This window comes from Tasmannia lanceolata, unplaced genomic scaffold (assembly GCF_043159265.1).
Source record: "Tasmannia lanceolata isolate RefF3 unplaced genomic scaffold, GAP_Taslan_0.1 ptg000012l, whole genome shotgun sequence".
NCBI lineage: Eukaryota > Viridiplantae > Streptophyta > Magnoliopsida > Canellales > Winteraceae > Tasmannia > Tasmannia lanceolata.
In genome coordinates this window covers 58,040,189-58,101,136 of record NW_027518689.1, presented here as the reverse complement: position 1 = coordinate 58,101,136, position 60,948 = coordinate 58,040,189, and the positions used below count along the sequence as shown (strand labels likewise).

At 39.4% G+C, this 60,948-nt stretch overlaps 3 protein-coding genes across 3 annotated transcripts; 1 reads left to right on the top strand and 2 right to left on the bottom strand.

The window, feature by feature from the left end:
- Positions 1-2,168: 2,168 nt before the first annotated feature.
- Positions 2,169-41,579, bottom strand: LOC143888474 (E3 ubiquitin-protein ligase At4g11680-like). The gene is made up of 4 exons (XM_077392944.1): positions 40,948-41,579; positions 10,685-10,804; positions 10,174-10,471; positions 2,169-2,504 (listed from the first exon to the last, which is right to left on the bottom strand). The coding sequence occupies exons 1-4, from the start codon at positions 41,388-41,390 to the stop codon at positions 2,343-2,345; spliced, it is 1,023 nt and encodes a 340-aa protein (XP_077249059.1). The 5' UTR covers positions 41,391-41,579; the 3' UTR covers positions 2,169-2,342.
- Positions 27,778-28,796, top strand: LOC143887914 (uncharacterized protein At2g29880-like). Its single transcript, XM_077392161.1, has 2 exons — positions 27,778-28,142; positions 28,227-28,796. The coding sequence occupies exons 1-2, from the start codon at positions 27,822-27,824 to the stop codon at positions 28,794-28,796; spliced, it is 891 nt and encodes a 296-aa protein (XP_077248276.1). The 5' UTR covers positions 27,778-27,821.
- A 3,843-nt stretch (positions 41,580-45,422) lies between the features above and the next one.
- On the bottom strand, positions 45,423-57,864 carry LOC143888981 (uncharacterized). Its single transcript, XM_077393359.1, has 2 exons — positions 57,242-57,864; positions 45,423-45,450 (listed from the first exon to the last, which is right to left on the bottom strand). The coding sequence occupies exons 1-2, from the start codon at positions 57,862-57,864 to the stop codon at positions 45,423-45,425; spliced, it is 651 nt and encodes a 216-aa protein (XP_077249474.1).
- Between the last annotated feature and the right edge of the window lie 3,084 nt (positions 57,865-60,948).

The following is a 60,948-nucleotide window of genomic DNA, read 5'->3' as shown; positions in this document are numbered from 1 at the left end:
ACAGGGCATTTGTTTCACACCTCTCTTTTATCTTTAAAAAAAATGAACAGGTCGTTAGGTTACATTCTTTACCCTTTCTCTCCCAACATTTCTGTGCTTTTTCCTATTATGGATAACGAAAAGAGTTGAAAAGACATGGAGAATGGCATTCTTTAATCCGGCCTTGGTTCATTTCTGCAAATTTCTAATGAAAAGCTGCTGGGAGAAATAGTTTTTCTGAATGAACAGGAGTCGCTCCATGTGATTCCATGCTACCCATTTTCCCAGTGTTTGAGTGCTTAGGACAGATACTCTATCGACCCTCGCATCCTTTTTTTTCTGATTGAAATGAAAATTTTATTAGTGAATACGAACACATTCACTAAATCAGTGGATTAGGAATCCAAACCATGCGATTTGATTGAGTACTTGGTTGATATGGAATTAGAGCAGGTAATTCCATAAAGTTTTTTTGTTGGCAGGGTGCCAATCACTTTTTCTTTTAAATCCTCTGGATATGGTTTGGGTTAGTGAGTTATTTAGATCATGGATGTTATGGTATATAAATTCAGGAAAAGGTTTATGAGGTATCGCGCAGCTTGAGCAGCCCTTTATATACACCATCTCCCATGTTGTTTGACTCATCCAACATATTCATTCTATAGGACCTTACATAGGTAGGGTGTCCCTAAGAAATCATCTGCATAGGATCATGATATCTGTTGATTTGTAGAGTTTTAGAATGTACGGCCAGACAGTGGGCTTCTACAGATCGAGTGGTTAGGATGATTGTATGGAGATGGTTTGTTACGAACACCCTATCTATGTGAGGTTGTATGGAATGAATTGGTTGGACGAGTCAAACAACATGGAGATGGTGTGTTTATAGTGGGTTGCTCAGGGTGAGCTATAGCTCAGAAACCTCGCCCTAAATTACCAATATATGTATATTCTAATGCAGTTATGTTATGAATTTCTAATGATAGAAGCCTATTTACCTTCCAGTGAATCTTTGCCCATTACAGAAATGTACAAGAACCCTCCATGCAAAGGAGGTCGTTATTAGAATTTCGAGTTCACTAAACCCTACCATGAAAGCTTCCACTCATCCCTCATCATTCAGTCATTCTCCATGTTCGCAAAACCCTAACAACTCTCCTTGTGAGGGCAGTCAGGATTGAAATTTCGACATCGTAATCAACACAAGGGTGAGGGGAAGACCACAGTGCCAATCTCATGTTAAGACAATTTTATCGTTTCATGATAGCGTGGATTCCGCAATTGTTAACATGTTGAGGAAAAAGAATTTGATTGCAGTGAAGGGCTTAGTTGACAGGGATTTTGAAGGGCATTTCATCATTTCATGATCGCGTGGATTCTGCGTTTCTGTTTGGATTCTACAATTCTGTTCTCGGAAGCAGTGAAGGGAAAATTTTTGGGAGGATTGCAAAGAATATGATTGTGCAGATATGGACAAAGTGCTAATCTCCATTGGATATCAGGAGATGGCTGAGGATCAAGCTCTTCCTTTACGAGGAGCTTAGTTGAGAGGGATTTTGAATCCCCGGGGGACTTCGCAGATGTGGGTCACTCTAGGGAACTCTAGCAAACTGTGCCGACTCTGGGTTTGGTAGTCTTCATGGTAGGAAAAAGGGATTTGTAGTCTATCATACTCGTAACAGAAAAGCCTTCAAATATTTTCATTACACCATTATTATTGAGTGGATTGGATAATGATCATCAAATCCTGTGTGTAATGTGTAACTTAGGAGGATAATCATCCACCTGCGGCATCTCCAAAAAATATCATATAATGGTGAGTGTTGACGTTGATTGAGCAATTTTATCTTTCTGAAAAATGCAAGCAAGATCAAACATGACGTATTGTGAGCTTATGGATCCATGGTTCAGTAAGATCAAACATGGTGGATTATGAGCTTATGGAGCGATGGTTCAGTAAGATCAAACATGGTGGAGTCTGAGCTTATGGCGCCATGACACATTAACTGTTGCCACTCGATGTGTGCTCAGAAAACAAAGCAAGTTTAAGAACCTTACCTCAGCTCAAAACATCGGAATGATCAGATGCACAGGTTTCTTCTAGAGGCATTTCTCCATGCATGGCGTCCAAACCAGAAAGTATCTTCTACTTACCAATGTCGAACGTCAGAGACTCGATCTCAGATCTGTATCGTGAATGAAGCATTCCAATTGCTTCATGGGGGAAAATTTTAAGATGATTTTACACTAGAATTCCTTACCAAACATTTGTATAAGTTATCTTAAAAGAACACCCAAGAGATTTCAAACCAAAGAAAAGAATATACCCAACAATTTCCCTCAACACCCTCCATCATCTGCAGTCAAACCTGCTCATCAGCCTTGAGAATGTTGAATTTGCAGAGTGGGCAGGTAGCATTTATCCGGAGCCATTTGACGATGCATCCGGAATGGAAATAGTGATTGCAGGGAAGTGAGTGCAGTTCCACCCCATCTTCATACTGAGAAAGGCAAATGCAGCATTCCTACAACAACATTTCAATACACGTTGAGTGAAGGTTCTTACGACACTACCTTGTGTGAAATTCAGAATTGAAAACATTTTTTTTCCCGAATGATAGATATATAATCAAATGGAAGAGATGAAATACATCTACAACTGCACAACTTGTTTGCATTTCAAGCACGTGAAATGAAATTTATTGCATTAATTAAATAAAAAAATAGGATTATTTCCATGCTTATTCTTTCGTTTTTTTAAAGTGACAATTTCATTTATGGCTGAAAGATACATAAAAACCAGAACTGACAGTTGGGGGGACAAGAATTCCCCCATTACCACCTATTGTCTGAAACACAAATACAGAGATCCCTCATATTTTAAGGTCCTCCCCCTCACCCCACTTTGCCTTTATATTTACATTCTCTACTTCCTCCTTGTCCACTCCTTTTGCCAACATGTCCGTTCTTTTATTTGTTGACTGCAGCCTGTGCTGAATTGGGAACCAAATTTTTGGGTAAGGTCCCCAATTTCTGCTATAATATCTGATATCTTCTAAGGCGCTCCTGCTTTGTCAGTGGCCCAGGCCAAGGCATTAGGTTTGCATGAGCACAAGCAAGAGAGAGCAGCTGCTGAGAGAGATCGTCTTCTCTACTGCTTGGAACTCGCACAATGGATACTCAAGTGAAGCTTGTTGTGATGATGATGGTGATGGATAGAACGGAGTCGAGAGGAAAAGTGGGAGGTCAGATGATCAAAATCGACTAAACATGATGAATGTGAGGGAAGGAGAAATCATCACTAAAGCTAAAAGAGAAGCAACGAGGTTCCATTGAGGGTGGGCTGTCCCTTCCTATAGGATTTTGTAAGGTTTGTTCAGATGCAAGTTATATCTTCCTATTGAAGTGCTTCATATTTATGTTTGCACGAGACAGGTTTCATAAAATTGGGCTATTTTTATTTTGCTATTCAAACATTGTACGAGCAATTTCATGAAAAAATGCAAGAAACACAATCTGAGAGGAAAAGAACGATGATGTTGACAGTTGCAGCAAGAGAAATACGGGAAACAGCAAAGGTTGAAGTAACACCTCAAAATTCTTCAGACTAAGGAAAATGTGGCAGAGGTGTATTCCTTTCATTTTAGGGCACTTACCATATCCACATCGGTCCGATGTTTTAAAAATGCTTAAAAGTAATATGTATGAGCTAAGTTTTATTGGTTATTGATGAGGTATCATCCAAGATGTCATGAAGAATCATGGAATTAAGATGTGGTCCATCGTTGATGTTGAAAGTGTTTTATTTAGCATTTACAGTATCATTTAAGTTTTTTTTTTAAATAATGGGGGGCATTAGAGTCTTTTCCCATCAAAACCACTTAAGTTCTTTGAGTTGTGTTTTAAATAGGCCCTACAGATGTATTACGGGAATTTTAAGTAGGGAGCAAGTCTTCAAGAGTTCAAGTCATTAGAGGGTATTTTATTTTAGAACTTTAGTTCTCTTCTTTTTCGTATATATTGTATGTCGGAGGGCACTTTTCATTTATTCTATATTATGCCATGGATCAATAAATGAAAATCAATTTTTTATTGCTCTCATTCAAATCACGGATGTGAAGTCTACTTTTTGAAGGGGTGACACGTAGCACTAGGAAGAAGAAGCTGTACTGTACAGGAAACCGTCCCTGTAGTGTGCAATTGGGTAGACCTCAAAATACTAGATGAATTGTATTAGCACCGTTGGGAAACACCACGAGGTCTCTAACCTAGGAAGCACGGGTACTCTCCCAGGGCTCCCGTACCCGTACCCGACACGTATTGGGTGCGGGTATGCCCTGGGTACGTCTTGGGTACGTACCCATATTTAGGAATAAAAAAAGGCCCAATTTTGGTTGTTGGGTGCGTGTCGGGTGCGTTTAGGGTGCGCACCCACGCGTACCCGACACATCCTGCTTCTCTCAGCTAGTGTAAATCCTTCCTGCTGCTTCTCTCTCCTCTCCTCTCCTCTCCTGTAATTAGTATTTACATGTAAACCATTTAAGTAAATGTCATTTACTTAAGATTTACATATAAATAACGGAATACCCCCCATTTGGATTTATTAAAAATAGTTTCAAGACCCAAATCTAAAAGGAAAAAAAGTCAACTCTCCTATTCTAGTACAAAATTCGAAGAAAAATGGTAGGGTCAAAATTTTAACTTTTGTAACTTCCAAACGGTGGGGTATTTTTCAAATTTTAAAAAATCATAAAATCTATCATGTCCAAACATTGTTAAATCCCAAAAGTCCGGTATAAAAAATCTCATAATTTGGTCTCTAAAAATTATTCATCTTGTCAGGCACTGGTCAACACAACGACGGCAGACTTTTTTTTTCTAATGAATGATGTATTAATGCCTCATGTTATGAAATATGGAACTTAAATCACTTATGAAATGAAGAGTAATATTAGAATTTTCCATTTTGGTAATGTTATTGTTATTTGATTGCTGTCCAATTTTATTTTATTTTTTTATAAATATATTTAAAATATTAAAATATATTATTATATTCGGCGTACCCGAACATACCCGCACCCGTTTTTTTTTGGAAAATCACGTACTCGTGTCGTGTCGTACCCGCACCCCGTACCCGTGTACCCATGCTTCATAGTCTCTAACCTTAGCTGCATTAGTCTCTTGTGTACACTTACTGCTTGATGAATTCAGTCTTATGTATCGCCCTGTCCTCTAGTCAAATGCCATCTCCAAGCTCTACTTGAATGCTATGCTCAACAAAAATGCCAAACATAGGAGTGTCATCATTTTCTTTGTCCATGTGTGCTAGGTCCCAGCAAGAGCAAAGTAGGGTAGCCAAACAACCAACCAAACATTGTAACCTCTATCAAAACAACCCTGCAAACATCCTCTAGGATTATCATAATTAGGAAATTCTTCTTTTTTTCTGAAAAAATTAGGAAATTCTTTTGGCTGGCATGCTCTGATACCAATTTGATGCACGGTAAAGGTTACAAGAGTCTGATATGCAAGATAAAGCCAAGTAAAGGAATGTGTGAGTGGCTGCAATTGGTCACTCAACTCAACTAAGCCTTTGTCCCAACTAGTTGGGGTCAGCTAATGAATCCTTCAGAAGATTTTCATGAAGGTGAAAGAATCTACCCGGCTCAAATTGACTAATGTCTAATCCCGACACTAGTTAGGTTCGTCGACATGGATCATTTTCTTCCATCCTCTCCTATCCAAGGTCATATTCTCTGCTATGTTCCTAGCCATCAAGTCTTTCCTCACTATTTCTACCCAAGTTGTTTTCGGTCTACCCGTACCTCTTTTTACTCCATCAATTGGTCACTAAGTTAAAAAATTCTGAACTAGTTGGAAACTCTTTTTTTTTTTTTTTTTTGAATGGTGATTATAATATATTAATATGGACCCAAAAGAGCCGAAAATGTACAAAGAGGAGAAAAAACAATACAGAAAAGGGAAATTAAGGAGGCAAGAAGTCACACATCGAGATAATATCCCTAGAGACTCCATCCTTACCTAACTTGTCTGCTACACTATTAGCTGATCTTTTCACATGATAGGCTTGAATGTGGAAATCGCCCATTTGTCATGTATTTCATCGAACCATGCAGCAAATCTCCACGGAGCTGTATGAGATCTGTTAAACCAACTGATGACATTCTTTGTCCCCTTCAATTTCCACTCTAGCCAGTAGTTCAATGGGTAGAGATTTGATGCCATAGTCAATTTCCACTGGCACCCCTGTTGCTATTATTTCACTAAATTCACAGCTTCTGTGAACAGATCTGCTTCCCTTCTTGCCATTTTCCACCAAACACGAAGGATCCAGCAAGGGGATCCTAGGATCAGATGTAATGAAGAAAACATTGCTTCACAAGACAGCCACAACAGGAGAAAGGAAGTTCAGCTTGGAATTGAGCTAAAAGTCTCCCTTCTTGGACGAATTTCAGCAAGAGGATTTCTCCAAAGAAATCTTTCCTCCAAGCACACCAAGATCTCAGATCGCTTTTTAATTATACAAGATTCAAAAAGAGTTTAAAAAATTAGTTACAAAGAGTGGGAAAGGGCCTTTTTATAGGTTGCCCATACATTGTAAAAGACATAACTACCCCTAATTATGACAAATGACTAAAAATGACTTGTGACAAATGAACAATGACAACCAAGAACATGAATGCTAGGATTTGACTAAGGTAACTACCAATGAAACTACCCACTACTAAAAACAAACTACTAACTGAGCCAAGTGTAGGGTGATGTAATTGCTCGGGGGATGCTCCTGCGTCACCCACTCCATGGCCCACTTACCTAGTGTCCTTATTCTATATTGGACCATAGAAGGGGCCCCACCAACTAAAGCCCCACTCACTCACTTATATGACCATGTCTATTGAGAGCTTAGTGGACCCTCACTTAAATAACCCCAAAACGTTATAAATAACCTATTCTCCCCAAAACCCTAGACAGAATTGGACGATTGGAGCAACTCCTCTCCTTGGCAGCCACAAGGTACCACTCTCCCTACTTTTCTCTTGTTTCATCCTCTCTCCCTCTCTTCCTCCTTTCCCTCTTCCTTCTCCTCTTCCTCACTTCTCTCTCCTTTATCGTTTTCCCCTCCTCCACCAGCTGTTTCCTCCCATCCTTGCCGTCCTCCAGCACTTCCAGTCCTATTACTACAGCCGACATCCCACTTTCCCCCTTCTTCCCACTTCCCTACTTTCCCCTATTCATTTCCCTCCTTAGCACCTTCCCTGCTATTTGACCATCACTGTTGTCGACCAACACCTCCCACACTGCAGCCGTCAACCACTCCCCCTCTTCCTCATATGTGTTTCCCCTTTCTACCCTTTCCCTCTCTCCAGCACTCCACGACCAACAGTCCCTTTCTGGCTTGCAGTCCTCCTTTTCTCCTCTTCACTTCCTCCTTCCCTCACCTTATTCTCCTCTTATTATTGATAGCACCCGCCGTCTTGCAGCTGCTGTCTTAGTTCTCTTCCTGATGTTTTCATCTTCCATTCCTGTTTTGTTTTTTTTTGACGGTCCTGCTGCCCACTTGATTTTATTATTAAAACTGTAGGTAACAATTCAATTTTTTTTTTTGAATGGTAGAATTCAATAAAAAAGACCGAGGAGGTCAGAATGTACAAATAGAAAAACAATACAAGAAAAACAATTCAATTTTTATCATCAATTTTGTTGCTGCTGCTAGTTACTGCCCTGCTGTCTTACCTACTTCCACATCCCCTTTTATCCATCCTCTGGTGACTGTTACAGCATCTATACTGATTGGGGCTGCCGTTCTCTCTCCATCAGGTCTTGGGATCTCCTCTTACACTCCGAAGTTCAAGGCCAATGACTACATTCTCTTCCTACCTAAAAGTATCCAAGATTCATTACAGCTTCTCCTAAACATTATAATCATATTTGCAGCCCATTCTTGTTTGACTAGCCCCTTCATCTACCCATATCTTTATATCGTGATTCCCATCCCCTTAGACATAGTTTCTTTAGCCCTAGTTTTGATATTTTTACGTCATTTTAGTTTGAGGACAGATGAATATATTATTGTTTCTGACTAAAAGGCTTTAAATCTTTGAGAAAACCCTAGTTTTCGTTTGATTGTTTGGATATTAAAACTATTCATGGAATGGTGGTCCTGTTTTATTGAAGTCAAGATACTTTTATGCTCCAAAAGTTCTCTATAAAGAACCTATGAACCCTAGGTTTGCATTAGAGTCATGTTCCTTAGCAATTCCTTGACATGGTCGGTGAGGTGATTGACTACATCTGTAGGCACAACATGGAATTTTAGCATGCAAGGTGTTCCACCAACAAGACAGAATGAGCACTCTATAGATGGTGTCATGCGGGTCTCCTCAACTCGTATGTTGATGTAATTGGTAGACCATTGTAGTCCTTTTACCTTTCTTTGTTACATATTTTTTGTGGGTGCAGGACCATCTCAGTCTGCAATTTGGGTGTTTTGCTCTCGTTTAATAGAATCACCACGACTGACAAAAGAAAAAGAAAAAGAAAAATAAAGGCTTTTACCATACTATTTCCAACCACAAGCAAGTAGGTCACAGTCCCTAATTCATCTAATGACCTCCATGAACTTCCATATTGTCGTATCCCAATAAAGAGAATAATAACAAACTTGGTAGAAATACGTAAAGTAAAGTGGATATGATAAATCATGAAAATACTACTAGAGCTTCTTATCAAGGTTTTAAATTTCGGTGTCGGTTTCGGTCACCACGAAACCGAAATTTCAGCTGAAATCATGTAAAAATATGATTATGATTTCGTTTTTTTTTTTTAATTTCGACCGAAATGTCTAAAATTTCGGTGTAAATTTCAGTGATTTCAATGGAAATTTTGGCTATTTTCGGTGAATATTTCATAAATTTCGGAGGGAATTATAACATTTCGGTGGAAATTTTGTAAAAAAGGGTAAAAACGAAATTTCAACCGACCGAAATTTCGGTGACATTTCAGTGAAATCTTGTAAGGAAACGACTTCATGTAAATTTCGTTTCGGTCGCGGCCAAAACCGAAACGAAACGTTTCGGCCAAAATTTAAAACCATGCTTCTTATACATGTGATTTTAAATTTCCACCGAAACTAACACGAAATGACTGAAATGTTTCCATATCCATCCCCATCGAAAAAATACTGAAATCGAATTGCATACCGAAACCAAAACCGTATGCGTCTTAGTAGTATACTATATCAGTACAACTCAACTCAACTAAGCCTTTGTCCCAAACTAGTTTGGGGTCGACTTATACTATATCGGTAGATGTTACATACTTAAATTTAGGGATTTGCTAGCGTCCATCGCAAAGGGCATTTCACGGATGCCCTGTTGCATGTCAAAGAAGCCACCTCAAGTCATAGGCATGGTTTTAAATTTCAACCGAAATCCGAAATTTCGGATTTCGGTGAGGACCGAAACGTACCGAAACCGAAATTCTCGAAATTTACGACGAAATTTGTGTTAAAATAATAATTTTTTATTCCGTTACAGAATTTCAAACGAAATTACCAAAATTTCGCCCTAAAAAATAGCCGTTTCGAGATCGAATACCAAATTTCGCCCGAGATTTCAGGATTTCGGCTAAAATTTCGGTTTCGGATGAGTCCGAAATTTAAAACCATGGTTATAGGGCAACTAAATTAAGATCTTTTCTGTTTCATGATTTCTAGCAAAATCAGAACCCTTTGCGGTTTCACCAAACTACACTAACCATAGATAGGAAGGCTCTGTTTCTTTCGACGTAAAATGGGCGTAAAACAAATTTTACGCTAATTTTCAAGTGGGAAAATGGATGCAAAATTTGCTTTACGCCCATTTTACGTCGAGAAAACAGAGCATAAACCTGAACTTTTTTTTATTTGATGACATAGGGTATCCCCACCCCAATTTTTAGGCGGGACTATTCCCTACGGATGCGTGCAATCACCTGTAAACCACACGCATCGGGTAAGCCCGGGGGGATTTGAACTCACATCAATGGAGAGCATACCCATGACTTTAAGCCAAAGAGCCACAACCGCACGGGTTAGCATAGACCTGAACTTGGTGTGTGTGTGTGGGGGGGAGGGGGATTTATGGGCGCACGGTGCAACAACTCACAAAAAGAACAGTCTGTAAAGATACTAACCGAATCTTCTGGTGAAAGAGAGACTTCATTTGTGGAATGTCTAGCACTCGGCTCTGCTGTTGTAACGGCAACTGCTTGCCGTTCTAAATCAAAGTTCTCCGCTCGGTTAACCTGACGAAACGTAAACTTTGGAAGACCATTGATATCTGCATCAGATGCACCTTCCTGACCGGCCACAGAGTATAGAAATGCTATAATGCATGGCAAGCAGCAGCACAAGGCAATGCCAATGAAACAAGCCAATGCAACGCAAAATATTGCAAAGAACACATCAAATGCTAGAAACACTACTGTTAACCTGCGTCATTTAAAAGGAACCACAGTGAGATCTGTATGTAATAAGACTAAAGGCTAACATAAGAGATTGAGATATATTTAAAACAACATTACTCCAAATCTTTTCACATGCCATTGTGTCTATATTTAAACAGAACAATGCTTCATCGAGATTTCAAGTTGTAGGATCAGAATGGAGAGAAAAGAATGAGTAGATACTGAACAATGCTCTTACCAGTAGAGGCGAGGAGCATCTTGCAGAACCGCTTGGCCGCCAATAACGATCCAATAGAACCCAATTATCCACCAGACGAATGAAATCATCGTATTCACAGACTCCAATTTTTTCGCAATGCTGAGAAGCAAATTAAGAGTTACAACAGAAAACATGATTTCTCACGCAAATTATTGGCAGTTCCAAACCTTTGTATAGATTCATGAACTCCTTTCTTATTTGATTAATTCTCTGGGTCCAAAGATTATAAAACTATACAGGACACATTATGAAGTAAATTAGATTCTACATAATAACTGAAGAATTGATGATGGGCCTATTAGATTCTACATAATACATGCAGAATTGATGATGGGGTTCCTGTATTCTGTGTTTGCAAATTTGCAGAAGAATGAGGGCATGTCTAATTATTGGATACATATATTATGTCTACATTATTATGAGAAGAAATAAATATACAGGCATATCAAACCTGCATGCTTTTATATGATTTTACAATGCTGAGAGAACATCAGAAGGTCAATTCTAAGGTTTCTTACTGGCCCCGCAGAACCCGACTCAATGTGAAATATTTCCAACTCAAACATCTTTCAAATACTCACATGAAAAATGAGTTAAAATGATGTATGGTATCTATAGATGTATAAAAACACAGAAATACAGATATACATATGAAGGACGTTGACAAAGAGATAAGAAGAATAAAAAAAAAATTATCACTTCAAACAGTGAAAGATGTTGCCCAATTATTTTATAATAATCAAAGAGATCTTTTTCAAAAGAATGCACTGAATCTACTGTAAGAATGATCACCTTGTGCATAGAATAACCAAGATGACCCTAACTAAGCCACTGTATCTTTAAGTTTGACCCCTTTTTTTGAAGAAGGTAATGTTATTATTCCCTATAAAGTCAATTAAAAGCTAAGTCAGGGGGCAAGATGTCCCCCAAATGGTAGATACATGACGGTAAACAATGCCCTAAAGAGTCGATTAAAAGCTAAGACAGGGGGCAAGATGTCCCCCAAATGGTAGATACATGACGGTAAACAATGCCCTAAAGTCTAAAGAGAAGGACACATCGCCCGACTATCCAATCCCAAGGAATTGGATCAGCTTCACTTACAATTTCTCCACTCCTGTTTTTACCGACTCTTCTGCTTTGTCGTTGGCGGACCTATACTTGTGGGAAAAGAGGGGGCAAATAGAACTGCAGCCGAGCTGCTTGCCCAAACCAATATGTTAGAAGTATCCCCGTCGACAAACAAAGGGGCAGAGAAGTGAGACGTGTATCATCTTAGGCCGAGCAATAAAACTCTTGCTTCAGCCTCATGAGACTCGCAAAAGCTGGCCGGACCCAAGAAGGACATTAATGTACGGCCGAAAGAGTTCCTTATAAGAACCCCAATTCCTGCTATCCCAGTTTGCCTTTGCCTCTCCCGCTCCTGTCAAAATTGAGTTTTAGCCCTGCAATAGGTGTTACAGTAGGTGCCCTAAAACCCAGTATATCTCGCATGTTAATCAATAAAAGTTTATTTTCATGACAATTAATGGGTGACTATAAGTTAAATATGTGTGACATGCTACTTGTTATTGACACGTATTTGTCCTTAGGTAGCAAAGTAGGAAACCCATGCTCATGGATTCACATATCCTGGGAGCAAGGAGATATGGGATTCTGGTTCTTTGCAGACCTTAATAGTTCCTAGTTGGGGTTGAGGTTGGACACCTCTTTCTGTATACAACTAGCATCTATCTTGCCAACATACACGAGATGTGGAGTGACTTATCTCAATCACTCGAGTAGTAGACCCTAAGCAAGATAGAATGGGTATGACAATTAAATTAGGTACTGAATGGGATAACATTACAATAGCTTGTGGACAGGAGATAGTTGAGTTATTCTACCAGACAAGACCCTTTACATGTCCTTTGACCTGAGGGGTCATATTGGTCTGTTGGCGAGTCTCTCATTCTTGGTCTATCTAACCATGATTCTCTTGGAGTCACTAGAGAGTAGTACTGGAGTGTTGGACAAACCTTCGAGGTCAATAGTAATACTCGACATGGAATTATCCACCTATTTCATAGGATAACATCTACGATTTTGGTCAGAGCAGTAGGCCTAGAAAAATACATAGCCATGTGGATTTGATAAAATGTTTATCAAAATGATTTCACAAAATAAGTTATGAAATGTTTTCAGCAAATGCATTTGCGGGCCAACACTGCTTGACTGAAAGGTATACCGTGAGTGAGCCCGGGGGTAGTTGATGTCCACCCCTGTAGGACTCAACTCAGTAGATGTGGACTTGGAGAAAGGACTTGCACATTTGATGTGATTAGGGGTATGATGATTTGACGGTTATCTTCAGGGTTACGTCTCGATGCAGGCCACTGACTCAATGGGATTGTAGCATTGGCTACGGAGCAATAATCGCAGTGGAGCCCACTTGTGGGTTCTGCAGGATCTACCGTTGAATCCCTGATACGATCCCACTCACTACTCGATTGACCTATTATTATCTATTAGATAGAGGTCCCGCTTTTATTTGGTTACTTACACGAACTAGTTTCGTGGCATTGGATGCATTAAAATGATATATACAATGTTTATAGTGTATATGCACTATGGGATACAATGGGAATACCAAAATGGTTAAGTATAAACCATAAGGGTATTTTGAGAATTATAGAAAAATATGGATAAAGCTTTTTATCCCATTGGATGGAAGGAAATATGTTTATTTAATTAAAAGAATTAAATAAATAATTGTAAGTTTAGCTTATAGACTGGTTTTACTAAAACAATCATAACTTACTCATCTCTGGTTAAAAAATAATGTGTAAGTACTCGTTTCGAAGGATTTTGAAGGATCTACAACTTTGTAGTTTATGATTTTTTCTAATCCGCCCATTTACTTGTCCAAAAATGAGGTTGAAAGTTGACCTACAGGCTTATAGCGGGAATGTTGAAAATGGAAACAATGTGAGATATTTTTTGGATTATTTTTTTCCAATAAAGCAACCTCGTTTTTTACTTGGAAAAAACTCAAATTAGGGATTTCTAAAAGTCTAAGAATTTCTAAAAACATTCCCGACATTGTTTGGTTTTTATTTTGAAAAAGCCAACTAGCGTGTTTCCAAATTTGAGCTTCTAATTGTGGCTAGTTTCCATGTTTTGTGAGATTTCTCTAGAAGCTTTGGGTTGTGTATATGGAAATTGAGAACTCTATAAATACAAGGCAAATGAATAGAGTTTACAAGAGCTCTTCCATAATTACATGTGTTGGAAATTAGTAGCAACATCCTAAAGTCTTTCTCTTCTTCTTCAATTCCATCAACTAGTTTTGTCTTTTCTAAATCAAAGACAAACATCCAACAAAGCTCCATTGATCTAAATACATATTCCCACATTATAATATGATTTAGATCAGGTTATAAAGTAAACAAAGAGTTGTTTACAAGATCTTTTGTGCAAAAAAAGGAATCCATCGGTTCAACTTGCGGTTTCGCATCGATTAGATCGTTGGCGGATTTTCGAGGAGTAGATCACGTAGACATTTTTCTTCTCATCAGCAAAATAAGGTATTTATATTTATGTTTAATAAATCATATTAAAATCAATTAGTCCCTAAGAATCCTGGGTTAGAGCAAATTTTTTGTTCTACACGGTTTATTCTTCAGCAATGTGTAGCGATTTTGCTCGGGGTTTTACAACCAATCTAACAATAGGTGGTGACCGCAAACGAGAGGGTTGGTTTTTAACACTTTTCTCCCAAATCACCGAATGCCAATTTCGAATAATATCATCTGGGAATAGACTCTGTTAAAGTGTAAACGATAAATAACGCCTTTCTCCAATAGCTTAAACTTTTGGAGAAGTTGGTAAGTTAACATGGTACCAGGGCCAAAGGTCTCGAGTTCAAACTTCCCGGATAGCAAAAATCCACATGCAATGGTCAGCCTAAAGTGGGACCACATGTGCCACGTGTTTGCCAAGTGGGCCACACGTGCGGGGGAGTGTTAAAGTATAAAAGATAAATAATGCCTTTCTCCAATAGCTTAAGCTTTTGGAGAAGTTGGTAAGTTAACAGACTCAATATATCCTCTGCACTCAAGCAATGAGACCAATCTTTGCTTCCGATAGGATTCTACTAAAGCTCTTTCCTTTTCTTCAAAGATTCTCCTATTCCTCTCCTTCCATATGTGCCATCAGAGTGCATATGGGACCAAACTCCATAAAAATCGACCCGCCTTTCCCAACGGACTAGGCGATCAATGTAGTGTTGTTCTTCTGATGGACCTATGAAACTCCCAGGAGAAGCCAAAACTATTTATGATCACCCTCCACAAAGCAAAGGAGAGGGGGCAATGGAGAAGGATGTAATCTAAAGACTCTTCTTCCGACTTGCACAAGATGCAACGGCTTGCCATAGAGACTTTCTATCTCTTGAGTCAATCACAACTTCACAAGTGTTTATCCACTTGTTAGCAACCGTCCAAACAAATGTTGCCACCCTAGGAGGAGCTGACGATCTCCATATTATTGAGAACTTGATATCCGTGTCATCATCGCTAACCAATCTGTGGAAAAATGACTGAACCGAAAAGAGGCCGGAAATGTCAAGGGACCAAACCCTACAATCATGACCGAACGGGGAACAGTGGTGCTCAAGGAGTGAAAGGGTGTTGGAGAGGATGGCTATTTTCTGATCCTTGAGATTAGGTTATAAATGGACATTCGAAAATTTGATTACAGTCTACATCCGAATCCGTTTAAAGCGAATATTATCCGAATCTGTTTCAAGCGAATATTATCCGAATCCGTTTATAAGATATCCGGCTCTTAGCGGATACGAATCTGGTAAATGGCACATCCGATCCGTTTAACATCCGAATCCGAGAAGTACATCCGTTTATCCCGAATACCCAGATCTGTATCCGCATCTGTATCCGTAAACCCTGAGTATCAGTATCCGTATATTCGAATTCGTATCCGAATCTGAATCCGTATCCCGAATCATTTCATTTTTATTAATATTTATTAGTAATAATATTATCAAATAAGATTCACATATCAGCTAGCTGGTTTTCTTTGTGGCCCATCACATGGACGGTTTGGATCATCCTATAGTGTGTCCATACAATGTGTCCGTACAGTACTTTTAATAAAGCAAATATATAGTATTCTTTTCTATAGGGTCCCTTTTCACTCTGGACCACCCTCATGTGCATGAAATGGACAAACGAATTACACTACAAGGGGCTGCATTTGGAAAATCAGGGGGTGTCCATTTTACTCAAAAAAGGGGACGGATGAGATGATCTTATATACATTAAGAGAGAACAAATGGAGCGTGAAGATGGACTTTGATTTTGGGAACCCTAGCTATAAATTGGATGAAAGCTGCTGCAAAAAGGGGGTCTCATTTTCGTTGGAAAAAAACAGAGAGAGAGGGAAAGGGAAAGAAAGAGAGGTAGAGAGGAAGAGTGAAGGAGCTTGAGCTCCACACCCAATCAGCCACGACCACCACCATTTTGCTTCCCTTATTCTTCTTCCCCTCCATTTGTACCATTATCTCCATCCCATCTATAGCAGCCCATTCCATTTCAGCCCCAAACCCACATCTGTAAACCCCAAACCTTCATCATATCCGGTGAGATTTCCTGGAATCTGGCCCTCTCCGACTCAAATCCGATCTCATTCACCCATTTATCCCCTCCATTATCACCAGCACCATCGTCTTCATTATTCTCTTCTCTAAAGACCACAGCTCCAATCACCTTCATCACCTAGATCTAGATCTAACTCACTTCTATCATCTTCAACCCTAGATCCATCACCACGGACCTCCAGTTTCTCTACCCATTGAACCTCAAAACTAGAGATCTAGGAGATTAGGAGTTGCAGAGCAAAAGAGGGAAAAAGACAGAGTTGAGAGAGAGAGAGAGATAGAGAGAGAGTTGAGCGAGATCTGAGAGGGTTTAGTGGAGAGAAGAAGAGAAATTGCAGAGAGAGAGAGAGAGAGAGAGAGAGAGAGAGAGAGAGGGAGTGATATCAGAGGAGAGAAAGAGAGAGAAGTGGGCTTCGGCCATTTTTTTTGTTTGGCCAATTTGTCCGCCGTCCACCTTCTCCGGCAAGTTACGTCAAGCTCCGGCCACTTGCATTTTCCAATCGATTTGGCTCTCCCTTACTGAATCCGAATTCGGATATGAATTTACCGGATAAATGGATGCGAATTCGGATATTCGAATTTACCGGATAAACGGATTCAGATAATATCCAAATTCGAACAATATCCGTTGGAATCGAATTCGAAAAAAAAATATTACATATCCGGCGAATTCGGATAGTGTTTGCTGGAATCGGATTCGGATATAGACATATCCGCTTCGAATTCGATCCGTTTACAGCCCTACTTGAGATCTCTCCTGGGTTTGATAATCCAATCAACCTTTTCATCTCTTTTTCTATCCATGTAAAATCTCACCCTTTGTCGGTCGCCAACCGACAAAATGTCCAGGAAAGAATGTCACAAACAAAAGTCCCCTAGCCATACGTCTTCCCAAAACAGTGTATCCTCCCACAAAGAAACTTACACAAGGCTCAAAGAAGAGACGAGATAAGTTGACTGACTTCCATGCACCTGATTCTTTTCCATTAGGATGGTCCCTACATTCCCAACTCCACCAACCTCGTCCATATTTATCACCAATGATTTTTGTCATAAAGCCTCACTACTCACTATAGCACCAGATCCATTTCCCCAATAAGGATATATTCCTCATCTTAATTCAGCTGATACCAACCCCTCCATGCGGTTTGAGACTGCAGACCTTATCCCATCTCATGACATGTTTCAACTATCCCTTAGCCTCCCTACTTTCACAGAGGAAATCTCTCTGCAATTTCTCTATGCATTTGGCCACCTTAGACGGAAGTTTGTAGAGAGATAAATAGTACACTAGAATGTTTGCCAAAGCGGCCTTTATAAGCGTGATTCTCCCTCCAAGAGATAGGTATTGTCTCTTCCACATTGCCAACTTCCACTCCAATATATCGACCACAAAGAGGCTCTAGGCATCCCAGGCCCCAAGGCAATCCTAGATAAGTTATTGCCAAGTCCTTGCATTTGCAACCAAGATAGAAGTGTGGTCCACTGCCTTCTTCTCCAAGTTCAAACCTGCTAGTAGACTCTTTGAGAAGTTGACTTTTAAACCGGAGGACATTTCGAGCCATCTGAGGATTCTTTTTAGATTCCTTGTACACTCTACGCCTTCCTGTAAGTAGCGTGTTGTGAGATGAGTATAGAATTCCTGCTCAGTTTCAACCTGTGAATATAACCTTTACTCTCATCTTTTCTGAGAAGGAGGCTGAGAGCCTCCGCTATGATGATAAAAAGGTAGGGAGATAGAGGATCCCCTATCTGATACCCCTTGTATTCCCAAAATACACACTGGGGAATCATTAAAAAGAACGGAGAAAGATGCTGACGATCCACTTTCCTTAATCCAAGATCTTCATCACTTCCCAAAGCCCATTATTTCCTGAATATAGTCCAAAAACAAACAGGCCACATTGTCATATGCCTTTTCCATGTCGGTTTTGGTTAGGGTTCTCCTGTCACCACTGCTGATACTGGAGTCTATAACCTCATTTGCTATGAGGATCCCTTGTAGAATCTGCCTACCCATGACGAAGGCCCCCTGAAATTGAGAGATGATATCCTCCATAACCATTCTGGACCTCCTAGCCAGGACCTAAGCCAAAACCTTGTACATGCTGTGAACCAAACAAATTGGCCTGAAATCCTTCAATTAAGCAGCTCCATCCTTTTTTTGGAATAAGGGTGATAAAAGTAGTATTAGTAATATTAAAAAAAAGCAGCATTAATTTCTTCCCGCAGCTTTCCCCTCTTGTGGAATTTGGCGAGAAAGATTAGAATGTCTCCTTTAACAGTCTCCCAATATTTTAGGAAGAATGCAATAGGAAAACCATGAGGACCAAGGGCTTTGTCTTGGGCTTTGTCTTTGGCCAAAATCGAAAAATCAGGCATGTACGAATGTTTTTATAGGTTGTTTTATGTAAACCCTTTTATATACTAGCTATATAATGCAGGTATTTTGTTTTTCATGAAAGATATAGTATATATAAATAATATATAAGCCCTAAATGGCTGCTTTTCATTAAATTCAACACCTAAAAGGGTTAAATAATTATTTTATTTTGGTTTTCAAAAGGAAATCAGATTTATAAATAATAATAGAATGTGTTATAACAATTGCTTTACGAAAAAATCAACACTTAGTTTTAACTTGAAGCCTCTATGAGTTTTAGTAATAAATTTGGCATAAATACGAACGGTGTTTCTTTTAAGGTATGAGGTTTGTGTAGGGATAGTTTAGAATTAGAGTTAACGATGATTCTTTTAAGGTAAGAGGTTTAAGTTGAAGACTCCATGAGTTTTAGTAATTAATTTGGCACAAATACGAATGGTGTTTATTTTAAGGTAAGAGGTTTATGTGTAGAGATCGTTTAGAATAGAGTTAATGGGTGGAAACTAATACAATAAGATGAACAAAGTTTAGTAGAAAAAAATTGAAAATTTGAACGAATGGTAACACCCTTGATATGTAAATTGTACATGATTATTTTCTGACTGATACATAGAGCTTTCATCTCAATCTTCACTCAAATCCAAGGCAAGTGATAGTGACTTTCATACTAATGGCTTCCAAGTGTAGAGTTGTAATTATGACTGTATTTCATATGATTTATCTTTTGCTTTTACATTTTCTATTGGCTGTTAGAGAGTCGTTAGCATGCTCCTTTTTAATTAATGGTTGAAGAAAATAATAGAGATTGTTAAAGACTTTTTTTTTTTTTGAAATAGAGATTGTTAAAGACTAATCATGCAATGGGATAAAAATGTTCACCAAAAAAGGAGAGAAGGTACGTACAAAAAACATGATTGCATGCATGGTAATTGTGGGAGGAAGGCCCAAAAAGGGAGCCCCCCATGAAGCCAACCTTGGGCATAGCGCCAAAAGTCACCCCTACAAAAGAGCGTACGACCTCGGGATGGTGATGCATTTATAGTGGACCCATATAGGGTGACCCAAAGGAAATCCTATAAAGGAGCACACCCATATGTGGGTGGAGGGTCCTTGATGGTCGGGAACCAATGGCTGGTGTAAAGTACAAAGAAAAAGAAATTGAAAAAAATGGGGATGTGGAATGCCATATGATCCTGGGGTAGTGAGCATATGTGATTGCATACTTCCTTCTCATGCACATGCATCTTTCTTTTCCATATTACTTCATGATTGAAATAATTGTTTAGCCTGTTTCTTATTTAGTTTCACCTTTTGTATTATTGTCATTCCAATGACTAATGATAAGAGAACTGTTTTAATGCGACTTGTATTTTTGGTGGACTCTTACTATGCGAGCCACTAAATGATTTTGCTCAGCGTTTGCTGACCCCAATACCTCTACAGGTTTTGAGGAAAGCGAGGAAGGAGCCTTTGCAGATGAACAAACCTAGAATAAGCATCATGGGATGGAGAAGTCTTCGTAGAGTTTGAGTTAGTGTTGGGAAAGACTCTTACTATGCGAGCCACTAAATGATTTTGCTCAGCATTTGCTGACCCCAATATCTCTACAGGTTTCGAGGAAAGCGAGGAAAGAGACTTTGCAGATGAACAAACCTAGAACAAGCATCATGGGATGGAGAAGAGTCATCGTAGAGTTTGAGTTAGTGTTGAGAAAGACGATTCTGTCACATCAATTAGTAGTAAGTGATTCTTTTATTTTCAAGAATTGTAGTTTTGGAATTTTACAGTCTCCTGGAATTAATATGGTGAGTTTTATCTTGCTCCTCTTGTAGTATGTCAGCTTGTTTCCCTTTTTGGGGTAGCGATTCGGATTATGAGATTTGGCAAAAAAATTATGTCTAAAAAATTTGCCCAAATCCGAGTTGTTACAATCCCCAAGTTTTTGAGTCTGCTTCCATAGACATTGCAAGGTCACCTCCCTTTGCTCTTCAATGATCGCCAACGCCTTACTTTTTCTTCCAATCGAGCGGGATTGAAATTTACACCCTGAGTCCTTGTCAAGGGAGGAGGTGGATTAGGATTCAGCAAACGGGGAAGAGAACTTGCCTCCTTGATTGCAGAGTGCCAAAGGAATTCCAAAATCAAATCATAATCTGGGAACTGGAGAAATATCAGCCCTCCACACCCTTCAACAATCTCGTCTACATCATTGCATAGCAGTAGGGAAGTTCTTTCGTGACACGGAGGCGCCCAAAGCTGGACCCACTCGCAAGGATTGCATTTAGCGTTGCCATTTGTTCAACCCGCGATGACTCGATGACCAGCTGGAACCGAATATGACTGACAGCCCATCGATTGAGGTTTATAAAATTGTCCTAGAGTTCCACTTCCATCTGAAATTCAAATTTGAACCATAGTTTTAAAACTCCGTCGTGTATGTATCAACTCCCCAGAGTGGACTCCCTTTTATCTTGGCCATGTTCCCCGTTGCTCTGCATCCACGTTTTGCCCTATAGAGTCAATAAAAACTCCTTTGACTCTCCCAAATTACAACCGTGTCATTCGAGTACTCAGCCGCGTCAACCGAGTACTCAAGCGGGTCGTACCTAGTCACTAGGATTCTCCTCTACTGAGTTCCGCACCACATCCGCATTTTTAAAAATGATTCGAGCGCCTTTTTGGAGTACTTTTCGGAAGAGACGACATTGCTTTCCTTGCATGTTTATGTCACAAGAGAGTTACCCAATGAATACTTCTTTTCCCCTAGAGAAGAAAGCTTAGAGTAAGAGGACACACATGTTTCCTTACATGTTTCCTTGCACCAGCTCCTTGCCTTTTTCACTCGCAACACAAGGAGAGTGTTTTAGCCAACACGTGTCGTCATCTGGTTAATTGATACTCAGCCCAATCGACAGCTAAACAATCATCTTCCTCTCAAGTGCAGTTGGTGCACAGCGTGTTTTCTTCGTTCTTCCAATGCATTCTTTCGGTAACGAGATTGGCTTGTCGCAAGGCAACAAAAGATTTGCTAGCCAACTCTTCTCCAAAAGATTTGCCAGCCGACGATGTCAAATAGTGGGATGGGGAAGCCATAGCCACTTTATTTATTCTGTGATTTCCCCTGCCGTCGTTGTTTGGGCATTCCGACTAAAGTGGGGAGACATTCGGCTCCTTGGCCTCTTCTCTCATGCCGATGGTGAACCAATTGTCTAGAACTTTCAATCTCAAGGACAATTGGAAACCTGTTGCCCTGCTAGTCAACACATTGCCTCTTGCGTATTCCAGAATCCAAATTCTCCCTGGGTTTGAATCAAGATCCACCTCCAAAACTGCAACGATGATGCTTCCCAGACATTCTATCGTCTTCCTGTCCCAAGCATGGAGAGGAATTTTGAAAAAGTGCAACCACACCGCCTTTAACCCTGCTCGGCACCTGTGTTCTAGGTCTCCCATCTAAACAGCCATTCGCCATATGCGCCACCACCCATACGCAGGAAGTCCAGAGCCTGTTGTTCTGACTCGAAGGTGAACAGGGCTTCATTGTTTGATAGCCTACTCAGCTTTTGTAAGTGCAGAAGATCCCAGAACATTTGGCCCAATGGTAGAGGTCATCCAAGTTCCAAGATTCTGTCTCCAATACCCTAATCATACATGACTTCAAGATCTTCACTCTCTCTATAACTTCTTCTCCCAAGACGGTCACGATTGTTTGGCATCCTTCTCTACCATTATCGATGATCCATGTGCTGGCCAGTTCTTGAATGGCACACAGACTGATTTTGATGCATTTCCGGCCGTTTCATTTCCTTGGTGACTCACACCATCTGCATTTTCCTATCCTCCTGAATTTGTGGTAGCGACACACATCATAGTTACAATCTCTAGGTCGCCGGGGGCTTTGTCCTGAATCTTCTTCTCCTCAATTGCTGTTCGCAAACTCCATCGTCCTCCTCTTCAGCCCAGACACCAAGGGGTCCTTCATGGTCTCCTTTCTTGCTTCTCCAAGACTCATCTTGTCCGGATTTCTTCACACTCCCTCCCATGCTCTTTCCTGATCCTTACTCATTCCATGATCGCTGCCCCTCGTTTCTCAGATGAGGCTCGCTCAAGGTTTTGAATTTCGGTTTCAGTTTTGGTTCAAGTTGGCACGTAAACGGAAACATTTCGGTTTCAATGGAAATATTATAAAATCACGAAAACGTATGGAAACATATGCAAATGATGAAATTTTAAGATGAAACTTTGGGCAATGCTAGAATAAGCACAAATACATACTTATAAACCAACACATAAGCAAGAAAGCCATCCATAATGGATTAATCACGTCGAACAGCTAGTGACATGCATTGGTTCGATGCCGATCTGACATCCCAGGCATAAGATACGGTCACTTTGTTGTGCAGTTCAATCATGTTGCCTACCAAATATCATTATCTACACTAATGAAATGAAATGTGAATCATATCATCTTTCCATTGTTTTTTGTCGTTACGACCATTTCAATCGAATTTCGGGAATCCAAGGAATTTCGATCGAATTTCAATAATTTCGGTCGACTTTCGGTCAAATTTCGGAAATTTCAGTCGAATTTTGGGAATTTCAACAGAAATAATGACTTGGAAGGAATTCAAGTAGATTTCGTTTGGTGGGGATGGAAACTGATATATTTCAGTCGTTTCAGGGAAATTTAAAACCATGGGCTCGCTGCCTACATTGTGAGGGCAGCACATTTCGTCTCCACTTCAAAGTATTCACAGAAGATTTAGGGGAATAAACTACTTCAATCAGATCTCAAAGAACTTCCTGAAAACTCCCCTCCTTCCTACCACAGTTGCAATCTTACTCCATGAGTTTCTCCATCGCATCCCATTCACCTCTATTCATTTGCTCACAATTCTTCTAAAACCATCTTTAAGTTTAACCTTAAAGCAACAGTTACACAACAAAGCGTAACGCTAGCACATAACTACAGAAAAATTTTAAAGACCAAAAATTTACGAATGTAATTCAACTGAGTGCAACTAAACCATAAAATTCAAAATTGGTTTTCATGATTTGGACCGGCACCAAGCCCCAAATAAGTGAAGGATGATATGGCTGATGATTCCACTCCTTTACATGAGTAACAACGACAAGCTATAGAAAGGGTGAAATGATTCAAGAAATTGTAGGGATGTACTGGGAATTACAGATCTTCCAGGAATTTATTTAGAAATGAGCAGCTATTCGTTTCTTTTCTTTTAAATTTTAATGGGAGAAACGAGCAGATATTAGCCTGAAGAATTTCCAAATCTCAGCATAAATGGATAATCTAATTATTTAGAAATCTGGACAAAGGATGAATAGAAATTTATGTTTCAAGAAGCTGAAAGAATTCATTCATCTCAGATCTTTAATCCAACGATCAATCAAGAAACAAATTTATATCTTCTTTTTTTTTAAAGATGACATTTTATGACGTTTTATTGAATAGTGGTTGGGACAAGTTGTCCCCGCCATTATACAAAAGTGGAACAAAGTCCAATTACATTCCTTAAAGGAATTACAGAGATGAAAAGACCGTGATTTCCTCCTTTAGCACTACTGCTTTGGCTAAAACATCTGCCTCTTCATTTGCCAACCTTCTTTGGTGCTCAATTCTAGGTTGCAGCACCCTTATAAGGTCAAGGACTTCTGCTATGACACTCTGGAGGCGCCAGGGCACTGTTGAAGTACCCGAAGCCAAGCCCACTGCATTCGTGGAGTCCCCTTCCACTATTATGCTCTGTTCTCTTACGCTGGTTTCCGCAGAAACCAGCCTTATTTTCCAGGGAAACTAAAAATTTACGTGTTCTATTGACTTTCCTCGGAAACTTTTTCTCAAACGTGGAAAATAAAAAAATTTACGTGGAAAATGGGTTCCCTTGACTTTTCTTCTCCTGAGTTTCCGATATAAACTATCGGAAACCCTAGCTTTCCCTACCCTTTCCGCGAGAAGAAGAAGAAACGGCCGGATCGTCGCCTCCATCGCTCTCCACATCTTCCATTTTCAGCCATTCCCACTAGGTACTCTCTCTCTCTCTCTCTCTCTCTCTCTCTCTCTCTCTCTCTCTGCAACCACCACAAACCCACGACCATCATGCACCTCAGCCCCTTCTCCACCAAATCGAAAGGCACACAGGAGGGGGTTTGATCTGCAAAGCCTATTACTCTGAATCTGTGATTCTCGTTTTGGCCATCCAATTGTCATTCTCCTCATCTTTTTCTTGTTCTTCTTCTTCACAACCCAAAACCCAAATCCGACCAAACCCTACTTTTTCCAAACCCTTAGCCCATCTGGCCATCTCCTTCAATCCAACCCTTCGATTGCTTCAAATGTAAATCTCTTCTTCTTTTCTTTCATTTCTTATCAACAGAGCATAAAACTTGCTTAGATTATGATTTTTTATCGATTTATTTTTATTATGATCCATTTTTCTTTGTATTTTGCAGTGTGTTGCTTATCCGTAGAAGCTAAATACCTTGTTTTGATTTGCTCTCAGGTTTTTCTCCCCCCTCCTGTATTTGTATGCTATACATTTTTTCTGGTGGATTTAGAGAATGGTTTTTTTTTATTGTTGTGATTTAGGGTTTTTTTTTATTATTATTGTTTTAGGGCTTTGACCTCTCTTCTTTTATTAGTTCTGGCTTTTTTTTCTTTTTTTTTTTTGGTTCTGGATCTGATGTGTGTGATCACTACATTGATGAGTTTTTTGGTTTTGATACTGTCATTCTACACTTACTGATGTCCCATTTGCTTTTTATGAATAAACATCAATTCAAAGGATTAAACTGGTTTTGACTTTTGAGAGAGGGTTTGAGCTTCTAGCTCAATGGTCAAGGCTTTGTTCTTCAACCTCCCAGAGTGCCTACCAAAAAGCTGGTTTTGAGATGTTTTGGTAAAAACAAGTGTTTCCTCTTTATCACTTTGATAATCTTTGATTCAAGGTAATAAATCTAGGGTTGCTCTGAATTGCCATGTTATGAAATCAGTTTTAATGGGCTTCACGAGTTGGAGATAGGTGAATGATACAGAAAAAAGACTTAAGTAAATAGGGTATTATAGAGTGTTATGGCATTTATTTTCTTTATGTTATAGCACTCTTCTGTCGTGTACTCTGTGTTTTTGCTGTGTTAAACCACATAATTGTTAACTCATGATTCATGTTTTAATTGGGTTTTGACAGTTCACGTTTTAATTGTTATTGTTAACTCATGATTTGTTTTTGAGTACTATCCACTTGTTGTTAGATGGACAATAGGAGACTTAGAACCGAGAATGGTCGCCCCACAAAGAGGGCAAAGTTGATTGTGAGTGCTGTTGCGACAATAGTGAGCGCAGCAACCACTGCACTCGTATTCTTCCAATAGTATTACGACAAATACCTACGAAGAGCTCCATACGAAAACAACTACTTCACAGATCGGGAATTTATTATGCGTGCCGTGACGTCAAACGAACATTGCAAGCACTTACTTAGGATGAACATCAGGTGCTTTGGACGATTTGTTCGACTGCTTAGAAGCCCCGGCGAACTTAAAGATACAATACATTGTAACATTGACGAGCAGGTTGCAATGTTCTTACATATTGTATCTCACAATCAACGAAACCGGTCAATTAGAGCCTTCACACAACGATCAGGTTCCACGGTTTCTCGTTATTTCAACAAGGTCTTGAAAACTATTCTAAGCTTGAAATCTGAGTTTATAAAACCTCCGACGAGTGAGATACCAGAAGTCATTCGCACTAATCCAAGATTCTGGCCTTATTTCAAGGTAACCTCAAATACTAAGATTCTAGCCTTATTTCAAGAGACTGACTGATATATTTTAACCTTTTTATGCTAGGATTGCATTGGTGCAATAGACGGAACTCATATTCCTGCTAAAGTGAGTGCCGAATATAAGCCTCGGTTTATTAATCGAAAAGGTTATCCTTCTGAAAATGTGTTGGCAGTTTGTGACTTCGATTTAAAGTTCAATTACATTTTGGCTGGGTGGGAAGGATCGGCATCCGACTCAAGGATATTAGGAAATGCAACATCACGACCTAATGGGCTTCCTTGCCTTCCAGGTATCCTTTACCTTTCGTTCTACTTATTATGTTGGTTATGAATAGACAATGGCGATACTGAGACAATACTTTCTTCGTTGTAGGGAAGTTTTATCTCGGCGATGGTAGCTATCCTTTACTTCGTAGTTTTATAACACCGCACCGAGGCATAGCGTATCATTTAAATAAACTCAGGGGTCGAAGACCACGAACGCCAGAGGAACTCTTTAATCACAGACATTCATCGCTCCGGAATGTAGTGGAACGTGCATTCGGCGTCCTCAAGAAGCGCTTTAGAATTTTAAACGAGGAACCGATGTACCCATACGAAAAACAGATTGATATTGTTCTAGCTTGTTGTTGTGTCCACAATTTCATTCGGAGGGAGATGGCAGATGATAATCTTCTTGATGACGTAGATCTAGAGTTACGAGCAGTGGTACCGCCTAAGGAAGAAGAGCCCGTCCCATATGTTCCACTTAGTAGGGCCGATGATGCACAAGAGGGGACTAGGATTAGAAATGAATTGACCACGAATATGTGGAATGACTTTCAACGTTGATTTATGTATCACCTTTTTTTTTTTTTTTGGTTATGGCTTGTTTGTAGCTTGTTTTTAAAAAACAATAAACTCGTATTCTATGGTCTCATGAGTTTTATGTATGGTCTCATGAGTTTCTCGTTATTGTATGGTCTCATGAGTTTTATGTATGGTCTCATGAGTTTCTTGTTATTGTATGGTCTCATGAGTTTCTCGTTATTGTATGGTCTCATGAGTTTTATGTATGGTCTAATGAGTTTCTTGTTATTGTATGGAGTTTCTTGTTATTGTATGGTCTCATGAGTTTCTCGTTATTGTATGGTCTCATGAGTTTTATGTATGGTCTCATGAGTTTCTTGTTATTGTATGGTCTCATGAGTTTCTCGTTATTGTATGGTCTCATGAGTTTCTCGTTATTGTATGGTCTCATGAGTTTCTCGTTATTGTTTCAATTCATATAGGATGGCTGCAAGTCGCGTGGGTAGGAACCATTACTGGAATACTGAGATGGATAAGGTGTTGGTGGATGCGTTATTGGAACAAGTATCGGAAGGGCACAAGATACCCAATGGCTTTAAAGATGTCGCATACACGGCGGCAAGCAGAGCAATGAATAGTCGATATGGGAATGATATGACAAAAGAGCATATCAAAAATCGAGTCAAGACCCTAAAAAAGAAATTCGTGGCCGTCAACACTATAATAAACACAAGCGGATTTGGCTGGGATGACGTCAATAAGAAGATCGAAGTGACGGAAGATGTCTACAATGCTTGGGTCGCTGTGAGTACAAAGTGACATCTTTGTTTCATTTGTTAATTACTCTGGCTCGTAATATTTATAACTATTTTTCTGAATTTCTTGTAGGTTCACCCTGAACATAAGAAATATTTTACAGAGAAACATGTGTTGATAGATGATTTTCGTCACATTTTTGGCGAAGACTATGCCACGGGTGGGTGGAGTAGGGACGACGTTGCCCCTAGTCAGGAGGTACAGAGTTCAGCTCCGCATATAGATGACTTGGGGATTGGCGATACCCCTGAGACTGAAACAATTCCAGAGTCTCCTATGGTGGGTGAGAGCAGTAGGGGACCTGGGCCTAGAACTTCATCTCCGGTTAGAGATTTTGCAAGAAGCGATGAAGGTCAGAGGGGGACAAAGCGTAGTGCAGCAAAATATATGAATTTGATGGAAGGGTTTACTTCAACTTTGGAGAAGGTTGAAGATGCAATCAAGGATCTATTGAAGGAACCTTTTAACAATGACGAGCTTCATGATGCCGTGTTTGGGTTAGAAGGATTCGAGGAGGACATCTTGGAGATGGCTTATGAGTACCTCAACCGTAACCCTACGGAGGTTCGTGCTTTTAAGAAGTACACAGTAGAAAGGAGGGAGCGCTACATGTGGAGGAAGATGGAAAACCTTGAATCCTGAATGATTGTGGATGTGGATGTGGATGTGGACGTACATAAACATGTGGTTGTTGGATGGTTCTGGATGTGGACTTCATTTGGACATGATCTTTTTTTTTGTTGGCTTGTCTGTTTTTTTTGGTGAACATGTTTATGTACTATTTTTGTTAGTTGGCTTGGACTTAAAGATTTAAGGACTTGGCTTGGTCTTTTTGTTATGCGATATTACGGTCTGCTTCTTCTTGGCAACTCTATATTTGTGACAATTTTTTGTCAAGTCTATGTTGGTTGCCTGATTTATATCTTGGCAGCTCTATATTTGTGACAATTTGATTGGCATTGTTATTGTTCAACTTCTGTTTGTCATGGTTTTCTTATTTTGATTGACTTCAGAGGGTTAGACCCACTTATTTTAGACTAGATTCTATGTTGGCATCATTCTGCATATCAGTTTGTCACAGTTTCTATTTAACAGGTTTCTATTGAGTTTCCCTGCAACGAAACGCATATTTCTGTAGTTTCTGTTATTTTCTGTCAGGTTTCTGTCAGGTTTTTGTGCAACGAAACGCTCATTTGACAGGTTTCTTTTCCTTCACTTTCCTTTCTGCCACATCAGTTTACTTCCCTTCACTTCCCTTTCCTTTCCTTTCCCGACGAGAGAACTGAGCATTAGAGATCACAAATTGTTTTCATAAGCCCATCGTAATCCAAAGAGTAAGGCCTTGATTTCGGCCTCGTTAGCATCACAAATTCCTGCTGGACCAGAGAAGGACATGATGGTCGATTGTTGGTCATCCCTGATTAGGCCTCCAATCCCTGCCCTGCCAGGGTTTCCTACCGAGCTTCCATCGAAATTGAGCTTAAGCCACCCGTTTGGCGGGGCCAACCATTTGGGTTTGGGTTTGGTTCGGATCGCTCTATCCCAGATGATTGCCCACCAATTCCTTATCAGATCCCCCACTCCGTACAGTAATTTCTTTTTATCCTTAGCCCATGTAATCAATTCAACTTTAATATCAGTCCCCACACGCCCCAAAGTTCTACTCTGATCTTGAAAGATACACCTATTCCGCTCTTTCCAAATACTCCATACGATGGCGTAGGGGAAGGTGGGCTAGAGAAGTTTTCCTATCTCTCCAAAAGGACCTCCCCTCCAATAAATGAGAAGCGAGCTAATGAATTCTGGACAAACCCAGCACATTCCAAACGCTCCAACTGCTCGTATCCAAAGTTGATAGGAGAAAGGACAATGCAACATCAGGTGGTCTAGCATTTCCTCATTTTGGTAACATAGAACACAGATGCTTGCAAGGCTGAAATGTCTTTTTATCAGTCGGTCACAAGTGTTTATCTTTCTATGTACCAAAGTCCATCCAAAGGCAACCACTCTTGGTGGAGCCAAAGACCGCCAGATACGCCTCTTATCCGTCTTCTTCCCGAAATCAGTTCTGTGAAGAATGATCTGACCGTAAATAGACCATTTGATTCTCGAGCTCATAGGATTTCGTCATCTGCAGATCTGGAGCAACACACCTAGTGTAACTGTAGTAGAAGCCGCTCGAGATCCTGTATCTCCTCATCTTTAAGGTCCCTTCTTAAGCGTATGTCCTAAAAACTGTTAGTTTTGTTGTAAAACCCCAAGTAAAAGTGTGACACGTTGTGGAAGAATAAACCGTGTAGAATAAAAATTTTGCTCTAACCTAGGATTCCTAGGGACTAATTAATTTTAATGTGATTTAATAAACATAAATATAAATATCTTATTTTGCTGATGAAAAGAAAAACGTCTGCGTGATCTACTCCTCGAAAATCTGCCAATGATCTAATCGATGCGAAACCGCAAGTTGAACCGATGGATTCCTTTCGTTGCACAAAGGATCTTGTAAACAATTCTTTGTTTACTTTATAATATGATCTAAATCAAATTATAATATGGGAATATGTATTTAGATCAATTGAGATTGATTGGATACTTGTCTTCTTGTTTGTCTTCTAGTTGATAGAATTGGAGAAGAAGAAGAAGAAGAGACTTTGGAGTGTCTCTACCAATTTCCATCACATGGAATTATAGAAGAGCTCTTGCAAACTCTATTCCTTTATCTTGTATTTATAGAGTCCTCAATTTCCATATGCACAATCCAAAGTTTCTAGAGAAATCCCAAAAACAATGAAATTTAGCCATAATTGGAAGCTCCAATTTGGAAACAAGCTAGTTTGCTTTTTCAAAATAGAAACCAAACAAGGTGGGGAATGTTTTTAGAAACTCTTGGACTTTTAGAAATCCCTCAATTGAGGTTTTTTCCAAGTAAAAAACGCGGTTGCTTTATTGGATAAAAACAATCCCTAAAATATCTCCTACACTCTTTCCTTTTTCTACATTCCTGCTATAAGCCTGTAAATCAAATTTCAACCTCATTTTTTGACAAGTAAATCCCCGAATTAGAAAAAATCATAAACTACAAAGTTGTAAATCTTTCAAAATCCTTCGAAATAAGTACTTACACATTAATTTTGGCAAAGAGATGAGTAAGTTATGACTGCTTTAGAAAAACCAGTCTATAAGCAAAAACTTACAATTGTTTATTTATTTATTTTAATTAAATAAACATATTTCAATGGGATAAAAGCTCCATCCATTATTTTCTATAATTCCCAAAATAACCTTTATGGTTTATACTTAACCATTTTGGTATTCCTAATGTACCCCATAGTGCACATACACTATATACATTGTATATATCCTTTCAATGCATCAAATGCTAAGAAAATAGTTCGTGTAAGTAACCAAATAAATGCGGGACCTCTATCTAATAGATTATAATAGGTCAATCGAGTAGTGAGTGGGATCGTAGCAGGGATTTAATGGTAGATCCTGCGTAACCCACAAGTGGGCCCCACTGCGATTATTGCTCCGTAGCCAATGCTACAATCGCATTGAGTCAGTGGCATCCATCGAGACGTAACCCTGAAGCTAACCGTCAAATCATCACCCTTAATCACATCAAATGTGAAAGTCCTTTCTCCTAGTCCACATCTACCGAGTTGAGTCCTACGGGGGGTGGACATTAATTACTTCCGGGCTCACTCATGGTATACCTTTCAGACAAGCAGTGTTGACCCGCAAATGCATTTGCTAAAAATATTTCAAAACTTATTTTGTGAAATCCTTTTGATATACACTTTATCAAATCCACCTGGCTAGGTATTTTTCTAGGCCTACTGCTCTGACCAAAACTTTAGATGTTATCCTATAAAATAGGAGGAGAATTCCATGTCGGGTATTACTATTGACCTCGAAGGTTTGTCCAACACTCCAGTACTACCCTCTAGTGACTCCAAGAGAATCACGGTTAGATAGACCAAGAATGAGAGACTCGCCAACAAACCAATATGACTAGGGCTAGCAATTACATCTGAAAAAACGGAGATTTGCCCTGCCCTGCATGGGGCGTAAATTTCCCGATCTGTGCGGAGATGGGGACGGGGATTTAAAAAATTCCCTGGAGCGGGCCCGCCCCGCCCCGATTTAATAACTTACATTACCCCATTATCAGTACATAATATGTTTTTTAAAATATATTTTTTTTAAATTCCAAATATGCCCTTTAGCCTTTGCCTTTTACTATGCTGGGCAGGGATAGGGATTAAATATTCCTCGCGGGGTGGGGACGGGGATTCCCCGCCATCCCCGAAGAGGGGACAGGGTGAGGAATGCAACATCCGGCCCCGCCCTGCCCTAAATATGACCCCGCAGGTCAAAGGACATGTAAAGGGTCATGTCTGGTAGAATAGCTCAACTGTCTCCTGTCCACAGGCTATTCTAATGTGATCATGTTCAGTACACAATCTCATTGTCATACCCATTCTATCTTGCATAGGGTCCATTACCCGAGTGATTGAGATAAGTCACTCCACATCTCGTACATGTTGGCAAGATAGATGCTAGTTGTACACAGGAGGAGGTGTCCACCCTCAACCCCAACTAGGAACTATTAAGATCTGCAAAGAACCGCAATCCCATATCTCCTTGCTCCCTAGGATCTGTGAATCCATGAGCATGGGTTTCATACTTTGCTACCTAAGGACAAATATGTGTCAATAACAAGTAGCATGTCACACATATTTAACTTGTAGTTACCCGTTAATTATCATGAAAAGAAACTTTTATTGATTAACATGCGAAATATACTGGGTTTTAGGGCACCAAATCTAACAAAAACCTCTCCCAAAGTCTCCCTCTCGCTTGAGATGATCCACCACTAAAGCTTCTTGGTTAACTGCAATCCAGTATAATCTTGGATAATCAACCGAGAGTAGCGTTTTATCACACCAGAGATCCTTCCAGAACCTGACCTCTTTCCCTTGTCCCACTTTGTTTCTAATTCTCTGAATTCTAATTCTCTGAATGAAATCATCCCTGACCGAGCAAATCGACTTCCAAGAGCCCGATCCCTTTCTAGAAGCCAAATTTTTACCGATCAAGTCTTCATTTTTCATACCATATTTAGCATCAGCCACAGTACGCCAAAGAGCCTTCTTTTCTTTACGATATCGCCATAGCCATTTCCTAACAATGATTTGTTGCACAGTCGTCACTTTCCTATCCCCAGTCCACCATCTCTTTTCGATTTAGTTACTGTCCCAATTTATTAGATGACTTAATTTTTTAGACTCTCCACTGCCATCCCAAAGAAAGTCTCTTTGTAATTTTTCTATGCGCAACGCTACCTTCACCGGGATTTTAAAGAGCAACATGAAGTATACTGGCATGTTGGATAGAGTTGCTTTTATCGATGTTATTCTGCCCCCTAGTGATATGTATCTTTTCTTCCAGGTAGCGACTTTTCGTTACACCCTTTCAATTACCGGATCCCACAGCGACGCCGATGGTATACCGAAACCCAGTGGCAATCCTAAGTATGATACCGGGAAGACCCCCGCAATACATCCCATAGATGCCGCCAGATTCTGGATGTTCTGCTGCTATATATTAATGCCCAATAATATACTTTTTGCAAAGTTGATTTTGAGCCCCAAGATAGCCTCAAACCATTTAAAGATTCTGATGACAATAGGAATGGCCAGAGGGGTGAATTGCAAGAATACAAGGGTATCATCTGCAAATTGCAAATGTGTAATCTTATCAGCTCTTGGCCCAGCCGATAATCCATGAAACAAACCAATTTCCCCCGCCTTGGTCAACATAAGACTGAGGGTTTCCACGACCATGATGAAAAGATAAGGAGCTAGAGGGTAACCCTGACACAACCCCCTGGAACTTTTAAAGAATCCTTCCGCCGAGCAATTGATGAGAATTGAGAAGTTGTTGTTTGATATTAGCGATATCGTCCACATTCGCCATTTGTTCCCAAATCCCATACGATCTTGAATGAAATCGACAACCCCCCAGTCAATATTATCATATGCCTTCTCTATATCAATCTTGAAGATTAGACCAAAACCTCCACTTCACTTGACCGAATCTATGATTTCATTAGCTATAAGTACTCCGTCAAGAATTTGTCTAGAATCCACAAAGGCCCTTTGAAATTGAGAGATCATATTCCCCATACAACTCTACCCTTTGCGCAAGCAATTTGGAGACAATCTTCGGAACGCTGCGGATCAGGCTAATTGGCCTGAAATCTTTTTATCCCTATCACCCCTTCCTTTTTCGGAATTAGCGCTATAAGCCGCTTCACTAATTATGCCTCGTTCCTGAAACTCAAGAAAGAATGCCATAATATCTTCCTTCATGATGCCCTGGAAAACCATCCGGTCCTAGAGCTTTGTCGCTTGCCATGGAGAAGATAGCTCTTTCCACTTCGTCCTTTGTGAAATCTCGATCCAAAGAAATCTGTTGTCCAAGACTGATAGATTTAAATTGAATCCCTTCTACTTTCGGCCGCCATTCCACCGCTTTTGAATATAAAGATTGATAGAAATCAATAATTCTCCATTTGATTAAACCAATATCTTCAATTAATGAACTCCCCTCCTTGAGGCTCGAGATAGTGTTGGTTTGCCGCCTCGAATCTGCGATTTTGTGGAAAAATTTTGTATTCCGGTCTCCTTTAAGCCATGTAGCCCTTGATTTTTTACGCCACCTGATCTCTTCTCTACGCAGAATCTCCTCATATTTTTCCAGAAGCTCTAATCTTTCTATTTTCTCAGCGGTCGAAAGAGAGTTAGCGCCTTCTTTTTCTTCCAAAAATTCCAAAGCCGTCACTGTCTCTGCCTTATTACATCTGGTCTCCTCGTCCATTGTTTTCTGCCATTCTTTTATTTTTTGCTTTATAGCCTTGAGCTTTTTACAGAGAATATATCCCTTACAGCCTTGTATGGAAGTCTCGTCGCACCATTGCTTGATATTTTCATCTACTCCCGAAATTTCAAGAAGATCTGGATTGAATCTGAACGGGCGTGGACCACTAGAGAAGTCTGAGATTTCCAGTACGATAGAATTATGATCGGAAAGAAACTTAGGAAAAGCTTTCTGAGCGATCAAAGGAAATCGGTCTTCCTAGTTTGAGGTTAGAAGAACCCGATCCAGCCGACACATTACTAATCGCTCCTGATTGTTTGACCAAGTATAGCGCGCCCCTTGTAATGGCAGATCAATTAACTCCATTTCTTGTATAAAATTCGAAAATCTCCTCATACTTGTGGTTATTCTGGTTTGGGAATTCTTTTCTGAAGGGAATCGAATTGTATTGAAGTCTCATCCTATGATCCATTCACCCTGATATGTATTACGAATCAAGCGTAATTCCTTCCACAGATCCTTCCTCTCTCTAGCTCTTACTGGATCATATACCGCCGTAAATATCCACTTCTCATCCCATTCTGCTGAGGTGAAGAGAAGTGTGACCGAGTACCTCCCAACCCTGGTTCCTTCATTAGCAGATTTCCCTTCCTTCCATATTACAATAATTCCCCAGTTGTTCCCACTGACGACAAAGCGACCCATTCCCGATGGTTCATACCGAATTTCGGACCGAAATTTAGGATTTCGCCGAAATTTCGGATTTCGATGGGGTACGACATAGGTACTGAAACCGAAATTTAAAACGTTGGTTCATACCCCATAGTTTGTTAATAAGTTGATCTATGACTCCCATTATTTTTTATTCAGTGATGACCACTAGATCTAGTTTACGCTGGAAAACAAAGTCTTTGATTAATCGTATTTGTTTATCTTCCCCCAATCATCTTATGTTCCAAAATCCCATCCTCATTGGGAGCAAGGATTAAACTCCCAACGAGTGAGAGGTTTTGTTTAAGAGAAAACCACCACCCTTGAAGGAGGATTCTGAGAACCAACCTCTCCCAAGGACCAGGGTGAGAGTTTTTCAATAAAAAATTGAGGATGAGAAACCCTTTCCCATGATTCTTAGTACCCAGCTTTCCGCTTTTGTTATTTTGATATTCAGAAGTAAAGGACTCACCTTTTCATCTCCATTCACGCCTGATATTATTTCTTTCTTTCAGGACCCCTTTTTTGAAAGTAGGCCCCACCCGCACTGCTTTAAGAATACTCAGGGCCTGCTTGACTTTAGCTTCCAATCCAGGAGAAATCGTAGTCGCCTTATTACTATGTTCTTTACGCCATTTTTTCCTCCAACTGTCATTTGATCTGTTTTCTTAACTGGATTGGAATTTTGAATTTGAAGTTAGAAAACTCCACGCCATGATCCGTACAAAGCCCCATGTCCCTGACATTATGTCGGTTTCTACTTTCACACATTCCAACGCAAGTTCCCTCACTGACAGCTGTAGAGGCAAAATTGACCGTTGGACCTTCCTTGGGGCATACCTAAGTCTCCCCCCGCAGGAATCTATCATCGTCGCTGGGAGAGGCCCTGGTTCCCCTTGAAACCCTCCCAATGGCGATGGAAATGGATTCTGAACCTCCAATCCAACCATAAAGTCAGAGTTTTGAACTCGGAAACGTAAAAATTGTATTGATAACCTCCATTTTGGGATGAGGATTCTCGCCGATGCATAACTCATGCATTGTCCATTGTTTTGCTCCATTCTTATTTCCAGCACCGATCCGAGACATCTTCCCAGGGCTTCAATAGTGGAAGTTGCCCAAACATGAAGGGGGATGCCATAAAAATTAACCCAGAACTCCTCCGCTCCTTGTTGATAATCAGGGTCCCATTTTTTTAAGAGAGAGAAGGTGACCACCACAAGCTTCATCTCCCATTTTAAGGAGCTTCAGAGCTAGGTCCTCACAGTCAAACATAAAAAGGAATTCATTTTTGGCCAGGATACCGGGTCTAGGTAGAGACGGAATGCCCCAATGCTTCCTAGCCCAGATCCAAAGCTCCCCGACACTCCATTCCTTCTCCTTTGTTCGTCCTATCAAACAGGCATTCAAGAGATGTCGCCTGTCATCTATTTCCTTCCCCAAAATATAAAGAAGAGGTAGTCCGTTCTCCAAGGTAGTTGCAATTTCACCTGAGTCCAGCCACCCATCTCCTTCATGTTCCTGACCGTCGTTGGTTATTGGTACCATCAATGTAGGTTTCTTCTTCTGATGGAAATTCGCACACCATCGACATTTTCCCCTCCAACTGAAATTAAGATACCCACAATTGTTACAGCTCCATTCCTTCCAACCGTTCCACCCCTGATTACGATTACTGCCATCTATTACCCGGCATCCAATCCTTCCACTCTTGTTTACCCTATTCCACCGCTCCCCGTAGTAGGGAGCCCTTGGGTTGAAACCGACATCTCCCGTCTGGTTCACGTCTCCAAGGGCCTATAGATTCGCTCCAGTTGCAACCATTATTTTTTTCCCCTGGTTTATGAAACAAATTTATATCTTGATCAAAGGATTTTAGATTCACCTATTTCCTCAGCAAATAAGGAAGAATCAATCTGCTGATCAAGCAGGTAGATGAGCAGAAATTCAGCAAGAAGAGGAAACTAGAAATAAGACTTTGTAACCGACACTAAAAATGAGATACAAGAAAGCAACAGCAAAGATCTTACCACAGACGAAGGAAAAATAATAGATGGAGAACCAAGTGAACAGAAAGAAAGAATAAGACAGAATGTCAAGTTTAACAAAATGACGAAATTACCTAAATATAGCAGATATGTCTGTTACGCAGTGTTTAAAAACGCAGATGTGACGCGGAACTCGGCCAAGAAAAATCCTTGTCAACTCAGCACGGACACGGCCAAGAACACTGTTGGCGCAGTCGTAACTTGAGAGAATCAAAGGAGTTTTTATTGACTCTGTAGGGCAAAACACGGGATGCGGATGTGGTGCAACGCGGAATGCGCCCAGGTAAAAGGGAGTCAACTCGGGCAAGTTCCGAGTCGAGTCAATGAGTTTTTAAACACTGCTGTTACGTAGTCAAAAAATTGTTGATGCTCCATCACACAGAGGAAGAAAGAAGACAAACACACACACACACACACACACACACACACACAGAGATAATTAAACTGAAGGAATAAAAAATAGTTCCAAGGAATCCACCTTGGGCTCTAGGAATCTACTTAGAGAAGATTCAAACAAAATAAAAGGAATCCACGATTGAAAGTAATTGATGAAGAACAAAGATGCGAATATACAGAAAGAATAAGACAGAATTTTGAGTTTAACACAATGCTGAAATTACTTAGATAGATAAGAGATATGTCTGTTACGTACTCAGAAAACTTGTTGATGCTCCAACACAAAAGAAGAAAGAAGAGAGAGCAGATAACTAAATAGGAGTAAAAAATAGTTCCAAGGAACCCACCTAGAGAAGATTCAAACAAAATAAAAGGAATCTACCCTTCGCTTTAGGAACCCACCTAAAGAGTTTGAACCTTTTCAATAGAATCCACTAGGATGGATAAAATAATTCAAGATATTGTAGGGATGTGCTAGGATTTTGAGCCATCTTGGCTTGTGATGGATTTCTTATGGTTAGTTCTATAGGGAAAAATCCTAATCTGGGATCAACGGCTAGAAAGATACATTTACAAGATGACTCATGGAGAAAAATTCCAAAACCTTCATTGGGTATGACCTTAGCCTTGGACGTCTAATTAACAGATAATCACTGAAATTTAAGGGCCTCCAAAACCAAGCCCCTTAATGTTGAGGTGTCATTAACTCACACTCTGCCCATAATTCATCCTTAGGAAAATGCAGCTCTTAATGTGGTTCCTTGGGTAAAGATAAGAGTGCGTGGGGAAGGAAAGGGCAGGGCTACAGCTAGCAGTAGATCCAACAGTTGATTCATCCACCATAGTGGATATGGGCAATTCAGTGGATAAAGTCGCTCAAGGAGCAGAGGAATCCTCTTAACCAGTTGACTTTTAACAAGGCAAGTGTCCGTAAGAATTTTTTTAGCCATAATTGCACATTGAATTTGTCGATTGCTCCCCCTCCTGGCCGGCCGTAGCTTAACTTTGATGGCAGCAGTTGAGTTCATTGTACCGATGATCAACATTTAAGATTTCAGTTTCGGTGTGTGTTTCGGCCGTTGCACAAAAAGAAACATGACGGTTTTGGATAAATATTTTGGTGAAAAATCCTACAAAATTGCAGAAACGTATGGAAACATGTGATACAAAAAAATGTCAGTTTCGGATAAACATTTTGGTGAAAAATCCTACAAAATCGCAGAAACGTATGGAAACATATGCAAATGATGGACATTTAAGATGAAACTTCGGGAAGTATCATATAAATATTTATACATAACACATATATTACATTTCGCATGCAAATCCTATAAATATAACACATAACACATATTGGTAAAGTAGACCACTAATACACTTAAATTTTTTGGTTTCGGTATGCATTTATGTTCCAATATACGGTTTGGTGGGGGTGGAAACGGAAACAATTCAGTCGTTTCGCATCATTTTTGGTGGAAATTTAAAACCAAGCCGGTGATATTGTCAGCCGAATGGGTGGCTACAAGGGAATTATTTATGTCTGTAATGATGAGATTTTTGTCTGTGTGTGTGTGTGTGTGTGTGTGTGGGGGGGGGGGGGGGGGCGGGGTTGCAGGAAAAAAATCTATGAAAAAGCAGGAAAAAACATGTTTATGTGATTTCCATATTTTTCGATTTATAGCAGATTAGGACAGGATTTTTTTTTTTTGAGAAAGCATAGCTTTATATGCTATAAATCAGAATATCTTTCCATTTTTTGTCATTTTGACCATTTGAGATTTTGTGTGGGGGTGGAAACAGAAACATTTTGGTTGTTTAGTGCGAAATAATAAAGTGAAATAAATCCATTGTCATTTCGTTTCGGTGGGATGGAAACGGAAACATTTTGGTCGTTTAGTAAGAAATACTGAAGTGAAATAAATCTATTGTGATTTAGTTTCGGTGGGGATGGAAACGGAAACATTTTGGTTGTTTAGAGCAAAATAGTGAAATGAAATAAATCCATTTTGATTTAGTTTCGGTGGGGATGGAAACGGAAACATATTGGTCGTTTCGTGTTGGTTTCGGGGGAAATAATGAAGTGAAATGAACATATTGAGATTTGAGATTTCGTTTCGGTAGTGATGGAAATGGAAACATTTGAGTTGGTCGTGTTGGTTTCGGTGGAAATTTAAAAGCATGCTAACAGCCATATTATCACCAAAATAGAACTGAAATCCAAGAATATCGAGGAATATCATGCTAGAAACAGCACAGGAACGTGAAGAATATATTACTTAGGCCTTACAATTCCAGAAAGGAGACCCAGGAATATCTCTTAGAAGCAACAAAGGAAAATGACAACACTTCACGATTAAAATGCTAGGAGAAACGGGTTTATTGGAAGATTACAACCAAGTTTGTAGGAAAATCAAATATTAAAACAACATGAATCACAGTATGCTAACTCTAAGCATGACCCTACCATTTAAACAAAAAATGCATGACCCATAATAAATTTCTGACACATTTGGCCCAAACTAAACAACAATTCCTCCCAAGTCCCAACAAGTACAAAAAATAAAAGGGCATCCCAACACAACATGACATGTAAACAAATTCAGCTACAGAGACCTGCAATTCCTTATCTCAATAACAAATAAATGAGTAAAATCTTCAAACACAAAACAAAATCCAAACAAATGCAATCAAATCAAACATCAATTTCAATAATAAAAAAAAAAGACCCAATTCAAATTGGAATATAAATTTACCTATTCTGACCCTCCATCCCCACTTCCTCATCCTGCCCAGCCCGATTCCTCCTCCGATATTCAAAATAAACAAAACCCACATGGAAAAGACACTGAATAGCATACCCCGCGATCCAAACCCTTAATGGGGTCGATGGCCTCTCTCTGACCGTCAAAGAGAGCACAACCACAGACAACAAAACAAAGGCAAAATTCCAGATCAAATCAAGAACAACAACAGGCTTAGAGTAACCCCAATCGGTCTGATGTTCTTCCAATTGGAGAGCCGCGGTCTCCCTGACAAGCATCGAGGGCTCGCGCATGATCCGACGGCTGGTGGCGCGGCTTATGAGAAGGGAGAAATTAGGGTTCCTGTTGTTGGAATTAGGATTAGGGTTTCTTCTGGTGGGGGTTTGGAGAAGGGGAACGTGGTCGAACCCACGGCTTGTGGGTTCTTCCTCCATTGTTGAGGGAATGGAGGGGTGGGAAAGATGGGTTTTGATTCTTTTCTTTTGGTAGTTGTGTTTGAAGGGGTTGCAGAGGGAGAGAAAGAGAGAGAGAAAAGGGAGGGGGTTTGAATGTGAATGGTGGAGAGGGGGTTTCGGTGGGGAAAATGTTTTGAGGAAGGAGGGGAGCGGGGAAAATTATTGAACGGTTGATTAGCTGTCAGGGGAAGATAAACACTGAAAGACAAACTTCAGAAGGGCAAATTGATATCTGCACTCCTTTTACCATCTCATTTAGGGAAATGTTATCAGCACTACTGTATTTTCATGAGGGCACTCCTCACTTTATTAGGAGTACGGTATCGCCCATACCATAGGATGATCCAAACCGTCCATTAGACGGGCCACAGCCTAAATAGGTTGTGCCCCAAAAATCATTTCCATAGGTTGATCCTAAACCTCCGATCTAAATATTAGAGGGTTGATCCTAACCCTCTATAGATTGGAGGGTTATGATCAAGAATAACTTTTGAGACACAACCTATTTAGACTTTGGCCCATCTAATGGACGGTTTGGATCATCCTATGGTGATGGCCATACTGTACTTTTAATAAAGTGAGGAGCGCCCTCGTCAAAATACAGTAGTGCTGATAACATTCATTTATAGTCCTTATTTTTCAAAAGTACTGTATGGACCACACCATAGGATGATCCAAACCGTCCATGTGATGGTCCACAACGTAAATAGGTTGTGCCCAAATATCATTTCTATAGGATTATCCCAACCGTCCGATCTATTGGGGAACTATATATTATGGAAACCTCTATAGATCGGAGGGCTACGATCATCCTATGGAAATGATTTTTGGGGTACAACCTATTTACATTGTGTTCCATCATATGGACACGGTTTGGATCATCCTATGATGTGGTCCGTACAGTATTTTTTGAAAAATATGGAATTATAAGGGCTTATACCTTATCAAATCTCCTCATTACAGTTCTCTCTTCATTTGACACTATTCTAGTTACATGTTAAAAAGGTATTGTAATTCCCAACCCAATAGGCTATCAATAACCGTTAAAAAAAAAAAAACGTTTTAATGAAACAAGGTGTGCGGATATCATTTCATAGAAATAACCATAAAGAAATATGGATATGGAAAAAGCAATAGCAAGTTGGGAAGACAAATGGCAAGGTTTGGAAATTAATGATTTTAAGAATAGCAGAACGGTGATAGATAGCCAGGCACATTGTTTTTCTTCGGCTTGTATTGCGCTGGTGGGTTTTCTTTTTTCCTACAGAAAATACATAAGAAAGTGATTTTCGACAACGGAAAACTATTTGAAGCCGCTGTTTGTCAAGATTCTACCAAAGTAGGTGTTTTCTTCACTGGTCAAAACAACTCTCCTAAGAGGTTGGTCTTACCTAGCAAGAGTTTATTTCATGTATATTTATTTTATGGGATAGTCATGGTGCACATGTAATAATGTTTATTCATGTTATTCAATAATTATAAGAAGAATACTAAACTCAAGGGCGCCCTTGCATAAATAACATGAAAGGGCATCCTCATTGGTTGAACTTTGGTGACTTTCAACCAATGGGAGCATGCCCTTTCATCTCATTTATGCAAGGGCACCCCTGAGTTTAGCATCATTCCTCTAATAATAATTTTAGATTTTTTTGTTTGTTTTTGTTTACAGTATATCTATTTGAGAATTAGGCCAATTAACTGTTAATCTTTAACGGTAAGGAGTGCAACTCACACAACTAAGATCAACCCAGTATGAGTGTGTTCAAGATGAGGCAAATGATAAAGAGGCGATTCACTGACAAAATGTTGTTCTATCATTTGTATGATCATCTGATTCTTGCATTTAGGCTTGATAAAAGATCAGGAGCCTATTTCATTTCCAATCATTCCATCATTCTTACTAGGACTTTAAGTCATCTGATTCTTGTATTTAGGCCTATAAAATATCCGCCTAATTTACTTTTGGATTCGGCGAAATTAAAGTCCATCCACTTTCTTCAATGTCCACACCTAGAGTATTTAATTTTTAACATAAATGTCAATTTTTTGGAGTGAGAGCACAAGGCTCTGCGACCCATATGCTTCTGATCGATCGCAATTCTTCATTTAGAGTCGTACCATGAGAGGGAAAGGTTCTAGTACCCATCATCCAAAATGTTTAGTCGACCTGTGTGGCAAGAGTTTAGTCTCTGAGACCCATCATCAATCTCCAACTTTGCTTCATGGAAAGAACACAATATCCAACAACCATGATTTTAATTTCACTATAGCCAACTAGCAAAGTCAAGTATCCAGGGCAAATCCTTTGGGATTGTCTCGGAGGATTGCGCTGGTGAGAGGTATCTCCAAGACCCAATAATTATATGTTCTCTTCTTCCTAAGTATATAACCTTAGCGAGAGTTCTTCTCATGGGCCTACCATGCTGTTTATTATCATATTTTCAAAATTTTAATTGTCAATGAGAGATTTAGTAATAGGTTCTTTCGTTGAGGAACCAAATTCTAGATCCAAAGCCCTGCGACAATGAAATTTCATTGTCTCTGGGCATTGGCACTTATCTACTGCATGCATGCTCGGCCAAAGAAGGGCATACATAGACACCTATTTTGTGCCATTTCAAAAAAAAATAGACACCTATTTTGTCTCTATCCTAGTATACCATTAGCCAACTAGAGCAATGCCCCAATGATGTGTATATCTTATGAGACTTGAAACATCGGTAATAAAGGATTCAATGAAATACCTATATTTCCAAATCCTTTTGAGGGAAAATTTCTGAATTCTTTCATAATAAATTAGAAAATCATTAAAATCGGTTTCCAATATGTTACAAATTGTTTACGTCAAAATATGTTACCAATTGTTTACGTTAAAATTCACTTGACCTGAATTCTAGGCTCCATATAAAGTGGTGAATTCAGATGATCTTTGGCATTGGGCTAAAAGATTTTGAGACATTCTTTCCTTCACGAGACCCTGTGCCCTAGCAAAGGATGAAGTTCTTTTTATGTTTGAATCAGTGGACTTGGCTGCTAGGATACTGGCCAAGGGACTGGAGGCCTGTGGAAACCATATGCTCTCTCTTTCTACTTGGCATCAGGACTTTGTACAGGGCGCGGAAGAAATTTGGGTTAATTTTTATGGAATTCTGCTGCATGCATGGGCCACTTCCACTGTTGAAGCTTTTGGTCCGGTCTTGGAAGTAAATATGGAAGGAAGTCATGATCACTGTATGAGTTATGTGTCGGCTAAAATTCTCACTCCTAGATGGAAGTTATCCTGGCCTTTTGTTCATTTCTGAATTTTTGGTGATTGTTTCACCATTGGAATTGAAGTTCACAAATCCCAATCCATAGAAAGTAACGGGTCTCAGTCAAGTTTGGATTCACCCAGCATTGACTCCCATAGAATGGCGAGCCTAGACTCGATGAATCTGTTGAATCCGCTGGTACTGGTTCGAGTGGCTGATTCTCCTGTGGGTCGAAATTTCGATTGTGCAAGACCGCCGGCAATCCCTGTCATGGCCATGGTTCGTTGTCTGACTGGAGGAACCCTTGCAGGAAGACCGTTGAACTTTTGGGGCCCTTCCATTCGAATTCAAAATTCAAATCTCTTCATCAACCAAAAAAGAAGGGTGTGTTTCCCAAGGACCCCCCGGTTATGACTCCATTTGGAAATCCTCTAGTGACCGATGGAAATATATAGGGATCTGTGGTCAGTCGGTTTGGAAAAATGGTCTTTTACCTGATCGACCTAGTGTACTTTCTAAAAGAAATGACTTGTCTGCATCACAAGGGGTATTTGGGCAGGTGGGACCTACTCTCGATCGAGGATCTAAGTGAAATAGATCAGTTAAATCTAAGGATCCTGCTGGAATTGAACCGAAATCAAATAAGACCTTGGGCATTCTTAAAAATGGGATCTCTAGACCGCGCCCTACCGGAATGATCTCTAAGGTTCGGAATTCTAAACTTTGCTCTCTGTGGAAGCGGAGAGCAAGTCAAGAACTATCAGGGGACGAATTTGGGAGGAGCACCTCTGTAAAAACCAAAAGCAAACCAGACTATATCATAAAGCCGCCTTCAGGAAATCATCTGAAGGAAAGAGTGGTTGAGTGGGTTTCAAAAAAAAAAATTCCCAATCTATTTCCAGGGCATGCGTAGCCCTTGGGTGATTAGATAGAAAGGTCATGGGGGTTTCTCCAGCTTCTGCCCCTAATGAAGCTGGATGGAAAGGAGTTTTAGGGGATTGGGGGAATAAAAGGTAAACCTAAGTGACATAGCTAAGTATTAGAGCTAAAATGTAAGGAATGATGGGCATTTCGTGGGTCTCCTTATTGTTGGAGGTGGGGATCTTAGAGTTTATGCCTTGAAAAGCAAGTATAATGACATTTTCTAATCAATAAAGATTTATTTCATCATGAATGGGTATTTACATTAATGAATGTGTGTGATGTGCTTGTTTATTGACACATGTTCGTCCTTATGTAGCATTGTAGAAATGTCATGCTCAAAGGATTCACAGATCCAAGGGAGAAAGAAGATATGGCATCTCGGTTCTATGCAACCTTAATGGTTCCTAGTGAGGAAAGAGACTGGACATCTCTTTCTGTATACAACTAGCACCAGTCTTGCCTACATGCACGTGTCGTGAGGTGACTTATCTCGGTCATCTGGGTAGTGGACCCTAAGCAAGAAGAGTGGGTGCGACGATTGGATTGCGCAACCGAACCGGATCAAATAAAGAAAAACGTGTGGACAAGAAAGTATAAAGTTGTTCTTCTAGATAGGACCCTTCACATGTCCTTAGACCTGAGGGATCTTATTGGTATGTCGGCCCGTTCTAGGGTGTTAGTCTATCTTGCAGTGATTCTATTTTAGAGTCACATTCGGATACAGCTATATCCTAGAGCAAACCCTCGAGACCAATAGTGATACTCAACAAGGGAATCTTCTCACTAAAATATAGGAATTGACATCTACAATTTTGTTCAGAGCGGTAGGCCTACTAAATAGCCTGGCCAGGCGAATTTGATAAAATGTTTATTGAAAAAGTTTTATGAAATATTGAATTGTTTTCAAAGGATTTTACAAATGCATTTGGAGGCCGAACACCGCTTGATCAAAATGGTATACCAAGAGTGGGCCAAGGGGGTAAATGGTGTCCACTTCCCGTATGACTCAACTCAGTAGATGTAGTTATGAAGAAATGACTTGCACATGCATGATGTGATTAAGGGTAAGATGATCTGACGGTCATCTTCAGGGTTACGTCTCAATGGAGGCCACTGACCTAATGCGAGTGTAGTTTAACTACAGAGCGAGACTGCAGTGGGGCCCACCATAGGGTTTTGCAGGATCGACTGTCGGATCCCTGCGACGATCTCACTCATAACTCGATTGACCCAATAACATCCAAACGGATCAGGATTTTGTATTTTATGTAATTGCACGGACGGATATGATCCGTTAGATTAATGTAGATATTAATTAAGTATATATATATATATATGTTGATATATGTATATATATATATATATATATATATATATAGAGAGAGAGAGAGAGAGAGAGAGAAAAGATTGTGTGCTCGAGTGCACCAAGCCCAATCACATGGGGCCCCACTTTGTTAGGATGATCCAAAGCTTTCATTTGAAAGGCCCTTACATAGATGGGGTGTGTACAAAAAATCAGCATATGATCATCCTAACCCATCCAAAAGTGGAGGGCAAAATGGACAGACACCATTTGCCACAAATCTGCCCATTTTTGCCCTCCACTTTTGGAGGGGTTAGGATGATCCAATAGAGCTGATTTTTGTTACACACCTTATCTATGATGGGGCCTTGTAAATGAATATTTTTGAAATACAAGTAGGCAACCCAAGAGGGGGGTGAATTGGTCAAATAAAAATATTTGTCTTAATTAAATGTGATGTTAAAATCAATTTATCAATTTAACCACTTTAAATCTAACCCTTGTTAATATAGATTAAAAATAAATACAAAGAGAAAGAAGTTACCAATCACCAAAGAGAAAGGGGAGAAGAGAAAGCACACCATAAGGAACACAAGATTTAGTGTGGTTCGGTCTATCAACAAGACCTACTCCACTCTTTCAAGCTTTACCTCCTTGGTTACTCCACTAAAGATGAGATTCTCCATAATGGCCGAATCTCCAAACCGTACAAAAACACCTTCTCCAACACCAAGAGAACAAACCCTTTTCGCTCCGGATTCTCCTTTCTTAGCGGGCCGAATCGGAGACCCTCTTTACAATCAAGCTTCTCCTTAAGGCCGAAGCGAAAACCCCTCTCACAACTCCAAAATTCACTCTTCTTAACGGGCCAAATCGGAGACCCTCAATACAATGAAGAAGAACAAAAGAAAAACTCACTTCGCCTCATTAGGCTTGATACAAAAGTGATAGCTCACAAATACTCTCCAAAAGATAAGCAAATCAAAGCCCTATTGAGGTACTCTTGTTGAATGTAGATTCACAAATCAAAGCATAAAGAGGATAAACTAAAAACCTTAGATTTGAAGGTGTAAGCTCAAATAGATTTGAAATAATCTTGCAAAAAGGTTGTTTAGTCAGTCTAGGATAGGATATAAATAGCCCATGAAAAAATATGACCGTTTGGGCATAAAATTGTAAAAAACTGAGTTGAAAAAGTCAAGCCCGGCAAGCCTCAACGGCTACTTTTCCAGATCGGCGCGGTCGACCGAGGTGTCGTGGTCGCCCGCCCTATCGGACGCTCTCTCTTTTATTTTGAAATTCTTATCGCCACGGTCGACCGGGTCTATCGCAGTTGCCCGCCGAGAGCAACCTGGACATTTTATTTTTGTCCAGATTCCTATCCGCGGTCGACCGGCCCGACCATGATGGATTATTTTTGGATTTTCAGAAATACATCTGCGGTCGCCCTGGAGGTCCCGGTCGATCGGCCCGCTATGTTTCGGGAGGTGCTGGACTTCCAGTAACCTTACCGCGGTCGCCCGGGGAACCCCGGTCGACCGACACTGCTTTAAAATCTCAGTTTTAAATATAAAGTTTCAGGGACTTGGGCCATGGTCTTTGGGCTTTTGTCCGAGATTTTCAAACACCTTTTGGGGAGTGTAGATGGTTTCTAAAGATATCAAATTTATTTTAAGAAACCATTTTGAAAACCTTTGAAAGTACAAATACATTTAAAACAAGAGGACTCCAAATACAATCTAAAAAGATAAAATCTTGAGTCTTCCTGGATTGCTTGGCTCGACATCTTGAACTTGCGAGTGAACTCTTTGACTTGATTTGGCTCTTGTGACATCCTCCATTCTTCAAATCATGTTGAGTGGTACATGAGGTGTCACCAATTCTTGTTCAACTCCAAGCTTCTACTGGCACTTGCTAGGTATGCTTGTGAGATCTTTGACTTGAGCTCTTGACTTGAACATCTTCCAGGGATGATGTCTCCAATGTATGCGCAAGCTCCTTGGTTCATTGTGTATGTGGATCCGCAAGCCATGTGTTGAGTTGTGTTGTGTAATGGCGATATGGCATGTGAAATTCTTGTATAAGGCACAACACTTCAAAGCAACACATTAGTCCATAAAGACTAATGAATTTGGGTTTGCTAGCATCAAAACAAGAAGGAAAATGTGAATGATTGAACCAATGGGAACCCTTGGGCTTACAGTTTTGGATCACCACAAAAAATGTGGGACCCATGTGATTGGGCTCTCGAGCGCACCATAAGCTTGGTGTGCTCGAGCGCACAATCTTTTTCCTCATATATATACACATGTCTTTGTTAATTAGTAACAAGAGACAGTAAGAGAATTTTCCGAAGACAAATTGGAGTCAAAATAACTCCCATTGGATGTGAGTTATTAATTAATTAATTTTTAATTAATTATTTAATTATTATACATTATTATGTATTATTAATTTGATTAACTATAAGTATAATAATGTGTAATCCAAATGAGGATAGTTATTCATAAACCGATTTTGCAAAAGTGGCGGAATTGGAATGGAATTGGGAATTGGGATAAGACTACACATTTGGATAAGGTTTGTGGGACCCACAACACTCCTAAATTAGTTGGAGAGCTGGAAAAAAGAGTCTCAATTGCTCAAGAATTTTGAGTTGCACTCAAACTCCTTGTTGGATAAGAATTGCTAAATTGTAGGATCTACAAAGTAAGAAATTCTTTTCCAACACCAACTCTTATGAGATAAGGCCACAAGAGCTGGAGAGAGGCGTTCATACACGTTCTCCCATATATCTTGAGTGTCCCCACACAGCCTTGGAGGTTTGGGAGAGTCTCATTCACTCGGGGAGTCTTAATTCAAGTTGGTTTCTCAATTTGATAGGGTTTGGGAGATAGAAACAAGGATTTATGAAAACAAAACTCTATTTTCTATAAATGATAAAGGGCTGAACGAAATTTTGAGTGAGGAATACTCCAAAATTCGCTCCCCCTTGATTCCCCCTTTGAAAAAAAATGTTTTCCATCTCTCTTTCTCTCTATTTCTCTTCCAATTGAAATAGATTCAAAGAGAAAGGCTTCCAATCAATTTCTCTATTCTCTACAACAAAGGTACTGATTAGATCAGACCTTAAAGAGGTGAATAAGAATTATTCACATCCACAATAGTCCGAGTAAAGAAAAAGAATCCATCAGTTCAACTTGCGGCGTTCAGAACGATCGCAATCGTTCGAGGAGTGGATCAAGCAGCGTGGTTCCTTAATTTCTTCTTCAAAGAGGTATTTATTTATGTTTGATTAATATAATTAACTAATCTAGACTCTAGGATCTTAGGCAATTGCAAGATCGAAAAGAAAAATTTTAAGTTCTATGCAATTTTTATTCCGCTGCGCATAACTATCTTGCCAGAAGGGGATAACCTTCCTTTAGGGGATAAGGGTGAAAAGACATCCTTGTATAAACCAAAGGTTTGCTTGAGGCGATATTGGTCTTAAAAAGCGCTTGAAGTGAGGTTTTTTCACTGTATCATTAAAAGTGGCAACGTGGAGTCGGCGGTTTCCTCGAAAGTGACATTAGTCATGAACAGATATCCTCGAACATTAAAGGCGTCATTGGTAGTCGAAGTACGATTTTAGACATCTGTCACGAATAATCGAAATGAATCTGGTCCCATAAATGTTTTACTATCTAAGTGTGGAAAACTTTATTTAACACGCAACCGTGGGAGGTGTAGGGACCTGCTATTGGCCATCATAAGCAGTCTCTCTCTTAAAAAGATGTCTCTTGGGCTTACTCAGGAGGTTTAAAAGAGAGAAGTTTACGTTTACTTTTTTGCCAACAAAAACTAAAAATGGAGCAGAATGATAACTCTTTCCTCCCTTCCAGTTCCTTGAGTCGGAAAAGAAAACGGTTCATGGACCTCTCGGAGTTGGAGGAGGATCTTCGCAAGATGAAGGCGATGGCTTACAATGAAGACAGGGCCTCTAGAATGCTTCGACCTCCCCCCCCCCCCCCTGGAAATTATCAAGGACTTTCTCAAAAGACAATGGAAGCTGTTTAAAGAGGAGTCTCATCGGAATACTGAGGATCTCTTCCGTTTGACTCCTTATTAGAAGCTAATCTAATTTAGTAACTAAGGAGAAAGAAAGCAAAAGAAGAAAATTGGAAACTAGCTAAAGGTAAGAGCTCTCACATTCGAAATTACTATTCCTTTTCCAAACCTACATTTTTTCTATAAAAGCAACCACACATCAACCCTTGGGCTGCTCTTGAAAATTCTTCCATCTCTCCTCACTCACCAAGAAAATTCATCCCCTCCTTTGAGTGTGTTTGGTTCATCTCTCCCAAGTGTTCTACACAAAGTGTACTTGAATTCCTTCTTCTTCTTCTTCAACACATGACATATTGCGAATTATTGGATCATTCTTCGGGCTTTCTTTAGCGATTATAAGGGCTGGACAAAGCGTATATCTCGAAATATCAGCCCTAGAGACAAGGATTCGCAATCAACGGTAGGCGTTCTTTTACATTTTCGGTTTTTTGTTTAGAAATCGTTTTTAGGATGTTTTAGGGTTTAATTTTCAAATATGATCTAAACGATGGAGTTTTTGGATGAAATTGGAGTATGATATAATATAAATCATGATCTTTTATTTTTCAAATTTTTGCTGAAAAATTGATTTTTCTTCATTAAAATATTGATTTCCTTCGATCTTTCTTCAATATGGGTTTTGAATGAGATTTTCAAAGCAAGTCCTCCAAATTGTTGTGTTTTTCAAAACCTAATATTTTCTGAGTTTAACATAAAATTAAAAACTTCTGGAAAATATAATTTTTTACCATGGTTTGATCGTTTTATTTTCCATTTTATTTTTCGAAAGATAACCTAAAAAAGGGTTATTTCTCGAAGAATAAAATAAAAACAGGTCAAATCAAATCCAAATTCGATGGGAATTTATTTATAAACCGATTTTTAATTTCCAGATCACTCAAAAATTTTCAAATTTTTTAGAGTATTTTTAATCAGATTTTTAATTATTTTAAATTTGGGCTATTTCTAATAAATATCAATCAAATTTGAAAACTCATGAAACTTTCCATATATTAGGTTTATATATAAATAAAAAATTGCATGAAATTTCAAAAAATTTGCTTTATTCATTTTTTTAGCTTGAGCTTCGTTTTGCATACCATAATTATTTCTTATGATCAAATAGATTAATTCTGAAATTTTTCTTTACAAACCAGTAATATAGATTACTGGTATGTTTTAGAAAAAATTTCATGAATTTTATAAAGATTTAATATGATTTTTGATTTTTTTTATTAAAGCGGGTTTTGATTTTCTAGGAAACAAGTGATCTTTTCTGTTAAAATTGGGTTTCTTGGCGAAATTTTATTTTCACGTTCGGAAATTTAGAAGAGAAATATCATGATATATATTATATCTACTCTAATTTTCCTTTGATTTTAGTATAACATTAAGTATGCGTTTTGATTGATTCTTCCAAAATATCGCGATTTTGTGTGATTTTTATTTGATATCAAATTATAATAAAAATTCATGAAATTTTTACAGTAGTTTCTATCATGATTATCTTGAAACTGTATAATTTTGGATTAATTTGGAATTTGTTTCCTGTGGGTTTTCTTGTAATTCATACAATCTGGACTAAATCTAATAAAATCAGATTATGATAGTAAATTACCTTATTAATTCCTGAGAGTTTTACAGTAACCTTCTTTAGTTATGAAAAAGTTTTTGTAAAACTTTGAACTTGATTAGAATCCGATTACTATAGGTTGCTTTGTAAATCAACAACCTAGACTCAAGCTATTACAATTGAAAAATTAATAGTAAATCATAAGAAAAATCAATAACATTTTTACAGTAAGCTTATTTTATGAACCTCATCTTACTGTAAAAATCTGAACTTAATTAGAATAGATTTACTAAGTGTTGCTTTGTAAATCACCAATCTGGCCTCAAATTGATAAAATCCTTTAAAAATTATTTTAATTCAAAAAAACCATAAAAATTTGCAAAACATCTAAACTTTTCAGTAAGAATGTAATTCTTAAACCATTTAAACAGAAGCCATAGATGTTAGTAGTTTCCTTTGGAATTTAGAGTATTAGGTTATTCTAAGTGCAAATGTTAAATACATAATCGTTTATTAATTGCATCCATCTTGTGTAGTCTAGGCATCTAAACTATAGCATGTTGTTGGCTCCGAGGTCTTCTGTCCACGAAAATCCTGAGAACATGCCAGGCAACAAGGTGTTATAATTTCTATGCTAAATTGTATAAGAGTGGAAAGCATGATTCCCTTCCACGAAGGCAACCTATGCATAAGAATATGTCAGTCCTTAAAGCCTTAGGTTTTTCTTAAATTTTAGATATCAAGAACCCCTTTAAAAAGTAAAAAATCAGCAACTTAACAAATTAAGTTCATTTAATCCATGCTTTTGGAACCGTTGGATTGTGGTCTCCCATCGTAGGAACCTTTAGGGCCCCTTAGGAACATTTACGTCACGTTGTGTTCTAGGTTTTAGGGTGTTCTAGAGTTAGGAGTCTAGCCTCATCACGGCCGTTTGCTATGGTAGATCTAGTTACACTAGTTAACCCATTTTCCTATAGGACAAGCCTAGTTAACCTAGGATGTAGGTTCACCTGCATTAGAACGTCTTGCACTTAGGTTGTAATAACCGGTAAAAAAAATATATATATATACAAATAAATAAAAATGGCCTCATAGGTGGGTAATCATCGGCCATTACTCATTTTTCCTCGAGTTAATCGGGCATGAGGACATCTGGCATAATGGGGCGTACGCGATTCGAACCCAACGCTGAGCGAGGATTGAACGGCTTCCTACCACTAAACCACCGTCCCAGATGTCAACTAAAAATGAGTAGATACTTACACATATTAAAAATTACCAATAGTCACTATTCATAATTACTATTCACAATAGTCACTATGCAAGATTACTATGCAGAAATACTACGTAAGATTACTATGCAAAAATACTATGCAAGTTCACTATTGAGATAAACTATTCAAAATTACTATTCACAGTAGGAGCCATCGAGTACTATACACAAGCGGGTCCCACATCAGCAAGCCCCACACAAGCGGGTCCCACGTCAGCGGGCTCCACACAAGCGGGTCCCACATCAGCGGGCCCCACACAAGCAGGTCCCACATCAGCAGGCCCCACACAAGCGGGTCCCACATCAGCGGGCCCCACACAAGCGGGTCCAACCACCAGTGGGACCCACAACAAGCAGGACCTACAAATAGCGGGACCCAACGCCAGCGGGACCCAACACCAGTAGGAACCACTACCAGAAGGACACACCGCAACCACTTTCATTAACTCATTGGTTAAGCGGGTCACTCCACAACCACTATCATTAATGAGTAGTTGCGCTTACCGACGAAAATAATAATTAAATAATATTAATCATCAAGCAGCCTTTACTATTCATTTATTTATACCTTTACTATTCCTATATTTTTAAAAGCATTTAAGAGAAGCATTTAAGAGGGTAGTTGTGAATTTAATAATGTAGTATCTATAAATAGCGGCTCTCATTTTGTTATTTCGACAAACTCTAGTAGAGCTAAAAATTCAGAGAAGAAAGAGTAAGAGAGAGAGGGAAAAAGGGAGAGAGGAGAAGGAAAAGGAAATCCACTTCATCACTACCAAGGTAAGTCTTTCATATAGATAGTTAAAGTATTTATTATGGGTAATATGGTTGGTTCTACCACCTATGTAAATATTAGGATAAAGCATGCATAAGAGGCGATAACTCGCTATAGATTATGCAAGTTTTATCATCTTATTTGAACGGTGAAATGCTAGCATAGTAACCGTAATGTAAACTTTAATCAAAGAAAGGCGAACTGCTGAGCATAGTAGCCTATCTTATTTGAACGGTGAAATGCGAGCATAGTAACCGTAAAGTAAACTTTAATCAAAGAAAGGCGAACTGCTGAGCATAGTAGCCCATCTTATTTGAACGGTGAAATGTTAGCATAGTAACCGTAAAGTAAACTTTAATCAAAGAAAGGCGAACTGCTGAGCATAGTAGCCTATCTTATTTGAACGGTGAAATGCTAGCATAGTAACCGTAAATTAAACTTTAATCAAAGAAAGGTGAACTGCTGAGCATAGTAGCCAAGAAATAAACTAAATCAAAGAATGGTGAACTGCTGAGCATAGTAACCTGTGGGGTCCACATGAATAGTAACATGTGGGGTCCACATGAATAGTAACCTATGGGGTCCACATGAATAGTAACATATGGGGTCCACATGAGTAGTAACATGTGGGGTCCACATGAATAGTAACATGTGGGGTCCATATGAATAGTGCATGCTTGGCCCCATGATTTTAAAATTTTAATAGAAAGAACACTGAACACATGAAACATTATTTTGGACATAGATGGACATTACCTGGACAGAAAGGACACTGCCTTAAAACATGAATTTGATAAAATTAGAATATATTTACAGGTTATCCACTCCAAGGTGTAAGCTCAAACAAACCTGTGATCAAAAAGCTAAATGTAAGGGTTTTCGTCCATTGATTTTCTTTTGCTATATGTAAGGGTTTTCGTCCATTGATTTTCTTTTGCTATATGTAAGAGTTTTCTCCATTGATTCTCTTTTGATATACTGGATGTGAATATTTCATATTCTTTGATTCTCTTTATACGCAATTGCTATAAGAATTTCTATCATTCTAAGATCCACAACTGATGAGAATCCAAGGGGGATCCTTTCTTTCAGACCCCATTCCTTTCAGATAAATGATTTTACTGATAAAGCTATAATTCTATTTTGTATCCTCGAAACTTGTTTCCGTGAGATTATGTTTAGGGTTTATCTTGTGATACCCTAATTCTGAATATGGACTGAGTTATGATATGATGACGGGTGGACGCGTTATAGTCCTCCATGTGCACGTGGGTAAAGACGACTCTAGAGAGTGTAAATCTAGAGGATTATGAGCCGAGGTATGGCTATGAATGGGCCAAGATATGGCTATGAATGAAAGCATCTATGCTTAATGAAGTCTATATATATAATTCTATATATATCAAGTTCTGTAAGTTTTCTCTATACGTTTGGAAAGTATATTGTGCTTATTCTTTCTTTTCATTTTTATAATGTGAGATGTCCTATCTACAAAATATCATGTTCTTATGAGCTTGACAATTCTACATCACTTGTTGTTTATACCCTACTGGGCTATTTGAGCTCACCCCTTTTTCTTCCTTGTTTTATTGTTCCAACCCCCAGGTGAAGTATAGATGAAAGATGAGGAATCTAGAGTTGAATCCAGAGTTGTTCTAAAGGACAAATATGTTTTAAATATGTATCAACTATGTCTTGAATTAAGATGTAATAAGTTAGACCTAATTTCTGTAAACCCTCTAAACGTAGTTGTTGTATTTGAGATCTTGGGAATAATGAAAGTTTTTGAGAAAGATGATGTAATATTTTTCTACGCACCGAGTTGGTATTTCCAAAAAAATTCGGGGCGTTACATAGGTAGGACCATATGGCATCTTAGATGAAGTCCTAGGATAATAAAAGCTAGTCAACTTGAATTAAATGAATTTCCTTAAACTGTTATAACAATCAGTCTAATTTAGATTAGTATCCTAGATGTCTTAGGCATATAGCTTAGTTTAGGCACCGAAATACAATCGACTCTGATTCCAGTGAGGCTTGGATACGTAGGCAGCATTGGATGCTTGGATGGCATACCGAGCACGAGTCGGCCCACCACAAATGGTGGGGTTTTGTATGTTAGTTTTTTTAATTGAATTAATTAAAATATATAGGATTTCCCACAAATTAGAATTTTAGGAGAACATTCACTTAGGTTGAATCTAAACAAATTAAGAAAATCAAGATACACATTAGGGATTACATTGAAATTAGATTTTAGGATGCATGTCACATAGTTCACACATTAATATAGAGTTAAATGAGCCATTTAAAAGAAATTCAGGAGAGTTAACTTTTGAAATTGAAGACCGGATTATCGAGCAAGAATGATGCATATGGTGGTAATTCCCCATACAGTCCATTCTCGTAATTAGGTAACAAATCTAGATTTCTAGTCACTTATGGGTCCTAGATCTCTCATCTAGGTGGCGACTCTGTCATTCTCTTTTGTGTGAAATTCGGATTGCTTTAGTAATCCCAAGTTCACGGAAAAGATGAATTAAATCAATAATAAAAAGCACATGCCATTCGCGTGGGTACGAGAGACCAAGAGAGAGGGAGGCGCACCGCACCCCTCTCGCGGGATTGGGTCCCAGTCGAACCTGTTTCTCAATCTAGAGATGTAAGTAAAGCTGATATTGCGGAAACTTTTTAACAGGCTCGTAAGGTAAGTATAATACGGAATCAACCTATCTTCTTTAGTAAGCCATTTTCCATTTGTCTGACAAATGATCAATAGAGAGTCTCCGTACACATCGAGGTCTTGTACCTCTAATGACAGGGATGCTTCAAGACCGGCTATGCAAGCTTCATACTCAGCCATATTGTTGGTGTACTCAAATTCTAATTTGATGGAAATTGGTATGTGCTCATCCCGACGTGAGACAAGAACGATACCATTTTCTCTATGTCTGTTATTTGATGCTCCATCAAAATACATGGTCCATGTAGTGTCACTGGATGCATCTCTGATCGTCATAATCCCTTCATCTGGAAATTCATGGCTCAGCTCTGCATTTTCAGTGGGTGCATCAGTTAACAGTTCTGCAATGATTCTGCCCTTGACAGACTTCTGAGTGACGTATGTGATGTCGAATTCTGACAACAACAACAACCAACGAGCGGTCCTGCCGACCAAAGCTGGTTTTTCGAACAAATATTTCAGTGGATCCATTTGAGATATCATGAGGATATTAAATAGCGCCGGAAACTTTGAGTGACCCATACTAATGCTAGACAGTTTTTATCCAATTGAGTGTAATTCAGCTCATATTCCAACATCTTCTTGCTGAGATAATAAACTGACATTTCTCTCCTGGTTTCAGGATCTTCTTGTGCCAGCATACATCAGAGATGTGTCCGTAGTTGAAAGATACAAGAGGAAAGGTCGTCCGGCGACCGCAGGTGTTAACACTAGTGGTGATGACAAACGATCCTTGATCTTTTCAAAGGCTTCTTGACATTCAGGGTTCCATTGTTTAGACACATTTTTCTTCAGAAGTTTGAAAATGGGTTCGCAAGTACTGGTAAGCTAGGTTATAAAACGGCTAAAGTACTAAATTCTTCCCAAGAAACCTCTGATTTGTTTCAGTTTTTGGAGATGGCATCTCCTGAATTGCTTTGACTTTGGTAGGGTCTACCTCGATTCCACTGTGGCTGACAAGGAAATCCAGCAACTTTTCGAAAATTACTCCGAAAACACATTTGTTATGATTGAGCTGGAGCTTATATTTTGAGATTCTTTCGAAGAATCTCCTCAGAGCTTGAACATAATCTACTCGAGTCTTAGCCTTGGCAATCATGTCATCAACGTATACCTCTACTTCCTTATGAATCAAGTCATGTAAGAGGGTAGTTGCAGCCCTTTGATAAGTTGCACCGGCGTTCTTGAGAGCGAATGGCATTACCCTGTAGCAGTAGGTTACCCACTATGTAGTGAATGATGTCTTGGTCTTGTCTTCTGGAGCCATATTTATCTGATTGTACCCTAAAAATCCATCCATGAAAGAGAGCAAGGCATGACCTGCCGTATTATCAACTAAAATGTCAATGTGAGGTAAGGAGAAGTCATCCTTTGGACTGGCTTTATTCAGATCTCTAAAATCGACCCAACACCATATTCTTCCATCCTTCTTAGGTACTGGAACGATGTTTGCTAACCATTCGTGATAAGTGACAACCTCTAGAAATCCTGCTTTCAATTGATTGATCACTTCGTCTCTGATCTTGAGGACCCATTCAGGTTTCATTCTTTTGAGCTTCTGCTTCTGGAAAGAGAGGGCTATGGTGCTGGATAATGTCCTCGCTTAATCCTGGCATATCTCCGTATGACCAGGCAAAGACCTCTTTGAATTCTTTTAACAATTTGATCTGCACGCTCTTCAGGGGATAAGGTTTTGCCAATCTTTATCTCCTGAAGCAGGGATTCAGTGCCAATGTTAATAGTTTCAAACTCATCCTCTAAAGGTTTTGCTCGACGCTCCTCCTCTCATTTGATTAAATTTTTAATCTCGAGGGGAGTTTCGTCTGCATCCTTATCTGATGAGGGTTGGTCAATGTTATTTAAAGCATTAGTTTCAGAATAATTGAGAGAGAAATGCGAGTACAGAGAAAGTTCTTTCGTTGATTCATAAGATACATCAGAGGAAGAACTGACTAACACGCCCATTTCAGGCTCATTTACATTTGACACTTTTTCAAAAGATGAATCAGAGTCGGAAAGGTATTCTGATTCAGAGAACAAGTAGTCAGTATCCGAGGGGATAATTGTAGTAAGGAGTGGGATAAATATGTCAGACCAATTAGAGAGTTCTTCATTGCCAGCATCGGTAATCATACCATGTGGGGAGAGCATCGGAACGGATCCACTGATCATACAAACGGTCAAAGGAAGTTCTTGAAATAGTGATCGTAACAACACTGAGTCCAGGTTATTTGCTCAATCAAATTTCAGAGTCTCCACACGTCTGTACTGCTTTCTCCACCAAGTGTCATCTTCTTCACCTGGCCAACCTGTAGCAAAGAAGATCTGGAATCCAAGAACCAATTCTCCAGTGACAGGATGTGTGGATCATTCTGGGAAGTCGTACTAAGGGAAGTCTTCCCCTTCCTTGCAGAAGTGACCGTTAAGGGTCAGCCTAATTTCTAGCATTGGCATGACCTCTCCGGCTTCTTTGCACATCCTCCTTCAAGTTATCTCCTACTGACTTCCCATTAGGATCTGACAAGATGGTGCCTACTTCTAAGTCTTCATCACCTCGGATGGTAACAATTTTGTTACCTTTCATGAACTTGAGCTTTTGATGTAAAGAAGAGGGTACAACTCCAACTTTGTGAAGCCATGGTCCTCCTAACAACAGGTTGAAAGATGACTTGATGTCAAGTACTTGGAACTCAACATCGAAACTTTCACCGCCCCTATAAATGGCAGTAGAAAGAGTTCCGACTACATCTCGTCGGGAGTTGTCATAGGCCATGATGCCTTGATCAGATGGGGAAAAATCACTGAGACCAAATCCAATGGTTGTGCCCGTGCTCAGCGGCCAGATGTTCAAAGTCGAACCATTGTCCATGAGAACAGCATGTACATTCTTCTGATTACAAAGCACAGTAACAAGGAGAGGCTTAGAGTGGTTCTTTCCTTTAGGAGTCAAATCTTGATCTAAAGATGAGAGGGATGTAGAGGCTCTGACTGTTGCAACCAGATTAGTAAGCTGCTTGGATGTTGTGTCCTTCGACACTTGTGATGTTTGCAAACTTCTAAGGAGAACTTCTCGATTGTTAAGGGATACCATCAGTAATCCCCAAATTATGATTTTGCTTGAGTCTTGCGGAGCTACCTGATGATGTTTAGATCTTCCTGATCACCCTCTATGCTAACAACCTTTCGCTTGACAGTGTCGATCTAATCGTCTAATCGGAGTTCTGGGGGTTTGTAATTTCTACCACCCCTGGTGAAATGTCCTACCTCTGAAGTTCCGGGATCCCTGATTCTGCAATCTTCTAACGAAAGGATGAAAGGAGTTTCGTCTATTCCAGCCTCTTCTAGATCCAGAATGTAAGGTTCTTCATCGAAATCTGCATAAGCAGAAAAATGATAACTTCTTTCTTCCCTGACTTCTCGAGTGAAATCCCAATAGGCAACCCAAGAGGGGGGTGAATTGGGTAATTAAAAATTTTCCCTTTAATTAAATGCAATGTTAAAATCAATTTACCAATTAAGCAATTATAAATCTTACCCTTGTTCAAATAATCATAAACAGAAAGAAAGGTTATATGTTACCAAATACCCAATGCAAGGAGAGGAGAA

Excerpts from the sequence above, each read along its gene's own strand:
- LOC143888474 (XM_077392944.1), bottom strand. The coding sequence starts at position 41,390 with ATGGAGGAAGAACCCACAAGCCGTGGGTTCGACCACGTTCCCCTTCTC. Across the intron at positions 10,472-10,684 it reads GATGCTCCTCGCCTCTACTG|GTTAACAGTAGTGTTTCTAG; the intron begins GTAAGAGCATTG and ends TAAATGACGCAG. Across the intron at positions 2,505-10,173 it reads CTCTTTCACCAGAAGATTCG|GAATGCTGCATTTGCCTTTC; the intron begins GTTAGTATCTTT and ends ATGTTGTTGTAG.
- LOC143888981 (XM_077393359.1), bottom strand. The coding sequence starts at position 57,864 with ATGGGTCACTCAAAGTTTCCGGCGCTATTTAATATCCTCATGATATCT. Across the intron at positions 45,451-57,241 it reads ATCTCTAGATTGAGAAACAG|AGGTGCTCCTCCCAAATTCG; the intron begins GTTCGACTGGGA and ends TGGTTTTTACAG.
- LOC143887914 (XM_077392161.1), top strand. The coding sequence starts at position 27,822 with ATGGCTGCAAGTCGCGTGGGTAGGAACCATTACTGGAATACTGAGATG. Across the intron at positions 28,143-28,226 it reads TCTACAATGCTTGGGTCGCT|GTTCACCCTGAACATAAGAA; the intron begins GTGAGTACAAAG and ends AATTTCTTGTAG.